Source organism: Magnolia sinica, chromosome 5, assembly GCF_029962835.1.
Source record: "Magnolia sinica isolate HGM2019 chromosome 5, MsV1, whole genome shotgun sequence".
Classification (NCBI taxonomy): Eukaryota; Viridiplantae; Streptophyta; class Magnoliopsida; order Magnoliales; family Magnoliaceae; genus Magnolia; species Magnolia sinica.
Window position 1 is genome coordinate 72,551,800 of NC_080577.1, and position 72,089 is coordinate 72,623,888.

A 72,089-nucleotide genomic window follows, 5' to 3' on the forward strand; every position below is an offset into this window, starting at 1 on the left:
TCTCTGTGAGCAATGCTTTTCTGACATCGTTATCGGATAGAGCTTGAATTAGGCTGTATCGAGAATCTTCCGACAGTCGCAACGCATTGTACATACTCAGTCGAGCTAGTATGCCTTTCAAATGACTCACCACATCATACGTCACCTTCTCAACCTTGTTCTTTCCCTTTTCTCTATACTGTCATGACATTCTTCAAATGTTTCTTTTCTTATTACCTCGATGTTCTGCTTATGGAGACTTTTTATCCTTTTACCCGAGCGTAACATGACTACTTTGGCTTTGCCTGTCTGCCTTAGCAAATGACCGTCATCCATTTCTCTTACCAGTTGTTTCTTGAATGATTGCAATGCTCGTTGTCAGTTTATTGCTCTTGCATCTGTTAGAAATCAACAATAGAACTTAATTAACATTTATTCACAAATCTATTCTATCCCGGAGATGAGAGGAAGGACGTTTCCCGCTGAGAGTCGTCATTTTGGTGCCTTATAGGACGTTAAACAATGATGAAATTCTCTAAGTCATTCTTAAGTCAATATTAAGCAAGATAAAATATTCCCCAGCAGAATCACCATTTTGTTTCGACCAGAAACAAAAAGCATTTGATTTGGGGAATTATCTCACTCAGTAATGACAAAAAGAAAGAACTAAGAGAAAAATCATCAAATTTATTCATTCTGAATTCTTTACATCCTTTTAATCCTCTGATTTCGAGATAGAATTTCTAGAAAATATAAAAGTGCAAGTATTGAATAGGCTCAAATATAAATTTCAGCAGCATTTCGGCTCACATCAGTCATGTCTCCAGGGGAGATGAGTTGTGCAGGATTTCTGTGTACTTCGTCCCTCATTGACATGATAAGGGAGTACCTGAATTACTTTGAAACACCTAGAATGGCTTAAGGACTTGAGAAAATACAACATAATGTTGCCTAAAAGAGTACCCGCGCAACTCTCCCATGAGTTGCGTAGGCCAAGGAGTTGCATGGGCCCACGCAACTCACAAGAAGTGGTGCAGCCAGGCCTTCTGCACTTTACACTCCCTCTCCTTCTCTCCATCTCCAATACCTATCAGAGGCACTGGTCATCTGAACATTCAATCGTCTAAATGAGGGGGCTAAGGGGTATTTATAGGCTTCTGCACATGTGAGCCCGTGAATCTCATGCTGTGGACCCCACTTCGCATCACCTGCTCAACATCTCTTGCAAAGGGTAGCGCGGCCCAGCACAACTATGACGAGTTGTGTGGATCCACACAACTCGGGTCCTACGCAACTCATCTCCTGCTCCTTTTTTAAATGTTCTTCTTTTCTTCTTTCCTTCTCTAATCAAATTTTATGCTCCAACAGAAGTAAAGTTGACCATTGAAACTGGGAAGATCGACCTTTATCTTGAATTTTTGATCAGTTCAATCTATTTAATCAATGCCTCGTCTATAATGTTGTGGAATCATGTCGTTGGATCCCACCTTCTCAAGAGTAATCCCGTTGTTCACTGCCAACATTGCCCTATGACCAGTGCGATTACGAATTCTAGCACCTGTTGGGGGTAAATCACCGCCATGAACACAGAACTGCTTTATAGCGTCCGTTAAGCGAGCAATGGAAACCTGTAGCCCTTGCATGACTTGCCGATCCTCTTGCTAGAAATCTGTCATTCTTTCTAAAAGATAATGAATCCCTGGATCACCTTCCATAGGATTTTAGTCCATACTTTCGTTATTTGCCATCGGCCCAAGGGGAGTCCATGCTCTAATACCAAACTGACGTAGGGAAGGAGGTGAGGTTGAGCATCGTCTTTCTCAGGGGGAATAACTATTCCAAATCCACAGAACTTCTCTGGACTCCTCATAGAGATGCCTCGAATCCATGAGGAAGAATAAGAAAATAGAATAATTCTAAAAAAAATCTTAATAAATTGATTAATGATGAAAAACGAGCTTATAACCTCTTAAATAATAACATAAACCTTAAGAAGAAGTTTCAGACTCATACTATAACTAAAACTTCTAGAAATCGTGACTTATTATAAACAGTAAACTTACTATTTATAAATGGTAGTGATTTCCACTAGACCTCATGGTTTTCTGCCAAAAATAATAAGTGTCCTATTTGGCTTAACCATGCTATTCTCCTAATTATTCTAAGCACTTTTCGTGATGGACGCAACTCCTAAAGCCCAATGAATGAAGAGTTATATTCAAACTAAAACTTACTATAAATAGTAAAAACGAAATTAAAACAGGAATTTGACCATCAATCCGATGGTATTTCGCAAATTCGGCGTGGGCAACCTGACATAGAGTTGGGTGGCTAAAGTAGCTCGTCCTACCCCAAAATCATATGGTACATACGTTAGCTCATTCCAATTTGTGATATACATCCGTTTTAAGTTCTGACAATCTAGATCATCTCTATCTCCAATCGAGCCCTTTTTTTATCCATCTTGGCCATGAAAGTGTCTATGACCCACTCTACATCACTTTCAAAGCAAAGAGCTTCCATATTCTCGTTGGAGATGGAGGATGCCTCCACTCCATCTGCCCTAAATGTACCAAATGCAAAGGCAAGCCCATTGTATAAAACTAAGGCCCTTGCATCACAGAAACATGGTTCGGTGACTCATATGACTCGCCAGGGTTGACTCAGATTCAGTACTGCTCGATCCGATTTAATATCATGAGTGGCCACCAGCACCCTTGACTAAGAGGAATCGGGCCAGTTGTTGACTTAAGATTGAACGAGCTGTTGTTTGGTTTAAAGAACATACAGAAAGGATATGGTGAAACTCACGATCATAAGTGCTGATATGGCACACATTTGACAGATCGAGAATTTCTACGAGTGGGGGGGAAATAATGCCCTAGCCCACGAGATGAGAAGATAGCTAAAAATAAATGTTGTTTTACAGTAGCATACATGTGACGGTGGGACATTGAAAAGAGTTCCCAGTCCTACACATGTGAAAATATCCATAGAATAGACATATTTTAGTCACATCAAAGTACTGAAAATAGAGTAACTGTGGCTGCATACATCCATGTCTTTTAGCATCTACCAAAATTGCATAGTATAGTTTGAGTATTATTGCTAATGACATAATAAGACCATTACAAAGTTGAATTGGACCATCAGAAAGCAAAACTTGTAAATTATAATATGTGAATGCAAAGGACTGTACTATTATAGATACCCCACCTGGGCTAGCAACTTGATAAGGCATGAATGATCCTTAAGAGCTAAACCTAAAACCCACATCCTATCCCAAACCTCAACCAAACCTAAGTTACCCAAAAACCTAGAAGCCCAAAAACCGAGAAAGCCCAAAAACCCAGAAAGCCCAAAAGCCCAAAATCCCAGAAAATCCAAAAGCTCAAAAGCCCACAAACCGGAGTTTTAGAGTCAACGGGAGCCGGGTGGTAGTCGAACTACCGCCAGCGGTAATCCGATTACTGCCCTCTCTCGAGAGATGTACCCTCTGAGAACACAGTTGTTCCCCCTCCAAAAGTCAACTCTCCCATAAAATTAACCCTAGAATTCGCCCTATTTACTATCCTACCAAAACCTAAAGACTAATAAAAAAGTGTCGTGTGGCATTACTCTCCCCTCAACCAATCACAAGCTGCCATGTCAACATTTATCCTCCATAAACCCTAGAATTACCAAAATGTCATTCCAAAAGGCTATAAATAGCCTTCACTTCTCCTCATTTCAAAAAACATCAATGACCAACAACCCATTACCAATAATTACCAACCAAAAGGAGAGTGAGAGTGAGAGAAAGTAAGTGAGTGAGAGTGAGAGGGAGTGCTTGAATTCTCAAGCTCCCATCTTTTCAGCCTCCTCCAGCCATCCTTAGCCTTACAATCCTACTTGGGTTAATCATTCCCAACCACAGTGCATCCAAACATCCGAGCTACTTCAAGTGCAAGCCAAAGATCACACTATCATCATTAGCATTTATACTTAATCAATCGCATCATTACTTCCCTTCTCAACCCCCCTGCTTCTTTAAGTTGTCATTAAATGTATGTTCTGTGACCTACCGAAACACCGGATCTTGTCACATTAGAAACTCATGGTATCCTAGTCTTCTTTTTAATGATATTTTATCATCATCACATCTGTTCAAAAACTCCTCTAGACATTCTCTGGACGTATGCTCTGCGACTTGCCGGGATTCCAAACCTTGCCAAATTAGAAATCCAAGTCTATCTAGTCTCATTTCAATCTTATCATCCTATCCCTTAAGGTTATTTTACCACGCGAAGTAAAAACCGTACATTCATACGGGCAGAGAGGGTGCCTAATACCTTCCCTCTTTGTAAATGAGGTCCCTTACTCTGAATCCCAAAACCGCAAATCAGGAATCAATTTAAAGCAAGAGAATCCTCGGATTCTCTAGCTTTACATATTCTGTAAGTTCTAGCCAACTACGGAATTTTAAGTTAAGTGGCTAGTGGCGACTCCAAGACTATCACATCAACAATCCAAATCAGCCTAATCACCCACTATAAACTACCAAACCAACATGAGCACCAATTTCCCAGCATTCACAAAATGGCAACTCCATTAGGGACTTGCTAGAGCATGCTAGCTGAGACTCGACTCGAAAACGTATGGTACTCCAATCTTAAGGGATATTCTTCAAACATTTGCATCCATAAAAAAAAAATCAATCTTTGGTTTACACTTGTCTGAGCATCAATCCCGACTATGACTACCTGATCTCGCGCAATAATGGCTAGCTAAGAAGAAGAGCCAACAGCCTTGCTAACTCCCGAAGTACTGACACCAATACCAGCACCGGCATCTCCAACAAATCCCACAAATTTGCCAGCTACTACAACCATGAACGAGATGGCTCAAAATCTCAAGGTCATGCAAGAACTACTACTTCACCTGGTACCAGGAATCATACCAAGCATGCAAGCACCACAGCCCAGTGCTCAAAACAGTTCAATCCCACAACTTCCTCTCGCCTTCTCCCTTCCTCTAGCAACAAATCCCATTTTATCTTTTCCCACTGAATCAACACAAGATCATCAGCATCTCCCCACAAATGGGAACAACCTTCCCGCACATATTCCAACACATCTCCCCGAAAACGAGAATCCCAATCGGATCACAATACGAACTCCCCCTAACAAGAGTCACGAATAAGAATTGGTGGATGCCCATGAAGGGGGCCAATTTCGAGTCCAACATACTCCCCCTAACGAGAGTCACAATCAAGATCTGGTAGATACCCCAAGCGAGAGACACTTCCGCACATCACACCCTCCCCCAAAAGGGAGTAGAGTTCAATTTCAACTACCTCCTGCAACTAGGAGCCCATCCTCTTTTCGACAACCCCTCATCCATGGAAATCATAGGGTCGATGAAATAGACCCTTATAATGAAGCAGCCCAAGCTATGCAGCAAGGGGCAAGATACCCTCAGGTAAACCGATCGGAAATTGAGGAGCTATGAGAACAACTCGAATTGATGCAAAATCAGCTGCAAGGCAGCAAGGAGTGGATCATCCATCAACTAAGTTTAGAGATTTATGTCCCTTTCCGGATGCTAGGGTACTTCAAGTTCAAAAGATATGATGGTATTAGGTGCCCCACAGCACATTGAAAAGCCTTTTTGTGGGGACCTCAATGCGATCGCAGGGAATGATGAAGCACTGATACGGCTCTTCCAGAAATCCCTTTTTTGGATTGGTATACGTCACTCGATAGCCATCAGATTCGGACCTGTCATTAATCGATTCTCTTAAAATCTGAACATAACTCCGAGAAGAGCAGACTTGGATGCCTTGAACAAAAAGCTGACGAATCATTGTCCGCATATGTGGGACATTGGTGGGCCATGGCCGCCAAGATAAGAAACTCCATCGATGATGAGGAATAAATTTCCATGATAGTCCATTAAGTGAATCCAAATATCTCAAGATACCTGGTCTCGTACCCCTATGTAAATTCTCCCAACTCATCCGAGCTGGAGAATAGGTAGAGGTCGGGATAAGAGCTGAAACCATCTCTCCATGGCCACATCAGGCCTCCTCAATCAAGAGAAACAAAATCAAGGGAAAACCCATTGGGTATGGGAATGGAAACGGCATTGCTCCTGTGCAACGTACCACAGAAGTGAACAATATCGTGGCAGCCACTCAGGGTAATCAATATGCTCCACAACAAGAACAACATCAAAACCGACAATTCCATCCACAACAAACTCAACAGGGATACCAAGCACAGCCACCTCAATAGCAATAGCAACAGCCCAGGGGAAATGCACAATACTCATACTAGAACAAGCAAGCAATGTTGACCAGAAAATTCACTCCATTAGCACAAACATACAGCCAAATCATGACAATGTCAGTGCAAAAATAACTTCTTACACGACTCTAACCTCGGCCTCCACCAAACCCTTATCACCTAGTTACAATGAAAATGAGTATTGTGCATACCACCAATCTCGAGGCCATCCTACGGACTACTGCTTCGATCTAAAATACGCCGTCCAAGATTTGATCGAACGCCAGAAGATTAGGATCACCCCTCAGGCCAATGCCATGGCTCAGGCCAACATTCTCCAAAATCCCTTGCCATCACATCAAGCAGGGCCCAGCTCATCGGGCACCTCTACCATCAACAACATCGAGGAAGGACATCCTTCGTACTCCTTTCCTCACTAATCCATACATGCGATCATGTCCGACCTAGTAAATTATTCATAAGGGTACCGATAGACACCCCCACCTGAACCACAAATACTTTTGGAAGCGACACCATAGCAGAGCCTCTCATCCTCCAAGGGGCACCCCCAGCATCAAATCCCACATATCAAAGCTCAAACAAGTCAAACTCTAAACCCCTTATCTTGTAAGGAGGGCCCCCAGAACTTGCTCCGCTGGTCCTGCAAGGGGCACCCCCTACCTAGGAACAATCTCCAGGTTTTCTCCTCTTACCCCATCAATTGGCACATGCCAGAAGGACCCCTCCCCCACAAAATACACCCCAAGGAGGGGAGGAAGGTCTTGTCATGAAACAACCAAAACTCTAGAAAAATTTGGTTGTGTTCCAAGGAAAGACACCTTGTCCACCACAAAACATACTGAAATCAGCAACTCCACCTCTGTCTTAAAATTAGGTATTCCTAGAAGGAAGACCAGTTCCTCCCTATGACACGAAAGCAGTCTCATGGCATTATCCCGAGTGTGCCGAGGTCGGCAACATGAATCCCAATAGGAGATGCTTCCGGAGAGAATCAAAATCGGAATGAAACTCGAGGAACTTTGTCAGGAATAGCTAGTAAGACTGAAGTTGCCTATGATGTAGCGGCCCAGCTTAAAACCATTCCTGCACAGATCTCCATTTGGGAACCCCTGTGTACGTCAAGGTCACACCGAGAAATATTTGCAAAGACCTTGAACGATGCACACATCTCTCCAGATGTACCACTCGAAATGATTGCGCACATGATAGGGCAGCTCCTCGCAACACAGGTGATCACATTTACTAACGATGAGCTGCCACCAGAAGGTGGCAAACATGGGTGTTCGCTCAACATAACTGTCCATTACAGGGATCTCAAAGTCCCCCTAGTCCTTACTGATAACAAATCAAGCTTGAATGTCGGCCCCATGAGGACTACTGACCGTCTTGGGATCGAACCATCCTCCTTCAGACTCAGTAACATCAACGTTAAAGCCTTTGACAATTTCCAAAGGCAAGTAGAGGCAGAAATAGATATAGAGATACAAATCTGACCAAATGTGTCTATTGTCACTTTTCAGGTTCTTGATATCTCTACCTCGTTTAACTTCTTGCTAGGACGGCCTTGGCTTCATGTCATGGGGGCCATCCCATCAACTCTTCACCAAAGGGTTAAATTTCCTTCCAGAAATAAAATCATCTATGTACTGGCTGAACCTGAGATCATCTTGTCGGCAGCAATCGCTGCCCCGGATCCTGATATTCTGGTAATCGATATTCAGCACGTGGAGGGTGACAAACCGTATCACAGTTTTGAGTTTAAAATTGTGATTTCCATCACCAACCCCTATCCACTCGCTCCAAAATATGGCATCCCTCCGGCTAAATGTCAAATTCTTAACTACCGTACCGAATTCCATGGAAAAAGTACGATAGTAAGATAAGACGTGGCAAACGAACAAAGACAGGGGCTAGGGTATCAACCCTCCTTAGAGGAGAAAGCCACAAGGCCCAAGAAGAGACAACCATTCAAATACACACCTATCCGGTTTGTCAAATCCGGGATGGTTTGTGGGGATGAGATGCCTATCCTTGAAGAACAATTCTAAGGGTTGAATCTAACCAAAAAGCATAGTCAGGAATCCATCTAGCCACCAATACGATGGGATAAGATCATCAGGACCCCAAAAGAACATCCAATACAATGGGGCAAAACCACCAAACCCAGCTAGGGGCACGAGAGTGGGATCACCCGCAAAAGACCAAGGGCAAGGGGTGCCCTCTATAGGACCAACAGACAAGTACAGGGAGTCACCCATTCCCATCATCAACCAAGGAGAGAACCTCCCACTAGCCACTTAGAACAGCAAGGGGTAAAAGCAACCCATTCATTGGACCAAAAAAGGGAAATGGCCTTCCCTTGATTGGATGGACATCAAGATCCCACAGGAATGTGGATCGGAGGAGTCGGAAGAGTTCCAACTTCTAAGCGAAGAAAGCGGGTCAGACACGGATTTTGAACCCAGTCTGGCAAATATCATGGTCATTGGATCAGATGACCCATCAATACAGCTGGATCAAGCCAGCAAGTTCAAGAGGGGGAAGGAACAAAATTGGTCAGTCATCCCCCTGACAGTCAAACCAGCTAGTAAGCCATCCAAGAGAACTGGTCTAATAAATTTTTTGTAAAAAACACCAATGTAAATAGCAATTGGCATCCTGAACCAAGTTAGGATCAGTCATGGTTTGAAACACTGTCCTATTCGGGATCCGTTACAGCAAAAATTTAAAAAAATCCCTGAAATTCAAAAAACAATAGATATTTCAGAAATACCAAAAAAATTAGATATTTATCAAAATCCCAAAAAACCAGAAACTCTTTAAAAACAAAAAACAGCAGAAAATCCTTCAAAACTCACAAATAATAATGTGCCAAGCACACCAGTCACAGCAACAGAGTTCAAAGTCGACTCATACGATTTCGATCTAGAGCTAGGCATTAAACTCATAGGTTTGGATGAAGCCCAAGACGAGGGAAATGATGACCCGGCTCTTGAACTAGAGAATTCCCTCAAAAAGTTAGAAACAAAGGCCAATGTCGTTGCGAATGATTTCAAAATTGTAAACTTGGGATCACCAGAACTCCCTAGAGAAGTGTGCATCGGTAGATCCTTGCCGTAGGAATACAAGCAGAGGATGATGGAATTCTTGAAGCCAAGATTATCCAACTTCATTTTCTCCTACAAAGACATGCCTCGGCTTAACGAGGAACTGGTAGTACATCATCTACCAACAAAGCTTGAAATGAAGCCGGTCAAACAAAAACTCCAAAGAATGAACCCAGAATGGGCCCTGAAAGTCCATGATAAAGTCATCAAGCAATACAACATGGGGTTCCTGGTAGTTCCAACTACCCGGAATGGCTCACAAATATCGTACCAGTTCCAAAGAAAGACGAAAAACTCAGGATGTGCATCAACTTCTGGGATCTGAACAAAGCCAGTCCCAAAGGTGATTTCCCACTACCTCACATCGACACATTGGTAGACAATACAGCAAGTGTCATGCCCCAAACTCAGAAACCGGGCTCACAAAATTCCTGATTGCGGAATATGGCACCGACAGCCTCCGTAGTGCCCCATTCTCGGCTTCCGACACCCATATGATAGATTCTGATCCTGAGATCCTACAAGGAGGATTTTTAATATGAATTTTTTTAATAGAGCATAACCACAAGCATAACCAAGTCACAAAACAACATCACCACATATCCACTATAAACAAACATTTGAGTACAATATGGAAAGGAAAATACAAGATTATCAAAAGCTCCAAAATAATCTGTCACGCACTCCTGCCTCAGCACTGCTGCAATCCAATGCCACCTGCACACAACGGTCGTGATAAGCTTATGAAAAGCTTAGAGGGTAGTGTAAGTGTATGTGCAAAGCAAGTGCCCAGTATGCAATATCAAAGTACTGCGAGAATATGTTGGTGAGTCCATGAATACTATTAGTCATACCAAGGTTATGTGATACAAGGCATGAATGTTATTGGCCATACCAAGGCCAAGCAATGTGAGGCCTACGTAACCAAATATCATATGCGAGATGCAACATAAGCATGTCAGTCCTCATTAAGTACATATATCAGTACAGTTCCCCACTGGGATATCAATAGGGTCTAGTATACTCCAGAGAGGCGGCAGTACACGCCGCATAGCCCAGCGAGTGGAAGAGACCACACTATTCGCCTGACCAAAAGTCTGCCAATACCCACCCAGCTTGTTGATAGCGAACCCATTTATGAGCTGGTCAAACTCAGCCTAGCTTATAACCCCCTTACTCAGGCGGATAAGGCCACACCCTCTTCTAACCGACCACGACACAGTGAGAGACATGGCCTACTAGTATTTGGCACTAGTGCACTCATATATCTACTTAGTTTAGACGTTGGAGCATCTCCTAATACCAAAAAGGTTCTGGAGCATCTCTATGTGCCCACAGTGCTAGAACTAAATATTTTCGGTATTCAATCTGGTCATCCATGATGTGCCTGTGGAAGCCACGGCTGAAAAGGCCAAGCTAAACGTTCTGGAGGGGGGTGAATAGGACTATGCTAAATTAAAAAATAAATGTGGAATGAAAAGAAATAAAGAAAGATAATTTAATCAAATAATAAAGAAGCACAAGTAAATAGCAACCTCAAATGTACTAGTCTTGAGAGGCTCATACAAACTTAGTTCTAAGGACAACTTAATAACAAAAACCAAAGGCTTATGGCAAGACAACCTTACTAGAACGTTTGTAAGTATCAAAAACCTAAACCAATAAAGAGGTAAAGGAATTAAACTAAGTTATTACAACATTCCCACAAGTGCATAAAATAAATTACACCATTCACCACAAATGCTTAAAGTAAATTACAACATTCACACACATAAGTACATTCAATCATCCACGCAACTCCAGGAATTATAGTGGTTCATTTGTGTGTACACCAACTGTTAAAAAATAGCCACACAACTACTCCACTCCTAATATCCACTCCCTTAGGATATTAGCGTTCACTATGAAAAAAGGTTTTCCAAGGTTCACCTTAAAACCTTCACAATTGTGTCTTTAGTTGGGCTTATACAATTACAAAAGCCCCATACTCTGAGATTTTCTGGATAACCTCAAACAAAACCAAAAAGAGATTGTTCTGGCACAACCTTAAAAACCACAAAAAAATTCACAAAATGTAAATGATACTTGTCTGAAAATTCTCCTTTTGAAGAAGCCTGGTAGAACCAATCTGATGTAGACGAAGATGTTCAATGTCTAGTCTCACAGATGAAAAGGTTCTAGTTCTAAATGATTTTTAATTAAATTAACCTAGGCTAGCTTGATTTGATTTCGATCTGAAGAAAGGGAAAAACACAAATCCCTTCTTAATGTAAGATTGGAATAAATATCACAAAATCAAATTACAAAAGCTAATTAAAGAGAATCTAAAATGAGCACAATATAGCTTAATAAATTCACAAACTTATTTCTCAGAGTGGTGTCTTGATTTAGCTTTGAATGAATGAATAAACTCTGAAATTCGTGCTCTATTTATAGGTGAAAATACTGTTCACTCGATTGGTCTAAGGGTCAATTCAACTGGTCGAAGGACCTATAAAATTTTAAAATTTCTGGCGCGATAAGATAAGGCCATTACTCGATTGGTCGAGTGGCTTGCTCAACTGGTTGAGTAGCCTGCTCGACTGGTCGAGCAATGCACTCGACTGGTCGAATGGGATGAGAAAAGCTCACTGGACTTTGAGTCGATCACTGCACAACTGGTCGAGCATTGTACACTCGACTGGTCGAGCAGTCTCTAGGACTGGTCGAGAGTCCAACAGAAAATTTTGAAAAATTATAACAAACCTTGGACTAGTCGAGAAAACTCTTAGACTGGTCGAGCCAGTACTTGAACTAGTCGAACAAGGACTAAGACTAGTCGAGAAAATGACCTATAAACATATGAAATGACCCACAAAAAGTATGCAATAAATATGACACAACCTATGGTCAATCTAGGGTCATCCATACCTGTTTGTGAGTTGGAACAATTGAAACATCATTTGCTTCAAAACCTTGAATACTTGTGATACGTGAAGCTTGAGTTCGATCTCTTGAACTTGAGCTTGAGTTACGCTTGAGTTCTTAAGTCTTTAGCGTACAGTATTTGAACTTCAAACTTGAACTTGAGTTCTTGAGCCTTAATTCTTAAATTTGAGCTTGAAATCATGAACTTCAACAATCTTCACTTCATCTTGAAAATGTAAGCAAGTTCGATGAAGATCCATACAACTTTAAAATGCACGAACCTGATCACTTCAACTCAAAGCATGATACAAATTCTAAATGGTTTGGCACAATAAAATTTGACAACTCTTCGGGTGCTTGATTTACACTATAACATTTACAATGGCCCTAATGTCGCTAAGGCGTACAGTGAATAATGTCACACGAAATGCGAAATGCACGAGTCACACCGCCCAGTCATGCATCACTCATGCGTGTACCACGCGATCATGTGGGGCACTCTGTCTTATAAGGAGTCCCATAAATGTCTCAGCCTAACGGCGTATGCTATGATCAAATACTCCTCATAACAGGCATATAAATGATGCGTATGTGCATGTATCGTGATGTTATACTAAGCATATTCTCAGTGTAATCTACTAGGCTAAGTATACTAGCATGATTATTAGTATAGCAGGCGATGATCGGCCTTAACCAATGTGCTACTTACAAGAGTAAGGGTTGCATGATACACCTCGCTAGGCATATAGAAGTCTATATGGAATGGTCCATGTTAAACTATCATAACTTATTCAAGGTACTAGCATATCGTATATCCTAAGGCGAGGTCCCCTGCAAGGACTATGGATCTAACCCATGACTCGAGGTAGGCTTCAACAGTAGATATACCAAATCTAGTACCACATATTCTCCTATCTATAGCAAGGGAGATGATGTACCAAATAAAGCATGGGCCTCATGGGTGAGTCGAACAGGCATACAACAAGGTGGGCTCCAAGGTCCGGATTACTACAAGTCATGGTAGAAAGCATCATCATCAATGGGGGCCCAACGGTTTGGGTTAGCCCACTAGGTAAGGGTGGAAATGGGCTTAACAATGGGCCCTAGGAAAGCTTACAACGGTGGACATTTAACCACCATTATCTTAAGGCGCGGTCCATTTGGGGTCGGAATCAAAATCATAACAGGGTCTCGGCCCTCTAATTATCTAGGAAATGGATGGATAGTGTAAGCCCATTACTCATACATGATGGGCTTGCATAAGGCGGCGGGGCCCATGACCTAAAAATGGATAAATGGTGTGGATTTAACACATACATTATGGTAGGCCTCATCCCTCATAATGGGCCTCATGCAATCGCAATGGGCTGCATCACATGGGCCTCATATATATCATAATGCGCTGCATCACATAGGCATATATACACCACAATGGGCCTCAAACACATCATAATGGGCCTCATATATGGGCCTCAAATATATCACAATTGGCCTAATCACCTGGGCCTCAAATACATCTCATTTGGGCCTCAAATAGCTGATGGACGGCAATGATAAAACATATATATCATGGTGGCTTTCGGCCCAACTGCTGCTGGACATCGGTCTAGCAGTAGGTGAACCTGCTAACTGCCAGCTAGGCTTGGCTATTGAGACCTAGGCCTTAAGATGATCTAGAAAAATAAAGTGGACTGTGTGGATTTAAAACACATACATCATAGTGGTTTCCACCGTCTAGACTATTGGACGGTGTGAATAAAATACATAAATCATGTAGGGTCCACCATTCATCAGGGCAGGCCCCACACACACATGGCAGGTGGGATTCCACCGTCCAGCACTCTAGACGGTGTGGATACAACATATACATCATGAGTGGGTCCACGAGTGTGGCCCACCAGAGATTTGAATCTACCACATTTTAAATGGTGTGGATGCACCACAGTGCACAACAAGTGGGGCCCACAATCTGGACGGTGTGGGTCACAACGCTGATGGGTCCCACGTCCAGATGTTTGAACAGTGGTGCGCTCCACCTGATATTTGAATCTGTCTCATTCCCTGGCCCATGGCCAGGGAGTTGGGATGGACAATGTAGATAAATCACATACCTCATGTGTGAGACCCACAGAACTTGCTGACGTCTACAGCAACTGCCAGCTGCGTGGTTCCCACAAAACTTGCTGACGTTTACAGCAGCTGTATGTCTGGTGGGACCCACAGATAGACAATTTGGATATAACACATACGTCTGGTGGGTCCCACATGCTGCAAGCAGCACGTCACCTAGGTGGGCCTCACGTCCATGCACGGACGGCATTGATAAAACATCAAGGTGGGTCCACGTGTACGTAGCCCACCTGATTGGATCAAGTTGATATTTTGTGTCTTCCCATCATCCAGGTCGTCCAACTGGACCGCCAGTCCAACAGAGTGGACAGTAGGGCCATCCCACCTGCTGGATGGTCTGGATCACCCTTAGGTGGGCCAGCAAATCAAGAAAAAGGAGAGAGAGAGAGAGAGAGAGAGAGAGAGAGAGACGGCGTGTGATGGAGGGCTCCGCCAATATGAGCCCTCTCTATCATACAATGTGTACATCAAATGGGTCCCATTACATGTGGGCCCAAAATCAACGGTAGAGATCCCTTCTCCACTAAAATACAAGGTCTAGATGACCTTTCTACAATAGAAAAACAAACATCATGATGGGGTCCATGGAGAATGGCCTCATCATGGGATGATCATATGAATCATGGTGGGTCATTTGCCACACCTAGGGTCTAAAGTGAGATCCATACCATCAATCGGTGGGCCCCACTTGGCCCATCATCAAAACATAAATCTGAGCTTATAAAACACCCACCGTTGGATCTTCTTGGTTATATGGAATGCCAAACTCCTTGGCTCGCTCTTTGATAGAGGTTGATGAAGGTTAGAGGATTGGGATAGAAGATTTGGGGGTAGGAAGTGAGCCACACTTGGCTCTCTTCTCTCCTTAAGAATGGCTTGGACAGTTTCTTCCCTTGGTGCTTGGGGAATGGGTGGAGAATGAGAGAGAGAGGGTGGTTGTAAGAGAGAGGTGATGGGTGAGTAATGGATGTGAGTGATGGATATACTTGACTTAAGAGTTGACTTAGGTGGGTTACTTGTCTTGGGGAGAAAGAATGCATAGGCTAAGGATGGGATGTGTACTTGACTTGACATGATTGGTTGATGGGATGGGTTGTAGAAATTCTCTTAGGATTGTAAATGCACCGCATTTCTTCGAGATAAATGCAGGCCCACATCTCCTGGCTTGGGTTTCGCATCGGTGCGTAAGACACGGCGTTTGAACCGTAGTGATGGTGCAGTCGTAATGGTACAAGTTTTGAATCAAGCCGACTCAGATCTACAGGATGTAACTTAAGGTCATGCGCAAATGCTACGTACAAATCGCAGGTTACTGGAATTTGACAAGGAGGATCGTGAGAGTCTATAGAATGGTACGGACTAGGATACGGGCCTTACAACTCTCCCTTCCTAATACAAATTTCTTCCTCAAAATTTACACTATCATTGCAACTAAATATAACTAAAAAAGAAAGAGAAACCATGGCATCATATATAATCAAAATACAATACAACATACAATCAAACATCGAAGAGATGGGGATAACGCTCACGAATCTCAACCTCACGCTCCCAAGATGCCTCATCCACACTATGATAACCCCAATACACCTTCACCAAGGGGATGACCTTAGTCCAGAGGACCTGCTCCTTCCAATCAAGGATACGAACTGGCTGTTCAATATAAGAAGTGTCCTTACGAACCTCCGATGGCTACCAATCAATAATAGGAACGATGGCTGACCCACACTTCTACAACATAAATACATGAAAAATGTTGTAGACGCCAAACAATTAAAATGGCAAGGCAAGCTAATAGGCCATGGCGCCAACGCGCCCGGTGATCTCGAAAGTTCTTATGAATCTCGGGGCAAGCTTGCCCTTCATGGGTGAGACCTTGAGATACACATGGTCCCCAACAGTAAACTCCAAGGGACGACGCCAACGATCAGCAAAATTCTTCTGTCGGCTCTGAGATGTGCGCATCATCTGCCTGATGATATCGATGGCCTCTAATGTCTGCTGTATAAGCTCGAGGCCTAGTGTAAGACCCGTGTCCTAGTTCGTACTATTCCGTTGGCTCCACGGTCCTTCCGGTCAAATTCCGGCAACCTTCGCACCGTATCCAGTGTTTGCACATGATCCGTGTGCCTAAGCCAGGTCCCGCGCATCGACATCGGCTTAATCAGAAAGTTACATCATAGCGATCGCGTCGTCGCCGCGATTCCAACGCCATGACTTGCGCATCGAACCGATACCCAGGCAAGAAGATGTCGATCTGCGTTTATTCCGAAGAAACACCGCGCGTTGCGAATTTTGAGGGAATCTCTACAATTAGTCCCATCAATCAACCATTAATGCAAGCCTTACCTCAAGTACAACAACCCATCTCCTCCTTTTTCAAAAGTCTACCCTCTTTCCACCTCACCACTCCTCTTTTTCCAAATTTCAACCATAACCATACTACCTTTACAAAATTTCAACCCAACCCATCACCCATCACACCTCACCCATCCATATCCCCTCTCTCTCTCCCTCATTTCTCCAAAAAAAAAAAAAATCTCTCCCAAGCAACTCAACCCCCACACGTCCAACCCTTCTCTCCCTCCCAAGTGTGGTCCACCCTCTCATCTCTCATCCCCACCATCAAAAGTCCATCAACCTCCATCAAAGTTGAAACTAAGGAGCATTGGAGTCTAAGAGACCAAGAAGAAGGAAGATAAGGTGGGTGATTTGCCATTATTTTAAATTTTAGGGCCCACTTGTTGGTGGGACCCATTTGGATGTATGTGATTTAATCAAGAGGGCCCATAGTGGCGGGGTTCCTCTATCTCACTGTATGTCTCTCTCTATCTCTCTCTTTCTCTCTTTTTTTGTAATGGTGTGGATCCCACCAATATGTGTTACATCTACCCCGTCCATCTACATCAGACGGTGTGGCCCACTCTTTTACAGGTGATGATCCACACCATCCACTGTTTGGATGGATCCAATGCTTTATATATATATATATATATATATATATATATATATATGTTATATTTTGTATAATATATATATATATATATAATATAACATAATATGTATTATATATATAATATAATATATATATTATATGTATATATTTGGTGGGCCACGTCCATGTGGGACCCACCACAAGGCATGTGTTTATCCACACCGTCCAGCGTCACTGGACGCTGGACGGGCGAGCCCTATACTGGCATGGGTGTGTACTTAAAAAAAAAAAGGGAATGAAGTGGTGGGCCTCTCATGCAGGCCCCACCTTGATGTATATGCATAATCCAAGCCGTCCATTTCATTCCCCAGATCATTTTAGGCGTTGAGCCGAAAAATGATCTCAATCTGAACTTATGGTGGGCCATAGTATAGCAAACCAGTTTTCTACCATTGAAATACACCACGATGCTGCTGTACATCAGAAAACTATTCGATATTGGTCTCGATAGATTTGTATCGAGCCATAGGGGCTAATGAATGGTGTGGATCTGGCTGATGTGGGCCCCGTCTGTGGAAAACCACAGAAAATCATTTTTTTCAAAAAAAGAAAAAAGAAAGAAGAAGCAGCATGCAGAGGCGCTGCTGCTGCTGTCAGAGCGCCACAGGCGCTGCCTGCACCCGACGACGGACAGACGGGCTGGGCTCACGGCCCCAGTTGTGGGCCCCACCTTGATGCCTTTCGACCATCCAGACCGTGCATTTGATGGGTCCCCACGGACTAGCCGTCCATCCCAATAATCAGCCTTATACGGAACTCATGTGGGCCATACCATTTAAAATCATGTGAAGACATGCCAAAACATATAAAATCACTTGGTGGGGCCTACCTGAGTTTTGGATGTCGCTGAAACTTGGTATGGACCGTCAGTCAGGTGGGACTCACTCAATGAATGGGCTGGATTTGTGAACCACATTTCGGTGGGCTCCCTGCCCACGTAGGTTGGTTGGCAAACAAACATTACAGTGGGCCCATCTTGTATGAAAAATAAACATTACAGTGGGCCCATCTTGTATGAAAAATAAACATTACAGTGGGCCCATTTTGTATGAAAAATAAATATTAGTGGGCCCTATCCAGGCCCACATGACCTTATGGATAGATTGGATGATAAATAAAAACTACAGTGGGCTCTACCCTGGTCCACATGACCCTATGAACAGTTGGGTGGAAAATAAACATTATATTGGGCCCTAAGTTAGGTGGAAAATAAACATTATATTGGGCCCTAAGTTGGGTGGAAAATAAACATTATATTGGGCCCTAAGTTGGGTGGAAAATAAACATTATATTGGGCCCTAGGCTGGGTGGAGAATAAGCATTATGGTGAGTCCTACTTAGGACCCACCTATGCATGTATTGTAAACCACGCCCTCTATTAGTGTGGGCTCCATCATGATGTATGTGTTTCATCCAACTGTCCAACTGTTTTGGAGATAATTTAAGGCCCATTGTGGAGGCCCATCTTCATGTATTAGTGGTCCTTGTTGAGGCCCACCTTGATTTGTATTAGGCCCATATTATGAGGCCCATTTGATGTACTGGAGGCCAATGGGTCAAGGCCCAATAGGACATACATAAGGCTCAAGGTAGTGTAATTCCACCATGGTATATGTATTGATTTTGTAACGGGCCACGCCTTGGGAGCAATGCTGGTTTGACGTCCACATTGAATGGATAATGTTGGTTAAATGTCCGCATTATAACTCTCCCTAAGGCCCACTGATAGGCCCATACTTGTGGTAAGTAGGCCGTCTAGGCCCATCTCCGTTATACACAGAGCTCATCTCTTTATACATGTTTAGTATAGATCCATGATTCATGATCATCCGCATCATATGTATGCCTGATGTGAGGAGTGACCGATCATATCATATGCCTTCGGGCGGACTGTCTATGGGCTCCCTGATAGGCGGAGTTGCCCCATATAAATGCATGGTACACACAGGACTGTTGCATGACTGATAGTATGATTCATGCACTTGCATTTGTGTGACTGTAGTTACTATATGCCTTAGCAACATCAGGGCCATAGCCTTCACAGACACATCATGGATGGCTGGGTTGGATACTGGAAATGTTTGGTTCTAGCATACGGGCGCCATAGACGTCCCTGGGTGAAAATTCCTAAACCCGATGGTACCAGAGGATGACTCCAACGTCGAGACCGAGTGGATATACGAGCGCATAAGGGCCGAATACCAGGAGGCCGCATCTCCCACTGTATCGTGGTCGGTTGGAAAGGAGTGTGGCCTTACTCGCCCGAGGGTAGGGGGCAATACTAGGCTGAGTTTGACCAGCTCGCGAATAGGTCCGCTATCGACGTGCCGAATAGGTATTGGCAGACTATTGGCCAGGCGGATAGTGAGGTTTCTTACGCTCACTTGGACTGTGCGGCTAGGAGAGCGACAGTGCCATTTGGAGTGTATCGAACCCCGGTGATTATCCAAAATGAGAACTGTACTGATATATGATGAGGTTTGGCATGCTTGAGTTGCATCTCACATCGCATGGCTGTGTTATAGCCGATAGCATTCATATCTTGCATCGCATAGCCTTGGTACGGCTGATTGCATTCATGTGCTCATCACCATGATTTCGCATTACTTTGACCTTGCATTTGAGCACGCTTATATTGCACACATACTTACACCACCCTCTAAGCTTTCTATAAGCTTATGCACGATTGATGCGTGCAGGTGACGCCAGGACGCAATCGCAGCCATAGTCTCACTATAGTTGGAGCGTGCAGCTGAGCTTCTGGAGTTTTGTTTCTTTTGTTACATTGTATTTTCCCTTTCAGTCACATTGTACTCAAAAGTTTTTAATCATAGTGGATTTTGTGGTGGTGTTCTTGTGGTTATTGTTCGTGGGTTATGTTTTTGGTTATGTTTGTTATGAATCAGACTGATGATTATAAATCCTCCTTGTAGTATCCCAAGATCGGAACCTGGTGAATGGGTGCTGGGATCCGAGAATGGGGTTCTACGAAGGCTGTCGGCGCCGGATTCGGCGATCGGGAATTTTGTGAGCCCGGTTTCCGAGTTCAGGGCGTGAGACCTAGGAGACATCACTCTCTAACCTTGGTCCAATAACTCGAAGATTTGCACGGTCTGCCATATAATGCCTCACAAGGAGTCATGTCAATGGTCGCCTAATTGCTGTTGTTATACGTGAACTCATCCGATCACAGGTGCTCGTCCCAGTTACCCAAGAAGCCAATCACGTAAGCCCAAAGTATATCCTCAAGGTTTTGGTTGACCCTCTCGGTCTGCCCATCGATCTGCGGATGATACGCGGTGCTGAGCTACAAAATAGACCCCATTGCCGTCTAGAAGCTCCTCTAAAACTGAGACGTAAAACTCGGGTCTCAATAAAAAATGATCAAAACTGGAACGTCGTGCAGTCTCATAATCTCCTCGATGAATAACCTCGCAAGCCGGTCTAAAGGCCAAGTCGCATGAATCGCAAGGAAATGCGCCGGCTTCGTCAAACGATTGATGACAACCTAAATGGCGTCGTGACCGCGCTAAGTCCTCGGCAAACTCATGATAAAATCGGTAGATACATGCTCCCACTTCCATAAACGGGACGCTCAATGGCTGCAATGGACCAGGGGATCTCTGATGATCGGCCTTGACACGCTGGCATGTGTCATAGTAGGCCACAAAACTGGCTATCTAGTGCTTCATCCTCGCCTAAAAATACTAACGCCTCATATGGCGATACATCTTCGTCGAGCCAGGGTGGATAGAGAACTGCGATCGATGTGCCTCGGTCATAAGATCTTTGCGTAACTCAAAAATATCTAAGACACATAATCGGCTTCTGAAGCGAAGTCCACGATTAGAACTAATTTGTCAATCTGACTAACTCTTAGATGTTGTCTTTGCCTGATAACTCTACAATGACTCATCGGCCTGCTAAGCCTCGATCACCCTTACGACAAGAGAGGGTTGAATAGACAAGCTCAATAACTGCACAATAGAAGACTGCAAGCCGATCTCGAAGTCGAATGCTAATACATCCTCAATCATCTTCCACTCCTGAATCATCATGTGTGCTACCAGGCCTCGTGGCTGACGGTTGAGGGCATCCACCACCATGCTCGCCTTGCTCGGGTGGTAATGAAGATCAAAATCATAGTCCTTCAGGAGCTCCATCCAACGCCTCTGCCTCATGTTCAACTCGGATTGAGAGAATAGATACTTCAAGCTCTTGTGGTCGGAGGAGAGCTCGAACCTAACCCCATAGAAATAGTGCCTCCACACCTTTAGTGTGAAGACAACTGCTGTCAGCTCCAAATCATGCGTGAGCTAGTTCAGCTCATGGACCTTGAGCTGGCGAGATGCATAAGCCGCCGGCTTCCCATGCTGTATTAGGATGGCACCCAAGCCAACTCACGACGCATCGATAAATACAACAAATCCATCACCCCAGAGGGAAAAGTGAGGACAGGAGCGGACATGAGGTGGTCCCTCAGCTCCACAAATGCCTGCTCACAAGCATCGCTCCAAACGAACTCGGCGCCCTTCCAGGTTAACCTGTTCAACGGGGCTGCAATACTGGAGAATCCCTCAATGAAACATCGGTAGTAGCCCGCCAAACCAAGGAAACTACGGATCTCGGACGCGTTTGTGGGCTGGCCCTACTGACACACGGCATCAATCTTCGAGAGGTCCACTACAACGCCCTAACTCGTCATCACATGACCAAGGAACTTCACCTCCTTCTGCCAGAACTTGCACTTCTCCAGCTTTGCGTAAAGCTGGTGTACACGGAGGGTCTGCAAAGTAATCTCCAGATGCCGCTCATGCTCCTCACTAGTCCTCGAATATATTAGAATGTCGTCGATGAACACCACAACAAACTAATTGAGATACGGATGGAAGACCTTGTTCATCAACTGCATGAATACTGCAGGCGCATTATTCAGTCCAAAAGACATGACCTAGAACTCAAAATGACCATAGCGCATCCTAAATGCTGTCTTCGAGATATCCTCCTCTCGAACCCGAGCCTGATGATAACCGGACCGCAAGTCTATCTTCGAAAAGAACTGCGCCTCCTATAGCTGATCAAACAAATCACAATCCTCGAGAGCGGGTACTTGTTCTTAATCGTGACCTTGCTGAGCTCGCGGTAATCTACGCAAAGTCTCAATAAGCCATCCTTCTTCTTCACGAAGAGTATCGGCACTCCCTACGGGGAACTGCTCGGATGGATAAAGCCTAACTCGCGCAACTCGTTCAACTGCTTCTGTAATTCCCACAAATCCAACAGTGACATATGATACGAGGCCTTCGAAATAGGCATGGTACCGGGCATGAGATCAATCTGGAACTCGGTGTGTCGACGAGGTGGTAACCCCAGAATCTCTTGAAATACATCGAAAAAACCACAAACGACCGGCAGCTAGTCAATACTCAAAGCAACTGACTCCTCAACGGCACACGACAACAGACAAAAAAGCTACTCTCCTCTAGGCTCGACTACAAACTGAAACTGTGGCACATCGGGTATATAGAATGTGACTGTCCTTATGCGATACTCGGCGAGCCAATCCCCTAGTATGACATCAAACTCAGACATCGGCAACACGAACAGATCAGCAGGCAAAAAGATATCCCCAACCAGAACGGAGTAAGACGAGCAAGATCGGCCCAACACTGCAGCCTTCCCTAAGGGTGTCGATACTGACAATCCCTCACAAGCAGACTCTAACGGCAAACCAGTCGATTGGTAGAAATCCTTGACCACAAAGGAATGCGATGCACTAGAGGCAAATAACACACATGCAATACATGCAGAAACAGGGAGGGTACCCTCGACGACCCCTCCTGATGACTGAGGGTCCTGTTGGGCAGCGTAGAATCTGGCTTAAGCTGGTTGGGGAGGTGCCTGTCCCCTATGAGGTCACTGTTGCCGCTGCGACGGCCTGATCTGCTACCTCTGCTGCTGCGGGGGAGGTCTCGAAGGCTGGTGCTGTGGTCGCTGCTACTGCTGTGGGGGCTGCTGTGGAGGCTGATGCAATGCCCTTGGCTGCTGCTGCTGCGGATGGGGACACTCGTGCCTATGATGTCGTGTCCTACCGCATCTAAAGCAAGCACCTAAGAATGGTCCTGGAGGTAGTGTTGGAGGTGCCACTGGTGCTCAGAATGCTGGGCGGGTCATGCATCGCTGCTGCTGGGAACTACCGGAGGGCGCCTTCCTCTTCCATACACGAACCCTTTGTGAATCAGTCGAATTTGCCTCGTAAACCTGTGCCCTCTGCACTACCTGCTCAAACGTCGGAAGCATGTGTCCGACTACACGACTCCTGAGGGCAGGACGCAAGCCGTTCTCAAAATAGCGGGCCTTCCGCCCCTCATCATTAATAAGTTACATCGCGAATCTCAATAGCATGATGAAACATCGAAAGCAGTATGGCTGGGACACTATCATGTCTCCGATTACCGCCCTCTCTCAAGAAATGTGCCCTCTGAGCACATAGTTGTTCCCCCTCCAAAACTCAACTCTCCCATAAAATTAACCCTAGAATTCACCCTATTTACTATCCTACCAAAACCTAAAGACCAATAAAAAAGTGTCATGTGGCATTACTCTCCCCTCAACCAATCACAAGTTGTCATGTCAGCATTTACCCTCCATAAACCCTAGAATTACCAAAATGTCATCCCAAAAGGCTATAAATAGCCTTCGTTTCTCCTCATTTTAAAAAATATCAATGACCAACAATCCATTACCAACAATTACCAACCAAAAGGAGAGTGAGAGTGAGAGAAAGTGAGTGAGTGAGAGTGAGTGAGAGGGAGTACTTGAGCTCTCAAGCTTCCATCTTTTCAGCCCCCTCTAGCCTCCTCCAGCCATCTTTAGCCTTACAATCCTACTTGCGTCAATCATTCTCAACCATAGTGCATCCAAACATCAAAGCTAATTCAAGTGCAAGTCAAAGATCATGCTATCATCGTTAGCATTTATACTTCATCAATCGAATCATTACTTCTCTAGTCAACCCCCCTACTTCTCTAAGTTGCCATTGAATGTATGCTTTGTGACCTGTCGAAACACTGAATCCTATCACATCAGAAACTCATGGTAGCCTAGTCTTCTTTTTAATGATATTTTAGCATCATCACATCTGTTCCAAAACTCCTCTAGACATTCTCTGGACGTATGCTCTGTGGCTTGCCAGGATTTTGGACCTTCCCACATCAGAAATCCAAGTCAGTCTAGTCATTTCAATCTTATCATCCTATCCCTTAAGGCTATTTTACCACACGAAGTAAAGACCATACATTCGTACGGGCAGAGAGGGTGCCTAACACCTTCCTTCTTTGTAACCGAGGTCCCTTACTCGAAATCCCAAAACCGTAGATCAAGAGTCAATTTAAAACAAAAGAATCCTCGGATTCTCTAACTTTACATATTCTGCAGACTCTAGCCAACTGTAGAATTTTGAGTAAAGTGGCTAGTGGCGACTCCAAGACTATCGCATCAACAATCCAAATCAGCCTAATCACCCACTATAAACAGCTAAACCAGCGTGGGCGCCAATAGCTATGTATCGAGTATGGAGATTTGATAACTAAATTAATAACGTACCTGATTGGGATCCCATCGCTATAGGCTTGATGTTATAGTTTTTCGCACCTCACACCCTTTGGAGAAGCACCAAGATAGGAATACAAGTTTTAGTTGTATGTAGGCTTAAGGACTTAGACTTGTTTATATAGTTTAGAGGGTTGAGGAGTTTAAAACCCATTGAAACTCCTCTCCCTGAGGCTCCAAACGAATTTGTCAATCCTAGTCCAACTAGAACATTGTGCATGTGACACGGTTGTAGCAAATTACCCCTTACATGATTTTAGATGAATCACAATTGAGTGGGGTCCACTGGTATGCCTGATCATATTATCCAACCCTTAGGAAAATCTAGATGTTGATCAATAAGGCCAACCTTATAGAATTCTTACATTCTCCCACTTGGGCCCATTTCACTCATGGGCCTCTAATATCAGACAACTTGGCCCAAGCAGCCCACATTTAAAAAAATCTCTTGATTGGAAGGGGTAAGGTTCCTCTCCAACTAGCTGTGTGGGCCCAACACATGTGGACGCAAAATCTAACCCTTCAACCAGGGCCTCCTTACCATGAAAATGAGACGTCGCAAACTTCCGGCAGATCCAACTATCAGGTGGCCCACTTGATGACTGGATTGGCTTGATTTCTAGCATCCCATCTTCACTGATGAGAGGGGAGATAATACGGTAGAGCCCTCTCCATAGGACAGGTGGCACATAAATGCCCAGATTAGGTCACCCCATATGCAGGGACCTAGCACAGATGGTTAATTTATAAAGCAATCACTCCTAGTACACAATCCTATCCATCTTATATGTGGCTATCAAAGCAATGTGGAAAACAAAAACAATCAATGGTCAAATATGCAGTGATATGAACCGTAGAACAAGTGATGGATATGATTTTTGATGTCTCTTGTCTTTGGAACGTAACTTATCCATTCTGTCTACTATATGGGTGGACCTGATAAAAAAAATATGTTGTACCTAATTTATGGTCATTTTGGAAAAAGCCAATAGGAGCCAACATGTGGCATTACATGAGAATATGAGGTGGATGAAAAGATCTTCAAGATAGTTGGAACACATTTCAAGATCACAGCTTACATAAATTCAATTTTACACGTTAGTGAATTGCTAATAAAGTGATGTGACCGAGTTGAACAAAAGTTTAATGTCCATTTTTCCAAAATATTTTAGAACATCATCCTAAAAATGTAGATCCAAATCTCAGGTGGACCACACCGCAGGAAAACAATGTTAACTGAATGTCCACCATTAAAACTTCCTAGGGCACACAGTAATATTTATTTGCCATCCAACCTATTAATAAGGTCACATAAACTTGGATGAAGGGAAAACAAAGATATCAAATTGATCCAAACTTCTATGGCCCCAAAGAGTTTTCAACGGTTATTGTTCAAACCTCATAGTTTCCCGTGGTGTGGTCCATATGAGATTTCGATTTGACTAATTTTTAGGATCATGACCTGGAAAAATGGATGGATGGCGTGGATACAACAAATATATCATGGTGGAGCCCATAGAGCTTTGACACCAATTAGCTGGCTGGTATTGGGTTACTAGCCAGATCGCGTCCCCTCGTTTTCTGGTTCATTACTTTCCCTTAAACGTTTTTCCCATATAAACTCTCTCTCTCTCTCTCTCTCTCTCTCTCTCTCTCTCTCAAGAAAAAACTCTAAGGTCACATTTAAATGCTCGAAAGTTTTTTAAGTTGTAAGTTATAGGTAACTTACTTACAGGTGAAGAAAAGTTACAGATAATTATGTTTGGGTGTAAGTTGTAATTTACTTATAGGTAACTTACTTTTTGTATTTGGATAACCTGTAAGTTAATTCTAGGCAAGATGTTGTATATTCACACCAATATGAGTTTGAAGTACATAATTGTTTAAAAATAATATTAATATATAAAAAAAGCTTGTATAAAAGTATATAATTTTATTGAGCCCATGTAGATGATTACTTGAACCGATTCTTAAGTTAAATTAATCATTAGGTGGGTCCTAAAAGTGGATCCATGTATTCAAAAAACATGTAAAAATGGGCCCACTTACATGTGATTTAAAAACTTCTTGTGGGCCACAAGTTTTAAATCAAACTAATACTTGATTTTCCCTTCATTCGGGTCTTTAGGACCTAATCATTAGGGAGGATGTCAAATAAACATTAGAGCAGGCCATATGAGGTTTTTAATCATGGACATTTAATCACTACTGTTTTCTATAATATGGTCCACCTAAGATTGAGATATGCCTCATTTTTCTCATTTTGGGATAAGCCTTAAGATGATTTGAAAAAAATGGATGGACAATATGGATAAAACACATGTAACATAGTGGGCCCACAAAAGCACCAACCAACTATTGGCCAATGTCACTAGCCAAACTAAGTGAATCCATCAAGGTGGGTAGGATCCTAGAATGTAGAGCCCATCTTAATGTATTTTCTTATCTCATTGGTATTGAAAGCTTATTTAAGAGCATGATGAAAAAAATGAAGAATATTCAAATCTAAGATTGACCATAGTACAATAAACAATAATAGTTAACAATTAAAAAATTCTTGTGGGCCACGAAGTTTTTAGATCAAGATGATATTTGTGTGGTCTCTTCATATAAGTCTTTGGACCTTATCAACAGGTTAGAAGGAAAATAAATATTCCAGTGGACCCATGAAGTTTTTAATGGTGGGGATTTAGTTAAATTGTTTATTGTGGTGTGGTCCACTCTAGACTTGGATATGCTTCATTTTTTTAGTAATACTATAAAATGAGCTTTCAATACAGATGGACGGTGTGGATTTAAGGAAAGTACATCAAGGTGGGCCCCACAGTCAGGGATCTGAAACCACCCCTAGCTAAACTACGCTCGTTCCGCCCTAGCGAAGAGGAAAAAAGAAAAACAAATTAGGGATAGGGACGCTGGAAGAGAAAGCAGGAGACGCTGTGTTTGAGCAAGTAGGTGCACTTTTCAATCCAGCTGCGTTTCCACCCCCTCTCCCAAATTCAAAATGGATAGCCGTTGCCTATAACAAAGTAACATATGACTTGAAAAACACCTAGGCTGCATTTGGATGCCTGTAAGTTTTTTAAGTTGTAAGTTAAAGGTAACCTACTTACACGTGAAAGAAAGTTACAGGTAATCTTGTTTGGGTCCTTACTCTTGCTTGGGTGGTAGATTCTCAGGAGTTTCAACTCCCAATCAAAGGTTCAAGTACCCATAGGTGGTGAAATTCCACTAGTGTGAGTGTGTGGGGTGTGTGTGCGTGTGTAAAAAAAATAAAAAATTTAAAAAAAATCCTGTTTGGGTGTAAGTTGTAACTAACTTATAGGTAACTTAGTTTATGTGTTTGGATAACCTGTAAGTTAGTTACAGGTACGACGTTTTATATTTACATCCATTTTACCATATAATTTTAAGTCTTGATCTCGAAAATGAAAAATATCTTAATATTAAATAAACCACACCAAAGTAAATAATGTGAATTGAACTTCTACTGTTGAAAAATTCTTGGGGGCCATAGAAGTTTTGGATCAAGCTTATATTTGATTTTTGCCCTTCACCCATGTTTGTATGATCTTATGAACATGTTGGATGACAAATAAACGTTACTGTGGGGCCTATCAAGGTTTCAATGGTGGAAATCATTATTCCCACCATTTCATGTGGTATGATCCACTTGAGCTCTGGATTTGCTTCAATTTTGGTCTCAATCCCTTAAATAAGCTGAAAAAATGGATGGACGATATGGATAAATCATATACATTCACCATGGGCCCAACTGAGTTTATGCAGTACGATAAGAGATCTGATTTCCTTGTCAATAGGTTGGATGGGAAATAAGATTGCGTACTGAGTTACTCAGTATGCTCTTATCGTACTGAGTAAACTTAGTTAGGCCCACCTTGAACATATGTGGTCTATCCACGCCGGCCATCCATCTTTCCATCTAATATAAGGGGTTAAGCCCAAAATTGAAGCATATACAAAGATGAAGTGGATCATACCACAGGATAGTTAGGATAATGATTTCCACCTATGAAAACTTTTTAGGCCCCACAATAATGTTTACTTGTCATCCAACAAGTTTATAAGATTATAAAGTTTTGGATGAACGGAAAACAAAAATATAAGCTTGATCCAAAACTTCCTTGGCCCTAAAAAGTTTTCAATGGTAGAAGTTCATGTCATTTGTTTCCCGTGTTGTGGCTCATTTGAAAATTATATATGCTTCATTTTTGGGCTCAAGCCCTAAAATTATTATGGGAAAATGGATGAACGGAGCAGATAAAATACATGAATTATGGTGGGACTTCGTAAGAGATTACTAGCTTAGTGAGTTACTCATTCGCAAACCGCTTCCGTTGGATGGAAAATGAATATTTTAGTGGATCCATGATGGTTTTTAATAGTAGGAATTTAGTTAAGATTGTTTCTTGTGGTGTGGCCCAGTTGAGATTTAGATCAGCTTCATTTTTTGATCATATCCTAAAATGAGCTTTCAGTAGGCAAGGAAAGTACATCACTGTGGGCCCCACAGTTAGGCATCCGAAACCGCCCTGCCAAACAGCCCCGTTCCGCACTTACGAAAGGAGAGGAAAAAATACAAAAGAAAAACAGTAAGGGTTGGGGCTACCCGTGCCAGAGCAGAGAGAGGGAAGGAGACGCTGAGAGAGGGAGAAGGAGACGTTGGGTCAGAGCAGGTAGGTGCACTTTCAATGCAGCTGCGTTTCCACCACCCTCTCCGAAATTCGAAATGGATAACCGTTGCCTGTAACAAAGTAACCTGTGACTTGAAAAATACCTAATTCCTCTGTTTCATTTCTTGCAATCTTACCTGATAGAAAAGTTACAGGTTGAGACTTTGTTACCTGTAACATTTCTCCCCTAAACACAAACTGTAAGAAAGTCACCTGTAACTTTCTTACATTTTAGACAAGTTACAGGCATCCAAACGGCCCCCTAATTCCACTGTTACATTTCTTGCAATCTTATCTGGTAGATAGTTACAGGTTGAGACTGTTACCTGTAACATTTCTCCCCCAAACACAAATTTGCGAAGGGATCGTTTCTATTGAGGAATTTGCTAAGCCCACACGCTTGTGGAATCCTGCACCACGATTCCCAAGCACACATGGCGGATTCCGAGGAACCCCAATCCTCCGAACAAGGTAAGTTCCTGCTTCTTTTCCAACATCCGGCCTCTTTTCCTGTCACCATTAAAAATCCAATACCTACCTTTCTTCTTTCTGTCCTTTTCTCTCCATTTCAGTTTGCAATTTCTTCCGCAAACCATCCAAGAACAAGAACATCCGAAAACGGACGATTGACACTGATGGCAACACTGAAGATGATGATCAAGAAAAATCCAACATTTCTTCTGTCATCCACAAGCCAAAAAAGCCTCCGAGACCTGATAACAAGCTCCATTTCTCAACTGTTGGATCGTCAAAGAGAGCAACAGAATCTGCTGAATCCAAAGCTGAAGAATCGAAAGACACTCCACTTTTCCATTTTGAATCATCCAAGGAAATCCAAGTCCACCATGACAGCCGAGCGACAGCAACCTTAGAAACAGAAACTGAGTTTTCGAAAGATGCCCGTGCAATCCGAGAGCGGGTTCTAAAACAGGCAGAGGATGCTTTGAAGGGGGAAAAGAAAGGTGTTGACGACGAGAAGGTGTATAAGGGGATCCATGGGTACAAAGATTACAAAGCTGGCTTCCGACGCGAACAGACGGTTTCAGGTGAGAAGGCTGGTGGGGCTCATGGACCACTTAGAGCTTCAGCACACATCAGGTCTTCAGCGAGGTTTGATTACCAGCCGGATATATGCAAGGATTACAAGGAGACTGGTTACTGTGGGTTTGGAGATGCGTGCAAGTTTATGCATGATAGAGGGGATTATAAGTCTGGATGGCAGATGGAGAGAGAGTGGGAGGAAGCTGAGAAGGTGAGGAAGAGGAATTTGGCATTGGGAGGAGATGATGATGTGGATCGGGAAGGAGGGAATCAGAGCAATGATGATGAGGATGATTCATTGCCCTTCGCGTGTTTCATATGTAGGCAGTCATTCGAGGATCCTGTTGTTACAAAATGCAAGCACTATTTCTGCGAGCATTGTGCGCTGAAGGTAAGATATATAATAATCTTTTCTGTATTTTTCACTCAGTTATTTCAACTGATTCAATTATTTTGCTATACTGATTGTTCCCATGGCACTCATATTCCACCGTTTTTGTCTTTGTGGGTTTTATTTTTTATTCATATATACTCGTCTTGAAGTCCATGAATCTGGTTGGAGAGTTTTTCTTTTACTATTATGTGTTTGACAATACAGATATAGTGGCTGCATTTTAACTTATATGTGAGTTTGTGATGTTGGGCAGCTAATGAAAAATAATTAATACTCACTGAATTCTTGTCATGGATTCGTTTCAGTTACTGCTTTATGCTGCACGGACTTTCAATTTCACACCATTCAAACTATTTGTTCCATAGTTCTCAAGTGATTTGAGGAAAGGGATTTTCTTTGGGCTGAAATTGCAACCCAACCATGTCATGGATTTGAAGTGGTCTTAGAGTTAGTTTAGGAGTATCTAAGGGACTTTCACAACAACAGACAATGGTTAATTCTTTGGGGCTAGTTTTGAACATTGATTGCTCGACCTGCTTTATGTACAAGAGTTCTGAGGAAACTAGTGCCATCTTTTTTATTTGATGCAAGGTCCTGCAGATGTTTAAGTTTCACTTCATTAACCTTTTATAAGTTCAGAGAATTTCCAAAATTCGGTAGACAAGATATTTGAAAGCTAGGTAGGTTGTCTTTGCAAATAAAGGGAACAATACTTTGGAGGTTAGTCTCTTTTGCGGTATTTTGAGAGATGTGGAACGAAAGAAAGGAGAATATTTAATAACGTGGAAATGCTGATGTATGTTATTATTGTAGAATCTGATTTCCATGATCAAATGGGCTCTAGTGAGGAATTTCAGGCTGTTACAGTCACAGAGTTAATTGGAGAGTGGGGCGATGATTGATATTGAACTCAGTAATAAAAAGGTTGGATCAAGGTGTGAGTTTCATCCTACTGGTGTTGGGAGCTCAATTTTAATGGCTCAATAGTGGGTAAAATGGGACCTAGTGGAATCAAGGGTGTTATCAGCAGTGTTTTAAATAGCAATAGTGTGTTGCGTAGCGTTCAACCCTTCATAGTGTGTAGCGTATAGCATAAGCTACACAATACTTCTATTTTTTTAATATAAAAATAAGAAAAGTATGATAAATAGAAAGAAAAAATCAAAAAAATATAAAAATGTCACATTCTTCGAATAAAAATCCCACAAGTAAGAGCACAATGGTCCCCATGTGGGCCACACTATAGAAAACAATGCACATCCACACATACGCACACCATAGTTGTCCCCACGTGGGCCACACCATAGAAAACATTCAAACAATCAATGTTGTCGAATAGCATATGCGATCGTGTGCGATTGCATATGCATGTGCGCATATGCGATCGCACAATCGCATCTGTGGTCGCATATTTTTTTATTTTTATTTTTCACATTTTTCAAAATTTTTTTAAAAAAAATCAGAAAAATCAGAAAAAAATCAGAAAAAATCAAAATAAATTATTATATGTCATTGGGACATGAAATACATTTAATTTAAGTAAAATAAAACCAATTACATACATTTACAGATTACAATTTTACATAATGAATTAAATATTAAGTTAAGTCATCATTATTCATCAACAATTCTACTACATTGTGCAATATAGTTAACTTCTTAACAATTAACATTTAACAAATATGAAATATCAATATTCAACATTCAACACTAAATGATATATATCAACAATCAACATCAACACACTAAGTAAATATTAAACAAAATTAAGAAGTTATTTATTTATTATTTATCTAATCAATAATCATATACATTGATCTAGTAGCCATTGTAGCATATCACCACCAGGTCCACCACCACCATCATCATCATTCGAGTCATCTCCTTTTTCCACATAAACTTCTTCTTCTTCTTCCATTTATTCATCATCTGTACGTATTAATACTTCATTAACATCCAATGGTGGATGATCTTCAGCTTGATCATCATTATCACCATCTCCTTCTTCAATCTCATTAACGGGTTGACGGCTACTACTCGCCCCCTGGCTCCCCTTGGTCCTTCGCCTTCGAGTGGTACTACCTTCACCAGGTGTCGATCCGTATGCGGCATCTTTAACTTGTGCCCATGTCAGCTCCTCTCCAGCAAATACCGGGTCCTCTGTCTCTACAAGTCACTCGTTATCTGTATTCAACTCATCTAAGTAATATGGTCAAAGAAACCGGGCTTTTCTTTCTTAGTTTGGAATCGTTCTTGCAATTTTTGATTGTATCGAACGAAAACCAAGTCGTTGAGCTTTTTTTACTCATGGCGATTCCTTTTTTGGTATGAATTTGCAAGAAAGAAAGTGCATTTGGCATTAGCTATTTAGGTAATCGCAACCACTGGCAGAACACGTGAGTCCAAGAATCTTCATAGCCAGCTTCTTTAGAGCTGGATCCTTCCTGTTCGGGTCCACTCCATAGGCAACCCATCAGTCAGTTGAGAAAAACAGTTTAAGTAGGTTAGAGACACTTTGTAGAAAAACTATTTGTAAGAGTACACAGTACACTAACATTCATAGAAGTACTTACTGGGTAATTTCATTTTTCGATGTTTTATTACGATATCCCTTGAGAATATCCTTTCACTTTTTGTGTAGAAGTTCAGCAAAGTTAAGATCTTGTCATGTTCTCCTCTATCTGGAATCATTCTTTCCAAGACATCAATAAATCCAACCACATGCATAGTTAATGCATTTGCTGGATCAGCAGAAGCGAATAAACAGGCTGGGTTACGGATGTAAGCAGCCGAATATAATGCGGATGACATTTGGCTACCCCATCTTCTATCGATAATATATAAAATTAGCTTGTAATCACGGTCTCTATAGTTAAAATGGTCCATGATCTTATTTTTCGCCCTCTCCATTGCATCATATATGTAGCCCATTGCAGGCTTCTCATCCCCGTCCACCAATCGCAATACAGTGACTAAGGGCTCGTATGATTTTAGCGCCTTTACCACTTGAGTCCAAAAACTTTGAGAAAGAATTGTTTGTTGAACGCGTTTCCCTTCAGCCTTCTTTGACCAAGGCCCACTTGTAAAATCGGCCGACATTACAAAGCTTCTAAGTTCTAATTTCTTTACATGTAGCCTTTGTAGTGTAAAAAAGGCTGTAGCGAAACGGGTGACTGCTGGAGTAGCAAGTTACTCCTAATGTGTTTTCTCATTCGACTGAGAGGAAGGGCGTGTTTGTACATAAATACTATGATTCTTCTAGCCCTTGCAATTACATTTATAAATAATCTACCTATATCTTCTAACATAAAATCAATACAATAGGTCGCACAGGGGGTCCAAAATAAACATCGCCTCTTCTCCGTAAGAAGACGACCGGCCATTACATACGAGGCTGCATTATCTGTAATTACTTGTACATCATATTCCTCACCCATTTCTTCAGCTACACTATCTAGTAAGTTAAATAAATATTCTCTTGTGTGTGAATGGCCCGACGCATCCACTGACTTCAAGAACATTGTCCCAGCTGGACAATTTATCAAAAAGTTAATGAGAGACCGACCGGATCTATCGGTCTATCTATCGGCCATTAGTGAACAACCATATATTTTCCACGATTCCTTATATTGAGTTATGAAGAATTGTGTATATTTAACTTCAGTTTTTAGGCATGTCTCCCTTATTTCATGATATGAAGGGGGTTTAAGCCCAGGTCCAAATTAACCTATAGCGTCAACTATTACTTTGAAGCTTCTCGATTTAACGGCGTTGAAAGCAATGCCGGTTTGGTAAAACTACTTAGCATTATATGGAATTATGGTTTTCCTATCTTTTTGTTTATACCGGTTCTCTAAAGTTGTTTGAGCCGGCCCTTCCCTCTACCCCTTTGGTCGATCACATCCTCGAGGTGCGGTCTACACTATCTATCCATGGGCCCATGCCCTTAATCTCTTTTCGATGGTTGTACTTGTGGTCTAGACCAACTTGTCGAAGTAGGGGGAGTGGGACTAGCTTCATCTACATTCACTACATTTATATCTTCATATGCATCTTGTTTCAGATATTCCTCCTGACGTAGGGCACTATCGTATTTCTTTCTTGATTGTTTTTCCATATACTCCACAATCTCCCTTCAGATTTCTAGAGTAATTTTGTCACATGCTTTTGCATTTGATCCCGGTAAATGTGCAAGGTGTTGCTTATGCCTTGTAATGCCACCGGAACTCACATACCCACATAATTCACATACTATGTGAGTCTTTTCCATAGCACTATGGTAGTGCCCATACTTCCAACCCAGGTCATTCGACTTGGGTTTCAAAGAGGAAGATTGGGAAGAAGACATTATGATGGTGGTGTGTGTATTATTGATTGCTACTTGCTAGTAGCCTAGTACTAAAAAGTAACTACTAACTAGAAACAAGAAAGTAAACTAAAGTAAGAGACTAAGAAGTAAGATCTAAGAGAGTAAGTAAGAGTAAAGAGACTAAAGAGATGGGACTTGGGAGAGAGAGAGAGAGAGAGAGAGAGAGAGACTTACACACTTTACACTAGTAGTAGTAGTCTCGGAGAGGGAGAGAGAGAGTTGAGTTACACTTGTAGAAAGGGAGAAGAAGAGGGAAAAGAAAATGAGAGAGAGAGAGGGAGTTGAGTTACACTTGTAGAAAGAGAGAGAGAGAGAGAGAGAGAGAGAGAGAGAGAGAGGGAGAGATTTACACAAACAAAATTAAAATTACAAACTAAAAGAGGTTCCAACTTCCAACTTTCAAATTCTTGTCTAAGTTGTCTTCTCTTCACCTTTGCCTCTTGACTTGAGTATTGATCTTGAATTCTTGTTGTGCTTGTAAGTTGTAAGTTGTAAGTTGCAACAATTAACAAACAAACTAAAAAAAATAAAAATGATAGAAGTTGCTAAAACTTATAAAACTTAGAACTTGGATATTATGAAATATGAAACTCTAAGTGAAAATGAGATAGAAAGAGAGATAGAAAGAGAGTGATGTATGTTCCCTTGATTGAACTAGAAAGTAGAAAGAGAGTTCAATCAATTCAATGGATGGAGATTGGAGAGCTTGGTTGTAGGCTTGTTGTTGTAGTCTTGTAGATGTAGATCATGTAGTAAATTAGTAATGTCTCTTGAAGAGTCTTAACTCTTGAATCTTCTTGATTCTTGAATGTGGATGTATGTACTATGTACCCTTCCTTGATTGAAACTTCAATCTCAATCTTGATTCTTGATTCTTGAAAGTTGAAAGAAAAGAAATATGGAATATGGATGGAGAGGAGTGGATGTAGAGTGCTTAGAAATATGTAAGAGAGAATGTAAGAGAACAAAATAGAGAATAGAGAGAGTTTGAGCTTTTTTTGCATGTAGGAATGCTTAGAATCCATTTTTATAAAGAAAAAAAATCCAGATTAAAAAAAAAAAAAAGAGGTCAAAAAAGGTTAGAAATATGACCGTTGGCCACTATGCGATCGCATATGTTGTATGCGATCGCATATGTGCAGTGATTGCATATGCCACTGCCGCATATGTGATCTCCCCACCATTATGCGCATCTACGAATGTGCGATCGCACATGACAACATTGCAAACAATGCACATCCACCCATGCACACACCTCAATGGGCCCCACATGGGCCACACCATAAAAAAACAATACATAGCCACACATATTGAAAAAGAATTGAAAAAAAATGATAAACAACAAAAAATGCACAGTAACTAGCATTTTAAAAAGAAAAAAATGAAAAAAAAAACTCATGATAACTAATTGATTTTCATTGTAAATGAAAAGAAACTCATTAAGGGGCAAAACTGTACTTATTGCAGGCTTAAGAGGAGATTCAAGACATGAAAACTAAGAAAATTGAAGCTTTATAGGTGTTTGGAACCGGAAAGGGGGAAATCTAATTTCTCCTTCATTTCCTATCCAACAATTGTGAAAATCCATCAAATTGATCACCTTATAGGCTCCAGCAATCAGCCAATGAAGCCCCATCGATGGGTTTTTGGATCGAAAGATTCAAAGAGGGGGAGATGAACATGCATCGACTGGGGTTTTCAAAAACCCTATTTCGATTTCTCTATTAAATTAACTTTATGACTTTCCTTTAGTGTGAGTTCAACACACATTATATCAAATAAACACAACTCTTTAAGAATAAAATCAATAGAGTAGGTATTTGTTGCTGGTTTTACAGTATAAGGTTTTTGAAAATACGAGTTTACCACCATTATTAACAAAGGCAAGTTTAAAAAACAAAAGGTGTAGCGCAATGCGCACTACCTGCGGTACATGCTACACATTTGTAGCGTACGCTACAACCCCTGTAGCATACATTACATGTGATTTACATTATTTAGGTACACTTCGACTCTGCTACGACTGCGCTACGTAGCGTACGCTATCAACGTTATTCAATACACTAGTTATTAGAGATGATAGCAATGTAATCCAAAAGACCTACTCTAGCCCAGCTGGGTGGCGAGTTGTTTCATGTTGGATTAAAGACATTAAGGGGGCGTTTGGATCGTAATTTGCTTTAGATAAGCCATAAATATCTTATCTTGGTTTCTACTTAATCAACAGTCATCCAAAAAGTGGAAAAGCATATTTGGTTTCCATCACCATCAGTAATTATTCAAAGAGTCTGCTTGGTCCCCCCTCACATACACTGTCCATCATGTGGGGCCAACCTTTGATGTGGATCGTTCATTGCGTGGGCCTCACCTTTGATGTGGGTCATCCATCATGCAGGGCCCACCTTGGTTGTGGGCCATTCATCATAATGGGCCGACCATTAATGTGCATAGTTCATTAGGTAGGGCCCACCTTTGATGTTAGTCATCCATCATGTAGGGCCCACCATCAATGTTATTGCCCATCATGTGGGCCCATCTTCAATATCCACTGCCCATCATGTGGGCCCTCCTCTAATGTGGGCCGTCCACCATGCGGGACCCACTTTGGAAATGGGCTACTGATCACTAAGCCGACCTTCGATGTGGATTGTCCATCACGTAGGGCCCACCTTGATGTGGATCATCCATTATTTGGGGGCAGACCATTATTAATTGCCCATCTTGTGGAGCCCACCTTTGATGTGGGTTGTCCATCATGTGGGCCCCAACTTCAATGTGGGTTGCCATCATGTGGGGCTCACATTGGATGTGGGCCATTCATCATTAGGGGTGGACCTTTAATGTGGATCGTCCATGTGGGGCCACCTCGATATGGGCCATCATCATGTGGGGCCACCTCGATATAGGCCACCATCATGTGGGGCCCACTAGATCATCTACCCATTCATTGGATGATTTTCTAATCTCATGAACTTGGAAGGGGTTCATGGCCACAGAGAGCATATTCCCTTAAATAATTTTCTAAGTTGTTGTGTCACCAATGAAAATGAAGGAAAGAAGTTACTTTTGGAAGTTGAAAAGCAATAAAAAATAATTGATAAAAATAAGTTACTTTTCTAAAAAGCTACTTATATAAGTTTAATAACTAAACTAACTTATTAAAGAAAAGTAACTTATTAACTTACGTAAGTTAAAAAAGCTACTTTTTTGGTAGTATCCAAACGGGCCCTAAGAGACTAAGAATTCTTGGGGCCTACATGGATAGAGGGAGAAGAAGGGAAAAAAAAAAAAACTGTAATTGACTATCCCAATGATGATTTCCCAAGATTTTCATGAGCACCATTGAAACATGGATTTCCATTATTCCACTTTCGGCGATCTTGTTTGGTTAACAAGTAGAAATTTCATAAGCTCTCACAATATTCACCTCATATCTTGTGCCTGGGAATTATTGTGTTTAGGTAATGATGGCTTGTAATGTTTGCTTTTTGAAACACAATATTTCCGTTACTGTCCAAATATGGTGAGACGTCCCATTGTGGGAAAAGTCATCAATTTTCTTTTTTTTTCCCACCATCCAAATAGACCCTTGATGATTCTGCCCAAGGGAGGATTGCTGTTGAAGGATTTGAAAAGTGATGCACAACGAAGGAGTACTTTTGAGTGTTGGAGGTGGTCCTACATCTTCATTGAAGTTGGAGACCTCTCATCTAGTTTAAACATTTCATTTACATATCACTAGAGAGGCAAACGGCTCCTCAGATTCTTTTGTGCCAAGCAAGGGATTACAAGATTAGCTCTTGGTGAAATTCATGCCCTCTCCTTGGATGTTGCATTGGGTTCACACAATTGGCCGCTTGGTTCCAATAAAATTGATCTTTATCCATAAAAGAGGAACATAGAAGTGTTGATGGTTCAATTAAAGGAATGAAACATGTTCTTTTGGGGTTTTAGACCATCGATCTATCATGAGTTGATATTTGATTTCATTCATTCATTCTTGCTACTTTTGCCTTCCATTATTATCCCATGGATTTCTTAATTGCCGTTGGTCATCAAGATCCCAAGGTCCTGATCTATATCACATCTAATTTGACAACTATTACTTTTAGAGACTACATTTCAGAGAATGTTGTATTTATTTCATTGAGAAGATAAGGGATACACAGAAGAGGTGGGAGCTCTGTAGGAAATCTTAACATTTATTCATGTATCCATCCATATAGTTATCCATAGCATGTAGAACACGTACAACTATACGATATGCACATATCCTTGTGGAGATGCTGATGGGTTCTTCAAATCGGACTTTGGTGGTATCGGTGATGGGGGATTTGGAGAAGCATGGAAACAAATATGGGGCTGCAAGAATGGTGGGGCTTGGGACTATGCTATGGATGGTGACAACTGAGGTGACAAAACTGACGAATGATGGAGGGTTCTAGTTGCGGGAATGGCCAGCGTTTTGATCGGAAAAGACAATGGGTTGCAACAGGGAGTAGCGTCGAGTTGTTGCTATGGTTGCAATGGATGTACTTGGATTGAGTTGCAGCAGTGGCAAATATGGGATTGGAAGCAGAAATGGTCGAGATCTACAGGCGGCGAGTTCGGGACGATGTAGATCACGCAAGAATACTGGGCCTGATGATCGGAAACGAGGAGGACACCGGCTCAATGGTCCAGATCAGGGACTAGGCTCGGATACCATGTTGGGTAATCTAACTCTTCTACACCACATCAATAGTCCAAGTCACACAGTCCCATAATCCATCTTCTCTTTGGAGAATCCACTTCAACTATCTTTTCAAATAAAGAATACAAGACTTCAGAGACTATTCTTGATCGGCAGGAATACTATATCAAGTATTTCGACAAAAAAAGCTCAATATGTACTGAAATTGTTGAAACTCAAATCCAGATTCGCTGACGTTATAAAACCTTGGTCTAAACCAGCCCATCTGTCCTATTCCTTGATTGCTGCCAAATTGCTTCAGGTCATTCATGGAGTCCACCAATCAAGTGGAGTTGGAATTCTCTTAGTTTTTAACTTCAACACAAATAAGAAGCTAAAAATGAAAGCTTGGTTGGAATTTTTGAAGTTCGCAAGTGGGAGGAGACGAGGAGAAACTCTTCGAATTCAATGGAAATCTCTTAGAGCCCTTCTCACGGTTAAGTATCACAATGATAAAGCCTCTCAAAGACCCATATATATGTTATATACAGCAAGTCTTTCTTACTTGCTTCATCACAAAAGGTGCTACTAAAAGAACTACTAGAAGAAGAATGCTACTTCCTTTTCTGACTATAGGTCAATCAGCTTATGCAATTGCATTCACAAGATCCTATCTAGCCTCGTCATTAACCGTTTGGCTTCCATCCTTCCCAACGTTATTTCCATGGAACAGAGTGCATTTGTCAAAGGTAGATCGATAGCGGAGAGCTTATCGATGGCCCATGAGATGGCTTATGAGATTGATCTCAAGGCTCATGGGGGTAACATGGTTGTCAAACTTGATATGGAGAAGGCTTATAATCGTTTGGAATGGGGCTTCATCCACCAGGTTCTCCCGAAGTTAAGCTTCAGCTCCGCATGGGTTCAACTGGATCATCAGTGTTGGATTGACTGCTGGTTCTCTGTATCCATCAATGGTAGCAGCTATGGCTTCTTCGAAGGGTCCAGAGGCCTCCACCAGGGAGATCCCCTTTCCCCTGCTATTTTCATCCTAGTAGCGGAAGTTCTCAGTAGAGGGCTGAGTCGGCTATTCCTGTCTGGAGCTTGTCACCCATTCAGTCTTCCTAGAGGCTGCCCCATGATTTCTCACTTACTTTTTGCTGATGACACGATAATTTTTCTGAATGGCAAGATCAAATCGGTTCGCTCCCTGCTTTCCTTCATCTGTTCGTATGAACACGCTTCAGGTCAATGAGTCAACATGTCCAAGAGCCAGTTTATATTGCCCAAACGCTCTTCGCCAAGCAAAGCCAGCAAGATTAGCCAACTTTCGGGTTTTCAACAGGCTGCACTTCCCATATCATACCTGGGCGCCCCTCTCAGCAAAGGGAGAATCAGATATGCTGATCTTCTTCCTCTCATTCAGAAGATCGAGTCGAAGGTTGCAAGATGGAAAGGTAAACTCCTAAACCAAGCTGCAAAATTGGTGCTCATCCGTCACGTTCTTGCTAGCTTCCCAACCCAATCCATCTGCTTTCAGCCATCAATATTCCAAAGAAGGCTTGTGACTAGATTGAAAAAGCATTAGCCCGCTTCTTTTAGGGAAGCTCGGAATCGGATAGCAAGAGACATTGGGTTCGCTGGGACAGGTTGTGCTTCCCTATGACAGAAGGTGGTCTTGGCATCAGGAGGATTACTGACGTCATGAACAATTTCCGTTGTAAGATGGCTTGGAACCTCTTGGATGGTAAGTCTCTATTGGCCGGCCTCTTCTATGCTAAATATATGAACAAATTCCTTTCCTCCACTTACAGTCCCAGAATCGTCGGCTCTTCTATTTGGAAGGACGTTAGAGCTCAACTACTTTTCACTATTCACAGCTCTAGATGGATGATTAGGAAAGGTGAGGTTAAGTTCTGGACTCAAAATTGGACTGGCGGAGGCCTTTTGCTGGGTGCTGCTACCTCCTCTCTTTCAGCCTCTGACAGGGAGGCAAAGGTTAAGGATTTCCTCAACCAGTCCGGCTCATGGGACCTCTCCTCCATCCACGACAAACTCTCTCCCATATCTATCAATATGATTTTGGCCAGCGAGTTCGTTCCTTCCAACAGAGAGGATGTGTTGATTTGGAAGCTCTGTTCTTCGGGAAAGTTCACTCTAAAATTGGCATGGAACGCCATTTGCAAGTGGCGTCCACCACAGTGCTGGACTTTATGGTCTTGGAACAAATTCGTTCCACCGAAGATTGCGATCTTTCTTTGGAAGGTGATGCACAAGGCAGTCCTGGTTGATACAACGATTCAGAAGTGCGAGGTATCACTAGCCTCTAAATGTTATTGTTGCTGCAATGCTGACCCCAATAACCCAGATGGCCCCCATCTCGCTTCCTCAGATCAGCGCACCCCTTTTCCTGCTGCTCCCTCATCCTGCCCTCTCTCTAGTCCAGATCAGCGTACCACTGTTCCCACTCCAGATCAGAGCACCCCTGATCCTGCTGCTCCGTCTCCTCCTAACAAAGCCCTCAGTCCTAGTATTCCCAGATCAGCGCAGCCTCCAAATCAGCGCTTCCCTGTTCCTACTGCTCCGTCTTCTCCTAACAACGCTCACAGGCCGTTTATTCCCATTCAACGTAGCCTCCTTCATCAGCGATCCCACCACCTGCCCTCCCGCCATTCCAGCCCTGCACTTGGCTCTTTATCCTCTTCAATTGAGAGTCTGGACCATCTGTTCTGCCATGGGAACACCGCCTCTGTGATCTGGACCCACTTCGTCAACCTTCTGCACGTGCCTCTAATCGACAGCCAATCCGTTCAACTTTGGGTCTTGCAATGGAGCACGTTGGCCAAGAAATCTTCTAGATGGCAGCTTCTTTGAGGTTTGGCCCCGCCTCTCATCCTTTGGGAAATCTGGCTTGGCAGAAATGCAGCTAGATTTGAGAATTCCGGTTTTTCAGCGTCGCAGACGATCTACAAAATATCCAGATGGCTGAACGAGATTGGTATGCTCCTTCCGGGTCTGATTGACATATCCTCTAAGGAACTCAGTGTTATGAGGGCTTTAAGTATCTCCTGCCTCCCTCCTCCCTCTAGCGACCCGTCCATCATCATCAAATGGACCAAAACGAGCAGGGGCTGGCTTAAACTCAATGTGGACGGCTTAGCTAGGGGCAATCCGGGCGACGAAGGTGGGGGCGGAGTATGTAGAGACTACCTTGGTAACCTGATTTTTGCTTTCCATAAGAAAATATGGCTTGGTTTCCAACAACACGGCCGAGGCCCAAGCGATGGTCGACGGGCTAGCCATATGTGCGAACATGGGGCTCTCGAACATTATAGTTGAAACTGACTCTCCCTTGATCTTTCAAGCGGTCTCAAATCCATCCTATTCATGTGGTTGGAACTTGTGGTACTGAACCGCCATCATTCATGGGCTTGCCCAGTCAAACAATGTCCAGTTCTCCCACACTTATCGCGAAGGTAATTCAGTATCAGATGGTCTGGCCAAGATTGCTAGTGGTGGTGCCTCGAATTTGACCTTCTTCTCTTGCTCTTCTCTCCCTCTTGCGATCCGGGGCTCCCTTCTTCTGGACAAAGCTAATGTGGGGCTCCTTAGACCCGGAAAACTGAGTATAGGAGTGGGTTGACCCCACTGCCGTGGCTGGCTCCAGGGTGTTCATCTCTTGCCAGCGTCCTTCTGCTGCCCATGCAATCTGCCTGAGTGCGATGTTTGGTCGTGCGATGTTTTGTCCATATTGTGGAGTCCTTATTTCCATTTCATATGATAGGTGTGGTCCAACCCTTTTGCTCGGACCTGCCCGAATGGTTGTACATTTTATCAGATCAATGAAATCTTCAAGTTTTCCTTAAAAACACCTCCTGTATGCATTATTTAGAGAGCCTCTTGATGGATTAACATCAATCAACCAATCCTAGGAAAAGTACCCTTGTAACATTAATATCTTGTCTTGATTCGACATGATAATTAGGTTCCTACACAAAAATCTGTGCTGCGGAAGTACTCTCCATGGACCACGGAAGAATTATTCAGTTATAGTCCAACAGCCTATTGCCCATGTGTCAAAAGAGGTCTATCAAATACTTTTCTTATCATTTTGAATGTTACTGCATTTCCCTATAATACTAAGCTATATAGTATTCAAATGACAAGACAACATTGAGCTCATATGAAATGTGATGCCCGCTCAACATTTATCCTCATTGATCTGCAATCTTGTTGCTTTTATTTGGATGGAATTTCTTCTCTATCCTTGTTTATGTTCCATTTGAAGCTTTCATATTATTATGTTGTTTATGAATTCCTGTTTAGCCTACCTAAGTTTTCATTTTCCTTTTTTTTTTTTTTTGGCTGATCAAATGTATGAAACTTGAATTTTATTACCTTGTTTCCCAGCACCATTCAAAGAACAAGAAATGCTACGTGTGCAATAAGCCAACCCTCGGGATCTTCAACACAGCTCATGAGATCCGGAAAAAAATGGCAGAGCAAAAATAGTTAGTTGTTCTCTTCCCTTTCCCTCCTTTTTGTGCAATTTCATCAAACTGTTGTCTAATGTTGTAGCAGTTTTTAATGTAGCAAACAAGAATTTTATTTTGTTTCAATTTTTCGATTTCCAACAGAGTTTATGACTGACCGAAAGAAATGGCTGAACTGTAATTTAAATGACTCTCTTGAAACATCTGCGACTGATTTATGATCCATGGAAATTCCCTTCATACTTTTTGAGTACAGCAGATGAGGACATGTTGTTTCACATGAGAAATTATTATGAAGTTGCCACAAGAACATGAAAAGAATGTGAGAATATATTGATTTATCCTTGAGGATATACCTTGATGTCTTCTTTTTTAAAGTCGGGCTATGGTTCATTGGTACAGATCATTACTCTGTTGGGCCCCCGTCTAAAAGTCTCCCAAATTGGAAGATCCTTGCCTTTTGATCTATGGCTTGCAAATAGATGGTTAGAAGAGAAGTACAGCAACGGTTCACATTGAACTGAAAAAAAAAAGGCTCAAGGTTGGTGCCCAGGATCTTCCTATTTGGGAGATTTTCAGAGCACCATCTGAGGAGGCAGATATTGATGTCTGGATCACTAAACCTGGGACCCCGCATGTACAAACTGAAAAGCTAAATCTACTATGCATATCCTTAGGTCGAGGATTCTGGGTTGTATTTCAATACTACCAATGTTTGGGCAAGATCTCACAACACTCTCCTTAGCTGAGGCATCTATGACTTCACTGGCCTCTCTACTGACATAAGCAACCATCTTCCATTCTTCTTTAGCCTATCCGCTTACCCATGGATTCCTTAAAAAAATGAATGAAAACTCTCATGGCTAGGTATGGAAGTTCAGCTTGTTTGGTTAGTCTCATTCGGTAATGTGCAAGATTCGGCATGTTCAAACCTAGCGCAAAGTCAATATGGTGCTGAATGTTCCTCATAAGAGGAAGTCCAGCTTGCAATTCTACTGGCACCAAGTTTTCATATTCATCAAGGAGCTTCTGCATAGGAGCAAGAACATCTGACTGTTTTGCTGCTTCTTTTAGCAACCGAGACATAAATGACGTTTGATGCCTTACTTTCCTCTTCAAACATTATACATTGAGCGGTTTTTTACCCTCTTTATCAGATTTGGGCGTTGGAAGATGTTTCATTTGGTGCAATGTCATATTAACACCCCCTTGATGAACAAATAATTGTTAGTCCGAGTTAAATGTGCCATATTTCAGTCCCACAACCACGGTCATCCCAAGAAAATGTGTCATGCATCTATGGGATCATGTCACACCACACTTCATTCTTATACTTAAACCTAATAGAGTAGGAAACTATGCACCTGGAGTTAAAAAAAACTTCATCTTTCTTGAACCAATGAGTTTAGTATGGACGTGGATGCTTATGCTCTTTGAGTTTCATTTATTCACAATTTCTTGTGACATAATATTGTCATTACTCTTTCTATCTACTAAAAGCAAGAGAGAATATTTGTGGAGTGAAATTAAAGATGAATGTTGTAGATGCGATTGAAATGTGTGGAGTGAAATGTGATCTGAATTGATTGAGTTGTGAGAAGGAGAATGGGGAGACCAAACACCTTTTTCTGCAAAAGGGATGATCGGATATCCTGAATCTCGACCTTATTCTGGACTTAAATAGCTTCTTCTGTTGGCTATTGTGCTCTGCTGGATCGGACAGCCTATCGACGTTGCCAGGGTTTCCAGACTCTTCAAAAACCTTATATATGCTCGTTCCGTATACCAACTCTCCTTAGAACTTTATGTCCTTCTTTGGATCGGAGCCAATGTCCCCAAATGGCAACTACTATGCCATTTTTATGGGCACTCCATCGTTGGTCATTGAATGACCGACATTGGATATCAGTTTGTTACTTTTGTGATTGGCAACAAGTCAACAAGTGTCAAACACCAATCCTGAAAATTAAAAGTCTGGCACTTTTACCATCGATCATACAATGACCGATGGTTAGGTGTTAGCCCACTTGTGTTTTTTAAACTAAGCAAGTGTCAAGTGCATGTGAAAAAGTTAAAATTACCTTTTTGGACCGTTGGTCATTGGATGACCTGGGGTCTGTTTTGTCCTTTTTGGCGTATGATTTGTCATTTTCAGAGAGTGAACAATGTTCTAGAGGGTCCAAATGATCAATTGAGATTTGATCTATTGGGCATTGATATGTCATTCGGGTCTGTTGGTCGTTTCTGGTAGGTGTTGAGGATCCTTTCGATTGGACTAATTTAGATTTTTTATGCTATTCCGAGTCGACCAGAGACAACTTTATCGAAGTAGGGTGCAATTAGGGTTTCTGGAGAGTCTGGATGATCGGTCAGGATTTGATTCGTTAGGTTCTAAATCTGTAGATCAATTTTGTTGGTTGTTTTCGGGAGGTGTTAGGGACCCTTTTCACTTGGCTCGTTAGGATAATCAATGCTTTTCAGGTCACATAGACAGTTTTATCAAAGTCTAAATGAAGTTCCAAGAGTAGTTTGTTCTCGTTTTGGGTGGGGTGTCTACAAATGCCCCTCCTTGGCAGAGGTTGTGTGCAATCGAACGCCAAAGCGAGTGGACACCCCATCCTTTGGGTTAGACATGGATGTAGTTTGGCCTATTCCAATCGGGTTGTCATTATTGAAAAGTTTGTCTGGTCAAAGAGTAACACTGGTCTCTCAAGAGTTGAGGAAAATGTTGTAATTTTTCCTTGTGCTTTTTTCAGTATGACAGGTCACCAAATCACAACCATTTCATGTCGTAATCGGTAATGTGCATCGAGTTGTTTGCAAGTCTGGATTTTGGGTGGTTACTGCCCCTGCCCTTTTTGTGGCCTTACACGGATACATGTGGTGCACTTTGATTTGGAAGAGTAGTTCTCAATGCTGCACGATCTCTTAGGATCGCCTGTAAGACTGGTTGTTGTAATGGGTATCTGCCCTGCGATTCTGCCTTATGGGTCTACCGCACCACAATGCATAAGGCTTTCAGGTGTCTTGAACTGAAGGCACTCGAATTGTTTTTTGCCATTCAACTCTTCGATTCTGGCATTGCATTTGTAATTGACTTTCCACGGCTTGAGGTACGATTACACTAACTCGGATATACATAGTTCGCATTATGAGATGATCAGACTAACACTAGGAGTTCAGGTTGATCACCCTATATTTCCCTTGTGATTTTGGAGAAAACCAAAACCAATTATTGATGTTGTGTTGGTACCTATCGAGGAGTATAAAAGACTACCCAATGCCTCAAATACAGCACGCATTTGTATTTTTCGAAGATTTTGAATTTTTGGAGAAAAGGTCCCCCACCTGTAGAACATCGTTGCATGGGGTTTTTGTTGCAAAATTGAAAGATGAGCTATCAATGTCCGAGACGGCGGGGAATATATTCTTAATCGCACTAAGTATTGAAACGTTGATTCCAAGTAATTTGTAGGACAACCTTCACTTAAAACTTTAGGCAGGACAACCTTATTTCACGACGTCCTTGAAGTCAATCTTTCAAAACAGTAAAGACAGATAATAAAATAAATCAAACACCACAAATACACAAGGAGTTATAGTGGTTCGGTGTTCAACACACACCTACTCTACTCCCAAAATTACTACCCACGTAATTTTGGCTTTCCACTATAACAAGGTTTTCACAGGTTCACCTTAACAACCTCTTTACGGTTCTTGTGATTTTCACAGGCTTACCACAATAAAACCCCCTTAGTGATTTTCATGGGCTAATCACCAATCAACCCAATTAGAGTTTCGGGATATCTCAATAAATCGAAATGAAATGATAAACTGTAATAATACTTATCTTCAGATGACGAAACGCCAATGTGAAGATACTTAATGAAGTTGAGGCTTCGATCAACGCAACAATATTCTTTCTTGGATGACGATGAAGCAGTGTATGCTCAACCAGAAAGGATTTAGGGATCTAAAGTTTCTCAATATAATAAAAACCCTAACAGTTGCAAATTCAATTCTCTATTCTCAAGTAGAGTATAGTTTACTCTCTAATTGCATTTAAAACTAACTTGAGAAAGGGAATTGAATAAGCTAAAATAAAATAAGATTTACTGCACAATTAAGCTTTGGAAGGACCTGAGTTTCTCTCTTTGCTTGGGGATGATTTTCACACTTTTTCGTATATGAAAACAATGACAGAAGGTTCTTATTTATAGCCAAAGGATTTGGAACTTCGGTCAGCCTAAAAATACCTTCAGCTAGCCGGATTACAATAATACCGTTCCAATTGCTTGCGGATTTCGCGGGATAAGATAAATAAAAAATTCAGCTGGCCTAAGCGAAAATTCGGCTGGCTGAATCCCTTTAAAATTCGAATGTTTTTATTGCTGAAAACTTGACCCCGAGACACCTTAGGGCTGGTCTAAGCCAAGTTCGGTTGGCTGAACTCAGAGTTGGGCTACTCGAACTTGCAACATATTTTTTTGTTTGTTGTTGCTGTAAACTTGGCCAAGGCTAAGTTTGGGCTAGCCGAACATTCGAAAATTTACATAATAAACTTTTACATTTTAACATATAAGGGCCATGATAAAAAAAACCTCTATCCTTTGGTCATATCCTAGGGTTATTTTACCTGATGGTTGGCATACACATTGATCTTTCACTTGTAACCATACTGAATCTTCTATTCTTGTGATGTTGAGCCAATCTTCATGAAGTGCCATAGAGGACTGAAGTGTGTTGAAGATTCAACCAACATTATGTCTACTAAATTGACAACTACATGTGTGCTTTGAATACAAGCACTTGCAAAAATATTGTTTGAAATATTTTTCTAGGCCTCTTCTTTTGAAATAGATTCATCCAGTTTCGCGGGGAAGCACGATCGACTGGTTTTTTAGCTCTCCCCCAGCGTCTTTTGAAATAGATTCATCCAGTTTCGTAGGGGGGTCTAGGCCCTGGTCCAGACGCTGCTGGACATTCCATCATATATATATATATATATATATATATATATATATATATATATATATTCTTTTTGCATTTTCGAATGAATTTGATTTATTCTTTTTTCTCCACTTAAGTATTCCAATAGTCACGATTGAACTCAGTTTTTTATTTTTTTTTAAATGATCCGGTTCCGCTCCTAAAAAAATCTAGTCCGTCGTCACGCAATCCGACGTTGCAATTGGGATTGGTTTTATTAGGCAAATGCACTGCACGGTGTCATCAAACTTCTAGTGCAGTTATAGTTGACATAGCAATCCTACGGGCCATGGGAGATGGCTTTGCTATCGAGGGTGCTTCCTTGAGTGCCTAGAGAGAGAGAGAGAGAGTTGACACAAAGGGAGCGAGACTTTCCTCAGCAATGGACTAATGTTGTTATGTGGTCAGGTGCTCCAGAGAAGCACCCATGGCTTGAGTTACTCAACTTGTGGAGATGGATATTGTTTTCAGTTGGGTATCTGTTTATTATATGCATGTGTAGCTTTTTTTTTTTTTTTTTTTTTTTAAAAAAAAAAAATTATGGAAAAGAAAATTTGTTTATCACCAAAAGAAGTGAGATGAAAAAAACTTTTAATGTCAGCCTGTTTGTATGATTTGTGGTTTGGATTATGGTGCTTGGGTCCGTAGGGATCAGACACTTTGACTTAGTCATGTGTCATGTGATGATTTACTGGGTTGACTCTTAGGGCGTAACGATATTCTTGGGGAGTGTTTAGGGAAAACTCTCCTTTAAGTCTGAGCAAGGGTTGAAGGATCTTGAAACATTGCGATTGTCAGATCAGCCTTGCTTGGGTTACACGCTTGAATTTATGATTTCCTTGCTTTCCTTTTCTTCTTCTTCTTCTTCTTCTTCTTTTTGTCGTCTATTTTTACCTGTAATCCCCTTTCGGGTTTTCGTCATGTTGGGTTTGCCTGTGGCGCCCTTTTTGGTTTTCACCACATCCCTGGTATTTGATCTTGCCTACCCCTTAGCAGTTGTGCCTTCTTGCCCTTGGCGCCCTTTTGGGTTTTCACACCAAGTCCGCTTTGCATCCATTGTTTTTACTCATGGTGCCTTGTGGTTTTCACCTTACGAATGGTATCTTTCCCGGAGTGTGAGACCTTAAACAACGGGACTCGAGGCTTCAGGCTAGTCTGATCAGTTTTTTTGGAGTTGGGGGGCAAAGCCGCCAGGGGCCAAGGTTTTATTGCTTTTGATTTTTCTTTCCTCCTCTCTTTTCTTCTTCTTCTTCTTCTTCTTTTCTCTCTCTCTCTCTCTCTCTCTCTCTCTCTCTCTCTCTCCCCCCTTGGAAGCATGTTTGGGGCAAGGATGGGATTTCTCACTCTAGTTCCTAACCTTGAGCTGCTTTCGCAGTCATGCCTGCTACTAATGATAGATTTGACGTGATCAGCGTTGACTGGCTCAAAAAAGTCTTCACCCCTTTATATTGGTGAGGTGGAGAGCGCTTCTTGGGCGGACTTCTTGGACAACTAGCGGGCTATCTTGAATGGGCTTGAACTTGCCCCTAGGATCGGGTGAGGGGGCAAGATTGTTTTCATCACCATGCCCCATATTCTGAGATGTTTTGTTTGGATCTGGTTGGTGTATGCTCTTGCGATTCTTTTTTGGTAGCCTGGGGAGTGATGCAATGCTTGCATGTGCTTTTTGTCGAACAAGTGTAGTTGATTGTATCGAGCTTGTAGCCACTCCACTTCTTCAACTTAACTCTCCATCAATATGCGTATTGATGGAATTTCTACTTTGACTAGTTGGACTGCTTCCATTCCGTGTATAAGTTCATATTAAGTAATGCATGTTGCTGTGTGCACAATCATTTGATGGACCGAGAGTGCGTAAGGGAGCATTTCTGACCAGTCACGGTAAGTCTTGACCATTTTCACAAGGATGTGGTTGAGCGTCTTGTTTGCGACTTCGATCCTACCATTCATTTGTGGGTGGTAGGGGCTTGACCAGTGTCTTTTGATTTTGAATTGCTCACTTTCTGGCTTATGAAGGGCGTTCCGTTATCTGTGATGATGACCTGCAGGATTTCGTGACGGCCAATGATGTTGTTTTTTAGAAATTTCACCACATGTGATACTGTTATGGTGTAGGATACTGTTGTCCCTCACTTGGTGAAGTCATCAACTTCCACGAGGATGTATTCATGATTGTTGAATGCTTTTGGGTTGACTTTGTTGATGATGTCGTTACCCCACATTGAGAATGGCTCGGGTGTTGTCACATTGTAAAGTTCAAAAACGGACGCATGGATCCAACTAACATGCTTATGACACTATAAACATTCTCGACATGCTGGTAGCAATCTAACTCCATGTTCTCAGATGGTATGGCCCACTTGAGTTTCGGATACGGCTGATTTTTGGTACATCACACGACCTAGAGGGAACCTACCAAATGCACGGTGTTGATGTTCATCATACATCATGGTGGGGCCCACAGAGCTCGACCTCATATATATATGTATATATATGGGTGATGCAAGATGTCGGAAACTATCCTAGGATGCAAGACGAGAGATCAATTACACATTAATTTCAGCAATCAACATGTAAAATCAAGCATATCCTCATAATGAACTTAGATTAATAACATGAAGATCCTAGGTTTTCACATTCGTGGTGCATGAAAATATAAATAGTTCAAGAGTGGCCCGCTTGGAAGTAGGGACTTCCAATCTAGCGTGGGTAGTGCAACAACCACGTGGATAGATAATGATGCAAGCAAATTTCTGGTTTGGTGAAAGTTTCCAAAAATAAAAACAAAAAAAAAATTCAGATTTTGATTAGGGTTTTGGATTCATGAATGTAAATTTATGAATGAGGTTTTAGGGATTCAAAAGATCTAAGTTGTAATGAAAAGGAAAAGAGGAAGACGAGGAGAAGAAGAATACCTTTTGAAGAAGAGAGAGGAATGATGTAAGAAGAAGAATACCTTTCGAAGAAGAGGAAGATGAAGGATTTACCTTGGAATCCACCACCAAACAAGCTTCTACCCTTCCACAATTCAATTGGAATGGAGGGCTTCTTACAAACCCTAAAACACGACGAAAAAAATTCATTCACACAAGAGAGCTTCTCTCTTTTTTCTTTCTTCTCAATAACACCATTAGGGTTGGAACTCCCCCCCCCCCCCCCCACCCGTGGTTTTATAATAAAAAATTCAACATAATTACAACTATGTCACTCACTTAAGTGAAGTGGCCCATCACCCAAAATAAGAAAACTAAAACATTTATTATCAATCTCAACTATAAAAAAAATTCTAAAAATAACAAAAAACATAAAAAAAAAAAAAAAAAAAAAAAACAATATCAGAGTCCAAAGGGGCCCAGATCCCTGATCTGGTGGCCCGATGGCCTGATTGACACGAAATGTAAATCATATGAATAAAATGGTCTCTTAAGCAACCCACATGCATCATCCTAAAATTGGGTCTTCTTGATGCACATCCAATGCATGTGAGGTCTTCAAAATAGCCCGGCGGGCCCCATCTGGAACTCGTTTCCCATCCACGAAGAAAGCTACACTGATGTGGGCGGTCGTCTCCATGTCTGGTACACCCGAGTAGGTCCTCTGATGTCCTCATCAATGGGCCCCGTCGTGATCAATGTCAGACATTCACCCCGTGCATTTGTGGGTCCCCAAGGGTATTGGATATCCCAAAAATCAGCCGTATCCAAAGCTCAGGTGGGACCCACTAAGTGCTTTAAATGTTTTAGGCATGATTTCACTTGGTTTTAGACGTTGTGACCCACTTGAGTTTTGGATATGGCTGAAACTTGGTGTGACCCCTCATCCAAGTGGGACACAATATATGGGCTGGATGTCTGAACCACATCTCAGTGGGCCCTATAAACAATAATGAAGGTTTCAATGGGTGTGTATCCACTCTCAACTGTTGTCTATGGTGTTGCCCACTTAAGTCATGGATTGGCCTGATTTTTAATCCTACTGCCCACCATTGAAGGGTGCATCTGATTGATGGGGTGGATGTCCGACATAGACCACGGTGGGGCCCACACAGCTTGCCCTCATGGGAAGCTCCCGTGAATACAACCAGTGTTTTAAAACCCAGACGGTGCCACTGTTGTGCCAGAACAGGCCAACAAGATGGGCCGGATCACTATAAAGCACAATCAGTTGAAACCATTAGTACATTAGTCAAATCTCTAACCTTGAGACTTGACTTGAAAATTGAATGTTCAAAACTGAACTAGATTCTTGTACATTCTTTCTATTTTTTAAGGTTTCAGGTGAAGCAGATTTTGGGCCGGAACGGGCCAAAGTGGGTCTGACTAGATGGTTTTTAAACACCCATAAAAATGGGTTGAGGTCCAGTCTACGTTTTAGAACATTGAATACAAGTTCTGTAAAATTGAAAGCTGTTTAAAACTATGTTAGACTTTAGAGCAAGGTTACTCGGAATGTAGCTCTGGTATGTGGTTCTTTGAATGAGTTCAAGGCATTCTACTTCTTCTCGTACGGGGCATGCTAGGGGTATGGTGTGGGAACAGGTATGCAGTATGCTACTTAGGTACACAGTATGCTACTTAGGTACACGGTATGCTAGGAACATTCATTCAGGCCACTTTGGTATAAATTACTATGTGCAATATATATGCAAACAATGAAGTTGTAATTTATGTATGAAATTGAATATTGTTTGTAAAGTGCGCGTGTTGAGTATAGATAGTAATAGCGGTGTAATTTCTATGGGGGTATTATTGTAATCCATGTCAATCTTTTAGATTAACTTGAGAAGATATCTAGGATCTAGCTCGAGAAGATGAAGATCTCTCTCTAAACCCAAACACCTAAAGCTTGAGCCCAGGCTAAGAAAATGAAAACAATTTTTTGGCTACTTCTTCTCAAGCCTCTTCTGCATATGATTTTTTGGCTACTTCTTGTACTTCATTTTCAACTTGCTACTCTCTTTCAAACATTATCAATGTACTTTTCATTAGACTAAATACCAAAATTATCTTTCATGGAAAAGTCGGTTTCTTCCTCTCTCTCGCCTATAGGGACCTGAGAGATTTGTTGATGGCTTTCTTTTACCATCTCGTCTTTTACTCAGCTCCTACTCAACCCCAGAATCTTAGAAGTGGCATAGTGTGGCTTCAAATCATATTCCGTATCAAAGCCACTCTTACTGGTAAAGTACCTGTACAGTCTGTTGGTTGGACCACATCTTGTGCTGTTTTGGCTTTATCCTAGGACCATCTCTACTCACCAATCTCAAGCATGCATGCTTAACTGAAGTAACAGCCTTAGTTTCTTCTTTGTGTCTCTTTGTCCATCTTTGACTTCATGCGTATCCTCAAAGAGCATTTGTGATCATATCATTCCTATTGATCACCTAGTTTCTAATGCAGACAAATTACATCGCATATGCCATATTCTTGGTCTCGAGTGTTTGTTTTTATTGATTGTCTTCTGTTGCACCCACCAATACGTACCTTCGCCAAGCTATACTTCATTCTTCTCCAACAAGAAGTTCATCTTCAGCATCCAGCCATATTGGGACCCAATCAGCCTTTAGTTCTCATTGCTTAGTGTAGCCTTGGTGATGGTTGCTTTTATGGCTGTAGTGGCTTGACTCTAAGTGCTCAACAGGATGGTCGAGGTGGTGGCCGTGGTATGTTAGTATTTGGACAACATGGTGCTTTTGACTAGAGGTTGTAGTGGCTATCAGTCAAATCTAGTTCTAGCAAAGCAGCATTCTTCGTATACCCCATTCGCAGATTTTGTTTTCAGATCTGTCAATAACATGATCAGTTGGTGTTAGCGTCATCAGCAACCTTTTGTGCTTTCTTCTCCATAGCCCCCACAGGTTCAATCATTCGATATAAGTGTCACCACCAACCATTTCTGCTTCTCCCTACCAGTCCCCGCAGGTTCATGATGCCTTCCACGATTCATCTTCTCAGTCTTGTCAACTTCCGCATGCACTTATAGCTTGCCAGTATCTCTATTGTTTCCCCTTGTAGACCGGAATTGTACCTTGATGTTGGTGCTACTCCTTACATGACCACTAATCCTGGTATGTTTTGTCAGCTTATTACACATTCACATGCTGTTGTTGCTAGCAATGGTTTTTGTTTCCTATTTCTAATATTGGATCCACTTCCATTCCTTCCACTAGTAGAGGTTTACCATATCAAATGCTCTGCATGTTCCTCATCTTCAAAGAATCTCATATTTGTCTCGAGTCACCAAAGATTTCTGTTGTTACTTTGAAATCACATAACCTTTTTATTTATAGCAAAAATCCAAAATGTGGACATGGAAAACCCGTATGGAAACTATGGAATCCAACACTAATTCAGTTTTCCATGATAATGAAAGGTCAACAGCTAGATCCGTCTCTTGTAGCAGTGCAAACCTATAATTAACATTTTTTGGGGAAATGATTTTATTCATTTTTTAGGAAAAGTTAGAAAAAGGAAATTGATTTCCCCCCTTTTTTAGCTTTCTCAAGCAAAGGAAACTTTCGTATCAGGGGAATTCGTATTCTTTTCATGGTTCTCTCCAAACAAATAGGCCCTTACATTCCTTGTGAAGGATCTCAAGACCAGTTAATTCGTATGTAGCCCAAAAGTCAGTGGAAAGTGTTTGAACTATGTAACACACGTGGAGGTTTCTAGTACATCTTAAAAGCCATACACAAATTAGGGCAGCGTTAACCTTGTTATTGTGGCCTTGGTCATCCTAGGTCTTAAAACCCGAATGGAAGTTGGTTGTTTGGACTTTCCTTTCCATGAAAAAAAGGTCAGAGCCGCGATAACTTGGTTTGTTGTGGAAGTGGTCATCACCTCCAAACTTTTCATATTGGATTTTGAGTACAAGTTGGCATGGAGGGCCCCACTTTTGACACATTTGGCCATCTATTTTCACCACCCTGGTACCTCCAGGCTAAGCAACATAGGAAGCATTAACTGCTTGGTTGCCACCTTGGTCATCCTTACCACAAGCTTCCACAATTTCTGGGTTTCTAAGCCTATATGCTTGGACTTGTAATATGCTTCCATATGCTTAATGTTTGAGTAGATTAAGGTAATCTTACTAGATTAAGATATTTCCTTTTTGGTTAAGATTTGGATCTGTTAAGAACTCTACAAATCTCTCACCTTTTATATATTCATATTATTGTCATTGAAATAAACAAGTTAAAGATTCGTCTCTTGTGGTTTTAACTTCATATCATAGCTCCTAATTCGGGCCTTTTGATCCGTTTGCACTGCCTACAACACCCATCCCTGGTGGCTGGTTTGGATCGTTGGCAGCCCTCTGTTTGTTCATTCGGGACTGACCTATTCTTTTCAGTTAGTGCACCACTGTCTCTGAAGCATCCTATCTCAATCACCGAACCCACTATCTGAATCCCTTGACGCCTCATCTCATCGAATTCCACGCCCAACTCAATTCCAGATCTCATCACCCTAACCCCTAAAACCTGTCTCTAACTTGAGATCCGAGAGCTCGAACTCGTTGTTGCAACCTGCAACTGCTTGTTGACGACCAGATCTCCGCTGCTATTCCCATTGTCTCCTCTTCAGCTTGAACTGACCTAACCCACTGGTTCTGTCATCTTGCCTAGCCAATCCAACACCACCTTAGCTCCATGACCTTTGTTGTTCATCTTCTCTGACCACCACCAGAATCTGCCGCTACAATTGCCAGAGTTTTGGCATACGCTGGATCCCATGTCCCATAATGCTGCTACCGCCTACCGGTGATACGGCCTGTTCCTCCATCCAAACCTTGTTCCAAAACTCATTCAAGAGATGGGACATTCAAGCCCTTATTAAATTCCTTTCTTATGGTGCTCCTTACGTGCACCAATTTCAAGGCACCGCAATAGCATTTTTATTTTTCACTTGAACTATTTTGAAATGAGTGTTTCGTAGTCATGTAGGGGACCATTTTTCCTCAGGGTTAGTTTTGTCTCAGACTAAATATGCTCAGGATTTTGTATTTTGTGCAATTTCTACTCTGGCCTTTCCATTTGAAATTCTATGACCCTTCTATTCTTTGTTTTCATAATTTAAGTGCTATGTATGAAGTCAGATTCGGTTGTTCATGCATGTACAAATCAGGCTGGACTAACATATTGTTCATAAGAAAGTTGCTTCAGGGCAAATCACACCATGCTTATTCCGTTTGCACAGTTCTCCATTATTTGTAGTAAGCTGCTTCTTTTAGATTCCCATCACTGAATATTTAGGGAAATGGGCGTTCAGCCTTCGGCCACACACATTTGATGGGGAGTGTTAAGAGAGAGGTGTAATTTCTCTGAGGTTTTTCTCATAACTTCTATGTACTGTAGGTGTCTTGCAATCTAGCTTTTCTTTTAGATAGGCTTGACAAGATCTCTAGGATCTCTCTTATAAACTCGAAAGATTTCCGAAATCTTCCTAGATAGACTTGGGAAGTAATTATTATAGTCTATTACCTTTTTATGCATTCTATTCATTCAACAGAGAAAACAATTCCTATATGTTCATTTCAAACAGATATGTAGTCTTATAGAACGCTTAATAGAAATGGAGATTACTGTAGCCAAGGCAAACATAAAGAGTATTTAAATTGCAACCTAAAAAAAATTGTTTATAAATTTAGCTGTGATGACTTTTATCCTGTAACCTCAACGGCGCTTGTCATTGAAGTGAATGTTGAATCAATCTCTTGCGGTTTACAAAAGTTTAATATATAAACAATGTTGAATCAAATCGCCTGGGATTTACGAAAGTTTAATATTTAAAGTTGTTCAAAGGCATGATTTTTTAATGGGTCATCCACAATGGGCCCATCAGTTTGGTTGCCAACTATTCAGCAAATGTCCAATTATTTCCGATTGAAGGCCATTGTCCATTTGTTCAATCTGAGCATCCTATGGTTGTGCTGTTTTTAGAAGCCTGTAACCTCAATCCTTGCCATTTTAGTAGAGCATGTCAGTACTACCAAGTGAAAGAGAGAAGGGAAAAATCCTAACTTACCAAATAAAATAGTCTCTTCATGAAATACTACTGGATGGTGAGATCGCCTTCTCACATCCATCCAGAAATGATAAAATTAGTATTTCTGTTTCCATCACACCACAAACCCATCTCCCCCACTCTTGTATCCAAACTGCCACGGGCATATATGCTAGCTTGAAACTTCCTTGTCTGCATTTCTATCATCAACCTGCATCCAAAGTAAGATACATGAATCTCTCGTGGGGCATGTATGGGATTTGCTCTGTTTACAACAAAATCCATGTTATTTACTGTCAGGGGAGTATTTGGCCGATGATGCCTGGGAATTTGTAGAGCTGCAAGAACAGATCACTAAAGGCCATATAACTGTCTGTGCTCTTCATAAGAAAGCAAGCTCTCAACTTTGTAAAATATTAGTATGTTCATCTTTATTTATAAGTTGATTTATCCTTCAATTTATTGTGTGGAGCATAGATGTGCTGCTACATTCATTTGTTTGTTAGCATGTTGGCTTTCTATTTTACCTACTTTTTTGTTTCGCTTACAGTTCCGGTATTTCATGTCATGACAAAATGATGAGTTTTGCTGAGCCAACATGTTTCAAGCTGTCCTGCAGGTGGTCATGTATGAGCCCTGGATCGACAATCAGGCAGGTCCGTCCAGCATATGGTACCTATGTATATGCTGAATGTGGACCACTAGCCAACTTGCTGTAGCTCCTAATTTTTGTTCACATTGGGCTTACCTGTTGAATGCGCCAGCTTGATTGTTGGGAATATGCTATGGTTCCCAGAAGATGGACCCCCTTGGATTCCACACAATTGCAACTTTGGCATGTGTGACCACATAGGTGGTCTGGAATCTATTGGTGTATGAGGATAGACCAATCAGAAGCAACCTCCCTTTCAAAGAACGTTAGTTGTCATGGTCAAAATCATGTTTCGAGAGTAGCAACTATTAGCATATGACATGGAAGGCTTTTGCATGGTGTACATGGGTTTTCAATTCTGAAAAGTGGGCCTAGGCCTCGTTAATACAGACCATGGATTAGTTGCGTGACTTGACGAGGCCAACAAAACCTCTGATGTACCTGCTTTCAATTTGTAGCCCGCAAATAGATAGTTACAAAGACAAATGAAGCAATGGTCGACATTCAGCTTGAATATTGGCTAAAATCTTCCTGATGTATGAAATGAAAACCACATGCTTTTGGAATCCTTGGGTGTTCCATCATGCAATTCCTTGAAAGTAAGGGATGTGGAAAATCTTCAATTCTATTTGGTAGACACCTAAGAATGAGCTGCACATAAATTTATGCCTGGTAGACACTTTTCATACTAAAAGCATTTTATGAAAGCTTGAAATGGTTTCAAATTTAGGGGAGGAAAACATCAAGAGTTTCAGAAAAGTTTTTGAACGATAATAGGATGGATTGTGAACATTAAAGATGGGCATTGCACAATGGACGACCCACATCAAAGGACACCCTATGATGGACAACCCACATGTAAGTTGCGCACTACGCGATGGACACCCACGTCAAAGGTTGGCACAAGGCGATGGACGGTCGATATTAAAGGTGGACCCACATGATGGCAATCCACATCCAGGGCCTACGTGATGGACAGTCCACTTCTAAGTTGGGTCCCACACAATGGATGGTCCACATCAAAGGTACGCCCCACATGAAGGACAGTGGACATCAAAGTGGGCCCACAAGATGGACCCCACATTGGTGGGCCAATGGATGGTGGACAACAACCAGGCCTTACATGATGGAGGACTCGCAACGAATTTGGGCCTGCCTTTGATTGGCCATCTCTCTTGATTGGATAATTTTAGCTATAAGTTAATCAATCGCCAAATAAAGGGAAAAAGGAAAAAAGAAAAAAGAGTCCACATTAATTATAATAGAAGTCCAATCAAAGATTTGGATTATTCATGTGGTACACTTTTCTTTATCAGTTTTTAGATGAAGGATTGGTAGAAAATAGAGATGTGGTTTTGCAAGAGTAATTTATCTTAATAATGCATTATATTACATTATTTGTAAAATCATTTTTTTAAAAATAATGATATCCATACAACATTATAAGAAAAAATGGATAAAATAGACAAACATCATTTGCATATAAAATTTGATTTCTAGAACTAAGTCTTCAATTTTCGCTTTACTTGGAACTTTTCTTCTAATTTATTTTTTCACGAGTGATTACCAAAGAGGCCCTGAGGTTGTCATTTGCCAAATCCAGAAACATGATTCTCCCAAAAAGCAATAGAAAGCCCTGCCCTTTTAATAAACGCTCCTTAAATTTGTGGAATTTTAGATTGATTATTAAGCAAATGGATATTGTGCCATGATTGGAAACTGTGGCTTCCATTCCAAACGGTGAGAAGGGAAATGGTTTTCCTTTGACGCAAGGGGTTGTGTTCTTTGGATAGCAAAGAAAATGGTGGATTTTATCAAGCGATTATTACACTCTTTTATAATTTGTATTCTTGGCAAAGGAAATTAGGTGAGTATTGTGATAAGAATATGGGATTTCCACTTCCTACTGAAAAAGAACTCAAGATTGGAATCTATGTTTCAATAGTTTTCATGGAAATTATCCATATAAGTGAGATTGATGGTTTAGTAGCTCAAGTAGCTGACTTGGGGAACCTCACATGGATGGATCATACTCTAAAGTTGGCCTTTTTTTTTTTTTTTTTTTTGTCAGTAGTGTTTACATTGAAGCAGAGTCCTAGCAATTCAATGTTTGGCAATTTTTTTGTTGATAGTGTTTGCGTCGATTTGCGATTGGTATTTATTTACGATATATATTTATACACACACACACACACAAAAACAAACATTCACATGACAATGCTATATTTACATAAAAGAAATGAGCGCATATAGTTGAAAGGCTTTTATTTATCTAAGTTTTTATTACATAACAAGTTGTGATATATTATGTCTTTAATTAAATTCCAGAGAAAATATTTTTGATTTAGGCAAAGCTCAAAAAAGCAATGAATGAACATGCATGATGCATGCTATGTGTAAAAGCTTAAGTTGTTAAGTGTTACTAAAGCCTGGTGTCATAGTCCCCAGCTGGCTAGAATAGGCTCACCACATGCATAACGTATGTCGGGTGTTACCCTAAAACTGGTGGTTACTTAAGAATATCAAACAGTTGTGTATCCTCTCTCGTGATTGACTAGCACGAAGCAATATTGAGTTTAGTTTAAATAATGTTAGCATGGTGTGCATCACAATAGTAATGGAGATGGCTAACAAGTGACTCTGTTGATTTAGCAATTAGGGAGCACGTAAGAGTGCTTTTGCTCTTTCGACACTCCTCGAGAGCACCTCATTTGGTGTGCATCCATACCCAAGCACCCAAGGAAAGCCCTGCCCTAAGCCCAAGGCAAGCCCTCGTGTAGTCCAAGTGCAATTCTATGTCCAAACACGAGCACACAGGCTCAAGCTTAGGCCTAAGCCCGCATGGCCCAATCTTTTCTTACTCAACAATTGAATAGGCAAATCTCATCAAGACCATCAAGCCCACCACAATTTTTTTAAGGTCTCTGTATTGCATCTTCATCTGGACGACTCCAATTGATGAAATGTTTCTCCTCACACTCTCATAAAAATAATAGAAGCATTTCAAACGGTGCAAGTCATCAACTCAATAGTCTCCCACCAGCCCACACGTAGGTGGAGCTGAGAGCACACATACATACGACTGCCCAAACCCAACTTCACAAGATAGTCAATAACAAGGTATTTGTTATGGGTAAAAACGGATAAACCAGGATGTACAAAGTAGGGAGTGCACAAACGCAAATATTGAAGGTCGAGTAAAGAGCTCGGACCCTTGTCGCGGCCGAACTAAGCATCAGCCAACGTAGAACATAAGGCATGGAAGAGGACATCGGCTGGGTCTCTGATGCCATCATTACCTCCATGTTCGATCCAAGGACCAACCGTGAGAAGTGTCCAGTTAATGCCCCACTATTGCGACTAACGAACGACCATTGGCTCAATTGCTAAGTGCACCCTTGACTACCGAAGACCAACTACAGATATCGACCAAGAATCCACCGCCTTGCACACGAGGTTGGACTCGGTCATCAGCCTTGAACTCTTTGGGGCCCAATCACTTGGGAATGATAAGATTTCCCCGAGATCTTCACCTAAAATCTCAAGGAAGCGGTGACATATCAAGGGCGGAATCCACTCTATGATATTCGCCTACTAAGTAGGAACTGTTTTCCGCCTACACAATTGAAACTATAAATAGGTGTCCCATCTATCCGTAGTAAAAGGTATACACTAAAACCCTAACACACATAAACTCAAATTCCCTGTCTAACTTTGGCATTGGAGGGTCCCCTGTCTTAGTCAAGGTCTTCATTGTCGTTTTACTTACACAGAATTCGAAGGCCTGGTTAGGATGACTAGAAAACTTCATCAGCATTATTCAATAACAGTAATTGCCATTACAATACGGACTGGCTGTTTAAACCATTATAAGAAAATGTATCACCCCATAATACTGTAATGCGCCTGTAATGCGTAACCGTTGCTACTACTACCGTTATGGTATGTCAATAAACAAACTTGTGGTCTTTGGGAGGGACAAAAGCATGGTCAGTTTATACCAAGTCCACTTAAGCTTTATTTTGAACTTCTACTTAGAATTCATGCATTTTGAACCTTGAGATATAGACCATGATCATGTGGCCTAGTCTCAGTTTCGATGGCATGGATCAAGTACTGTGCTAATCTCTGACCACTCATAAAACAACATCAATCATGAGAAGGTGAGAAAATCACAATGCTTCGGAAAAGGAGGTTGGCCTATATTGTGAGCCACACCCACAGCTCACATGGAGTATTGTTATTATTATTATTATTATTATTATTATTATTAACCTACATCGTTTTTCCATTCATCTAAGCACAACGTGCTAGATGAGGGCATGTATAAGGACTCATGTACACTTGTAGTTAATGGTAGGCTGATGCATGTGGATACAAGTCCATTGGGTTGTCCCATACCAACTCTTAAAGGCTCAAACATGAAAAAAATAGATGGTTGTTGCGTGTGAAAATACACGTGTATGCTGATATGTGAATGAATTAATTAAGTAGTAGATTATTAGATATATTTGGGCCCATTTGTTTCTTCAATTATGATATTAATATTTAAAAAATGAGCAATGATTATAAATTACTTTACTTGTCTCTATCTCTTGATCTCAGTTGCATTTTATCACAATGATGGTACGTTTACTATTCACTACCCCAAGCATAGGGTTGCGATGTAGTAATAATCTTGGTAAGACTGAGATCGAATCCATAGGGACTGAACCTTGTACGTAATCTGAAAGTAGATAAAACTAGAACTAGAAGAAGATATAATTTAAATCAGAGAATTGTAGGAGAATAATGATGAATTATTAAACTAAAAACTTGTAAAATTCAAAGGTAGGAAACTAGGATGCATAGAATCCACTTGTAGAGATCAAGGAGATCTATGCTTGATTCACGATCACAGCTGAATTTATAGTCTCATCTTCATTCAGTTGGAAGATATATCATTAAAAATCAAATCTGAACTTCTTTTAATCTAGTTTTTAAGAGATGAGAGGTATGAGAATTAGAATTGATTCCATCACAAAACCATGCCCATGAGACAAAGCAAACAACAGAATTTAACCAATCTGCATTCAATCTGAAAGTGTTATGAACGTTAGGAAGGATTTCATCATCCAACCATATCCATTAGACAATGATGAACAATAGGGCTTCCTAACTTCACAATCATAATAGTGAAAAGAACATACTCAAAGCTATTGTAGATCCATTGTAATTTAAGTCACAATAAACCATTAAAAACTATGAATATTCTTTATAATCAAAACAAAATCAAAGATAGTTCAACATAATATGAATCAAAGAAATAGGAAACTACCCATCATGCTACAAGCTTCACCTCTTAGCCCTAGCTAAGAGGTTTAGCTTATCATATACATGATCAAGCTAAAGGTTCTTAAGGCAAACATAAATAGATGAAAACTAAAGAAGAAAGAACTCCTTGGCAGTCGTCCACACTTCTCTCTCTCTCTCTCTCTCTCTCTCTCCACATCCTTGGATCTGCCCTTCATGTCCCTTTCTCCTTCTCTTTTATAGCCATCCTTAGGTCGGCTGCGTGAAGAAGGTCGGCTGGAGTCAATTTCGTGCATAAGTTTACGCAGCAACGGAGTTAGAAATGTCTTGCGCAGTAAGACGTGGAAGCTTCCTGCGCTCGACCTGTGTTTGGCAATGTGGAGGACTCCCCATGATCGGATCTTCTCGGATTTTTCTCCATGGAGGGGTTCGGTTCTTGCTTGGGCTTCATGTATCTGGATGGTTTGGATCAGCCATCCGATCAACAGTGGCAGGCCACTACTTCCCGGATTGTCCGGAACTCGCGGACGCAGGCCCTGCACACGGAAGTTGCGCTGATCTCTGTGGGGGCCACTTGTAGTGAATGTTTAGTGGATCAGGGCCGCTCATTGTTCTCGTAGGGCCGATTCAGGCCATTGTTTAAAAATTGAGTTGGATCTGAGTTCTTGGTGGGCCAAAGTGCTAATCAATGTGCGTCGGCTTCTCCTTCTTCACTGCGCTTGTTCTTGTGCATGGTTGCACAGGAACGTCAAGGGTTTAGTTGAAATCCTCTCCTGGACGTAATGAACGGTTCAAATTTCTCGTTTAGATCGTGATGGTGGGCCAATAACGTCCTAGCGGACGTTCGTTCGCATGGATGAAAGAGAGGACAGAGAGATCTCTCTCTCGGATTTGGAAAGTCGCGTCAAACCAACTTTGACCGGATTTTCCGGTCCGGTGCACCGCGGCTGTGCACCCGTGAACGTGGGGTCCATCGTGATGTTTTTGAAACATCTGCTCCATTCATCTAACTTCCCATCTAATTTAAGGAGGAGACCAAAATTGAGGTATATCCAGAGATCAGGTGGGCCCCAAATAGATGATTTATGGGTTGATCTGTCCATTGGGCCACTTCCACAGGGATCCAAGGGCTGAATTTCGACGTGTACGGTTAATTTAGGGTCCTCGGGCCAGATATAAAGTTTTGAGCCAAACGGATGGTGGAAACCCTGTGATCTTACATTCAGGACGACTTTCAAGCCTCTTTAACTTCAATCACTTGATTTTTTTCAGACATTTGGCGTGTGAATTATTTAATCTCGGTCCCCTAAGATCCATCCCTTGTCTTGGTGATTCTTGAACATCAAATCCATGCCTTTAGCACATTTTTTCAGTCTAAGCTCTTAAATTCATCTTACAATACAAACACGATTAAAATTGACCGTTAAGCATTATCATGTACGTAGAACCAAGCAATAACTGGGGTCTAATATACAATATTTGACCCTCAATACAATCCCCAACCAACATTTTGCTAGTCCCGAGCAAAGTATGCGAAAAAATATTTTAAGAATTATGGGACAAATTCTATAAACTCAAGTGATTTTTGAAAAACAATCTAGCTGCTAGAATTCTAAGATTCATGAATGTTGGGCATTACTTTCTCCTGGACTCAAGCGCACGGTAAACTTCATAGTCAAGTTCAAAGTATTGATCCATCAATTAGAATAATTCTAAACATTGAGTTCCATGGGTGTATAGTGTAACCTCGGCTTATCATCATTAAGAGTCCAATCGTCAATTTTCATGATAACATTGATAATCAAACAGAGCATTCCTAGCTAATCCAACCTAAACCGAAACTTGCCTTACAGTTCAGCTTTTTTATTCTTCCAGCTTTTGATTTTTCCATCAATGGCTTCACGCTGTGTCAACCTTTTTTAAGATCTATAACAAGTAGTCATTTTCGATGACAACTGTTTTTTAGCTGAATATTCTTCTCTCTTTTTTTTTTCAATGAACATGATAGACAAATTCCAGGTTGGTTCCTTACATTTCTTTAATGATTACCAAGTTAACAATTTAATATCAAACTGAAGCCTTAATGTGTAAGCTAGGTGTGAGATGTGAAATCATGACTCAATCAATGTTTAAAACTTTTAATAAAGGATTAACAATTCGAACTTAACTGTGAAATCTAACAGATAATTAGATCCAAGAGTCATAAATCACCACCATTAAGTACCTTTTACTTCTTAAATTAAGACTATACTTCAAAATCACTCGGATTCACAAGAATTTCCAAAATAAATTTTAAAAATTTTCACAAATTTTGCTCAAGACTGAGAAAACACTGATTAGGTAACCTAAACTCCCATCTCCAACCTAAAATCTACATTGTCATCAATGTAAAAGATTTAGGCATGCAATGCACATGAGACAACGAAAGTAAAGGAGAAGTGATGGAAAGGTAGTACCTGACGAGGAAATTGAACGGCGTTTCCCAAGAGATCTCAGCGTGAAGGTGGCTCAACACAAGAGTTAAACCAACAAAAAGCAAACTATCCTAACAACATAAAGCCGACTTTCCTAGAATGATAAAAAGAAAACTCCCCTAGTCATATGAAAGCAGTTAACCTAGCTATACCTCCATTAGACTAGGAGATCAATCCTGGTAAACAGGATTATTCAGAGGCATGGACATGTCCTCTGAATTAAATTTCTCAACAAATGGCTTTATTCGATGTCCATTTACTTCAAACTCATTACAATTTCGAATCTCGACAGCCTCATGAGGATAAACATTGATAACAGTGAACGGGCCGGTCCAACGAGATCGAAGCTTATCCGAAAAGTGATGTAACCGAGAATTATACAAAATGACTTTCTGACCTGATGTGAATGATTTTCACAGAATGTGTTGGTCATGAAACGCCTTCATCTTGTCCTTGTAAATTCTTGAGTTCTCATACGCATACTTCCGGATTTCTTCGAGTTTATTCAACTGAAGTTTGCGTAGCGAGCCAGCGTTGTATAGATTGAAGTTCAGATTTTTGATCGCCCAGTAGGCTCTATGTTCCAAGTCCATCGGCACGTGGCAAGCCTTCCTATAGACAAGTTTAAAGGGAGACATTCCAATAGAGGTTTTAAATGCAGTACGGTAAGCCTATAAGGCATTGGTCAATCGGATTGACTAATCCTTGCGATCAGGGTTAACCGTCTTTTCCAAAACGTGTTTGATCTCCCTATTGAAAATCTCAGCTTGCCCACTTGTTTGTGGGTGGTATGGAGTGCTCAGTTTATGAGAAGTACTAAATTTCTTCATTAAATTCTCGAATGGTCTATTATAAAAATGTGAGCCCCTATCACTAATGATGGCTCAAGGCATTCCGAACCGGGAAAGGATGTTCTCTTTTAAGAATTTAATGACCATTCGATTTTCATTGTTCTGGCATAGAATCGCTTCGACCCATTTAGTGACATAGTCTACGACGAGCAAAATATATAGATTTTCAAAGAATTGAGGGAATTGTCCCATGAAATCAATGCCCCAGCAATCAAATGCTTCTATGATAAGATTGGGGTTCAAGGGCATCATATTTTGACGGGACAATGCTCCCAATTTTTGACAATGCTCACAAGCTTTGCAAAACTCATAGTTGTCCCTGAACATAGTGGGCCAGTAAAAGCTACACTGCAGAATCTTAGCCATTATTTTTCAGCAGAAAGTGACCACCATAAGCCTGAGAGTGACAGAAGGAGATGACACTCTGATGCTCTTCGTCTGGCACAAATCTCCTTAAGATTTGGTCTTGTCAATATTTAAATAGATATGTATCATCCTAGAAGAATTTGTTCACCTCAGTGAAAAATTTCTTCTTATCTTGCGCAGTCCAATGTGTCAGTGTGAAACCTATGGCAAGATAATTAACAATATCAGCGAACCAAGGTGAATGGGAGACTTTGAACAATTGTACGTCCGGGAACATGTCATTAATATGTGCTGCCTTAAGGGAATCAGAGGAATTAAGGCGGGAAAGATGGTCAACCAATACGTTCTTTACTCCATTTTTATCCTTTATTTTTAAATCAAATTCTTGGAGTAGGAGGATCCATCTTATCAGGCGGGGCTTAACATCATTCTTAGAAAGAAGATACTTGAGCACCGCATGATTTGTGTAAACGATGATCTTGGATCCGATCGAGTAGGACCTAAATTTGTCCAAAGTGAATACTACGGCCAAGAGTTCTTTTTCCATAGTCGAGTAGTTCACTTGGGTAGGATTTAGAGTTCTACTTACGTAATTGATAACATAGGGTTTCTTTTCTTTTCTCTAGCTTAAAACTGCCCCAAGAGTATAATAAGACGCGTCGCACATAAGTTCAAAAGGAAGGCTCCAGTCAAGTGGTTGCATGATAGGTGCAGTAGTCAACATGGCCTTAAGCTTCATGAAAGCTTCCTGGCATTACTCAGTCTACTCATTTGGTGCATCCTTTTGAAGTAGATTACATAAAAGACAATAAAGAAGACTAAAGTCCCCTATGAATCTTCTATAAAACCTGGCATGTCCTAAAAAGGATCGCACATCTCGTATGTTCTTGGGTGGAGGTAGGTTAGAGATAAGATCAATTTTTGCCTTATCTACTTCGATTCCTTTGGACGAGATGATATGTCCAAGGACAATTCTCTTACGAACTATGAAATGATACTTCTCCCAATTGAGTACTAAATTCTTTTCTTCACATCTCTTCAGTACACATTTAAGACTCTCTAAGCACTCGTAGAAAGATAGACTGAAGACAGAGAAATCGTCTATGAAGACTTCTAGATATTGCCCCACCATATTAGAAAAACTATTCATCATGAATCGCTGAAAAGTGACGAAGGCATTACATAGACCGAATGGCATCCTTCGGTAAGCAAAGGTGTTAAAAGGATATATAAATGTAGTCTTTTCCTGATCTTCAGGGGCTATCTCTATTTGATTATAGCCCGAATACCCGTCAAGGAAACAATAATAGGAGTGACCAACTAACCTTTTCAAAATTTGATCGATAAAGGGCAAAGGAAAGTGGTCCTTCCTCGTGACGGTATTCAAGATCCTGTAGTCAATGCACATTCACCAACCAGCAGTAACTCTAGTTGGTACGAGTTCATTATTGGCATTGGCTATGATGGTGATTCCAGACTGCTTAAGAACCACCTAAGTTGGACTCACCCATTGACTATCGGATATAGGGTATATGATACCCATATCCAATAGTTTACGGACCTTGGCCTTAACCACTTCCTTCATGTTTGGATTTAGTCTACGCTGTGATTACCGAGAGATTTTCGCATTATTCTTGAGATAAATGCGGTGAGTAGAAATCGAAGGGTCAATTCTCTTGAGGTCCGCAATTGTCCATCCAAGGGCTCCCTTATGCTCAATGAAAGTAGATATGAGCATACTCTGCTGTTCTTGCTCAAGGTGATATGAAATCACCATCAAGTATGTCTCATCTTGACCTAAATAAACATATTTCAAATCAAAGAGCAAAGGTTTTAGGTCAAGCTTCGGTGCCTTGAGGTTAGATGGCAGAGACACTTCTTCAGTTTGGGGCAATTCTTCAAATTGTGGCCTCCACCAGTTAACTTCAAGTACTGACACAATATCAAGCATGACAACCATCTCCATAATCATGTCATCATTAAAATCATGGGACTAGACACCATTTGAGATCCCCAGAGTTAATTGAGGTTATGGCTACAAATCAACTGACCAATCAACCAGAAGGATTACCTCAACCTAGGGTTGGGGAAGTCCAAGATGAGAATGAGGCGGATCAAGCACTCCCGCCTCATACTTTACGAGATTATTTACAACCAACGGGGGTGAGTACGACCTCATGCTTGGTTTTTCCAGAGAATACGGGACACATGGATATTAAACCAGGGGTGATCCAGCTCCTTCCTAAATTTCATGGGCTTGAGTCAGAAAACTCATACTTACACCTGAAAGAGTTCGATAAGATGATAACCACTTTATACTTTCCTAACGTGTCTGATGACACGGTCAGGCTGAAACTCTTTTCCTTTTCTTTGAAAGAGAAAGCTAAGACGTGGTTACATTCACTACGTCCTCGATCTATTGGCAAATGGAATGACATGACAAGGGAGTTCATAAAGAAAATTTTCCCATACCATAAGACGAACACCCTTAGAAAGTCGATCATGAACTTCGCCCAAAGGGAAGATGAAACATTCTTCCAATGTTGGGAGCGGTTCAAGGATCTTGTCAGTTCATGCTTACAGCACGATTTTGAAACGTGGCGCATCAAGAACTTTTTCTATGATAGACTGACATCTCCCATGCACCAATTAGTCGAGAAAATGTGTAATGAGGAGTTTATGAATAAAGGTGTCAATTACGTACAAGGTTCAATCCCTGTGAATTTAACCTCGGTCTTACCGAGATTATTACTACATCGCAACCCTATACTTGGGGTAGTGAAAAAGTTTTTGGCACCATTGTCGGGGACTCCCCATGGTCGGATCTTCTTAGATTTTTCTCCATGGAGGGGTTCGTTCTTGCCTGGGCTTCATCTGGATGGTCCGAATCGGCCATTTGATCAACGATGGTGGGCCACTACTTCCCAGATCATCCGGAACTTGCAGACACAGGCCCTACGCATGGAAGTTGCACTAATCTCTATGGGGCCCACTTGCAGTGAATGTTTAGTGGATCAGGGCTGCTTATTGGCCACATAGGGTTGATTCAAGCCATTGTTTAAAAATTGAGTTGGATTTGAGTTCTTGGTGGGCCAAAGTGCTGATCAACGTGTGTTAGCTTCTCCTTCTTCACTGCGCTTGTTCTTGTGCATGGTTACACAGGAACGTCAAGGGTTTGGTCGAAATCCTCTCCTATACACAATGGACGGTTCGGATTGCTCGTCCAAATCGTGATGGTGGACCAGCAATGTCCTAGTGGACGTTTGTTCACACGGACAAAAGGGAGGAGAGAGAGACTCTCTCTTGGATTTGGAAAGTCGGGTCACACCGACTTTGACCGAAAAATCCGGTCCAGTGCACCGCGGCTGTGCACCTTCTGTGCACATACACCCATGAACGTGGGGTCCATCGTGATGTTTTTGAAACATCTGCTCCATTCATCTGACTTCCCATCTAATTTAAGGAGCTTAGACCAAAATTGAGGTATATCCAGAGATCAGGTGGGCCCCAAATCGAGATTTATGGGCTGATCTGTCCATTGGGCCACTTTCACAAGGATCCAAGGGCTGAATTTCAACGTGTACGGTTAATTTAGGGTCCTCAGCCAGGATATAAAGTTTTGAGGCAAACGAATGGTGGGAACCCTGTGATCTTGCATTCAGGATGACTTTGAGACCTTTTTAACTTCAATCACTTGATTTTCTTGTATCTTTGACATGTGAATTCTTCAATCACGGTCCCTTAAGATCCGTCCATTGCCTTGGTGATTCTTGAGCATCAAATA

General features: G+C 41.5%; 1 protein-coding gene across 3 annotated transcripts; it reads left to right on the forward strand.

Annotated features, from left to right (window-relative positions):
- Positions 1 to 29,613: 29,613 nt before the first annotated feature.
- On the forward strand, positions 29,614 to 59,836 carry LOC131246142 (zinc finger CCCH domain-containing protein 51-like). 3 transcript variants are annotated; one of them, XM_058246041.1, is made up of 5 exons: positions 29,619 to 29,858; positions 30,017 to 30,181; positions 30,283 to 31,142; positions 44,597 to 44,701; positions 58,971 to 59,836. In XM_058246041.1, the coding sequence occupies exons 2-4, from the start codon at positions 30,145 to 30,147 to the stop codon at positions 44,696 to 44,698; spliced, it is 999 nt and encodes a 332-aa protein (XP_058102024.1). In that variant the 5' UTR covers positions 29,619 to 29,858; positions 30,017 to 30,144; the 3' UTR covers positions 44,699 to 44,701; positions 58,971 to 59,836. The 3 variants fall into 3 exon arrangements, with proteins under 3 accessions (XP_058102022.1, XP_058102024.1, XP_058102023.1); XM_058246040.1 differs by having other exon boundaries at positions 44,597 to 44,697; XM_058246039.1 differs by lacking the exon at positions 58,971 to 59,836 and having other exon boundaries at positions 29,614 to 29,858; positions 44,597 to 44,919.
- Positions 59,837 to 72,089: the final 12,253 nt, after the last annotated feature.

Bases quoted from the DNA above. Each gene is read 5' to 3' on its own strand.
- LOC131246142 (XM_058246039.1), top strand. From the start codon at position 30,145: ATGGCGGATTCCGAGGAACCCCAATCCTCCGAACAAG. The intron at 30,182-30,282 runs GTAAGTTCCTGC...TCTCCATTTCAG, and splicing joins ACCCCAATCCTCCGAACAAG to TTTGCAATTTCTTCCGCAAA. The intron at 31,143-44,596 runs GTAAGATATATA...CTTGTTTCCCAG, and splicing joins GCGAGCATTGTGCGCTGAAG to CACCATTCAAAGAACAAGAA.